The sequence below is a fragment of the Perissodus microlepis genome, chromosome 6 (assembly GCF_051167445.1).
Source record: "Perissodus microlepis isolate ML-2025 ecotype Zambia chromosome 6, ASM5116744v1, whole genome shotgun sequence".
NCBI classification, from domain to species: Eukaryota; Metazoa; Chordata; class Actinopteri; order Cichliformes; family Cichlidae; genus Perissodus; species Perissodus microlepis.
In genome coordinates, this window is record NC_140466.1 from 33,499,494 (window position 1) to 33,570,871 (window position 71,378).

Genomic DNA, 71,378 nt, shown 5'->3' on the forward strand with positions numbered 1-71,378 from the left:
TATATATATATATATATGTGTGTGTGTATATGTATGTATGTATATGTTTTTTCTCCTCAGATGAGGTTTGAAGTGTCTGTGTGGTGCAGCTGGTCTGGTCTGTCTCTGTACAGTCGAGGCTGCACCCACCTATAAAAGGTGGAGGCTCACCAGGACATGCACACCTCACAAGTTCCCGGCTCTCTCGACTCGGTTGAAGACGGGTTTCTTGGAGAAGGGGAGGGCAGTGAGGCACAGTCCCCCGACGCCCCTCGCGATGCCCCTCCTTCTTCGACTAACCCTCTGCATAGGAGCCGTGAGAGCCAGGAACTTGTGAGTTTTGTATGTCCACTCAGGCATCCTTCATACCTGGTCTGTAGGAAGTTCCTGTCAGAAGGAGGGGGCACCGCGAGGGCGTCGAAGGGCGGAAGGCGGTGCCTTAGTGCCTCCCTCCTTCTGACATTGTAAAGGAACCCTAACTTTATTAATTTTTTTAATAGTAAGACATATATATATATATATGTGTGTGTGTGTGTATATGTATGTATGTATATGTTTTTTGTCCTCAGATGAGGTTTGAAGTGTCTGTGTGGTGCAGCTGGTCTGGTCTGTCTCTGTACAGTCGAGGCTGCACCCACCTATAAAAGGTGGAGGCTCACCAGGACATGCACACCTCACAAGTTCCCGGCTCTCTCGACTCGGTTGAAGACGGGTTTCTTGGAGAAGGGGAGGGCAATGAGGCACAGTCCCCCGTCCCCCGACGCCCCTCGCGATGCCCCTCCTTCTTCGACTAACCCTCTGCATAGGAGCCGTGAGAGCCAGGAACTTGTGAGTTTTGTATGTCCACTCAGGCATCCTTCATACCTGGTCTCTAGGAAGTTCCTGTCAGAAGGAGGGGGCACCGCGAGGGCGTCGAGGGGCGGAAGGCGGTGCCTTAGTGCCTCCCTCCTTCTGACATTGTAAAGGAACCCTAACTTTATTATTTTTTTAATAGTAAGACATATATATATATATATATGTTTGTGTGTATATGTTATGTATGTATATGTTTTTTGTCCTCAGATGAGGTTTGAAGTGTCTGTGTGGTGCAGCTGGTCTGGTCTGTCTCTGTACAGTCGAGGCTGCACCCACCTATAAAAGGTGGAGGCTCACCAGGACATGCACACCTCACAAGTTCCCGGCTCTCTCGACTCGGTTGAAGACGGGTTTCTTGGAGAAGGGGAGGGCAGTGAGGCACAGTCCCCCGTCCCCCGACGCCCCTCGCGATGCCCCTCCTTCTTCGACTAACCCTCTGCATAGGAGCCGTGAGAGCCAGGAACTTGTGAGTTTTGTATGTCCACTCAGGCATCCTTCATACCTGGTCTGTAGGAAGTTCCTGTCAGAAGGAGGGGGCACCGCGAGGGCGTCGAAGGGCGGAAGGCGGTGCCTTAGTGCCTCCTTCCTTCTGACATTGTAAAGGAACCCTAACTTTATTAATTTTTTTAATAGTAAGACATATATATATATATATATATATATATATATGTGTGTGTGTGTGTGTATATGTATGTATGTATATGTTTTTTGTCCTCAGATGAGGTTTGAAGTGTCTGTGTGGTGCAGCTGGTCTGGTCTGTCTCTGTACAGTCGAGGCTGCACCCACCTATAAAAGGTGGAGGCTCACCAGGACATGCACACCTCACAAGTTCCCGGCTCTCTCGACTCGGTTGAAGACGGGTTTCTTGGAGAAGGGGAGGGCAATGAGGCACAGTCCCCCGTCCCCCGACGCCCCTCGCGATGCCCCTCCTTCTTCGACTAACCCTCTGCATAGGAGCCGTGAGAGCCAGGAACTTGTGAGTTTTGTATGTCCACTCAGGCATCATTCATACCTGGTCTCTAGGAAGTTCCTGTCAGAAGGAGGGGGCACCGCGAGGGCGTCGAGGGGCGGAAGGCGGTGCCTTAGTGCCTCCCTCCTTCTGACATTGTAAAGGAACCATAACTTTATTATTTTTTTAATAGTAAGACATATATATATATATATATATGTGTGTGTGTATATGTTATGTATGTATATGTTTTTTGTCCTCAGATGAGGTTTGAAGTGTCTGTGTGGTGCAGCTGGTCTGGTCTGTCTCTGTACAGTCGAGGCTGCACCCACCTATAAAAGGTGGAGGCTCACCAGGACATGCACACCTCACAAGTTCCCGGCTCTCTCGACTCGGTTGAAGACGGGTTTCTTGGAGAAGGGGAGGGCAGTGAGGCACAGTCCCCCGTCCCCCGACGCCCCTCGCGATGCCCCTCCTTCTTCGACTAACCCTCTGCATAGGAGCCGTGAGAGCCAGGAACTTGTGAGTTTTGTATGTCCACTCAGGCATCCTTCATACCTGGTCTCTAGGAAGTTCCTGTCAGAAGGAGGGGGCACCGCGAGGGCGTCGAGGGGCGGAAGGCGGTGCCTTAGTGCCTCCCTCCTTCTGACATTGTAAAGGTTCCCTAACTTTATTAATTTTTTTAATAGTAAGACATATATATATATATATATATGTGTGTGTGTGTATATGTATGTATGTATATGTTTTTTGTCCTCAGATGAGGTTTGAAGTGTCTGTGTGGTGCAGCTGGTCTGGTCTGTCTCTGTACAGTCGAGGCTGCACCCACCTATAAAAGGTGGAGGCTCACCAGGACATGCACACCTCACAAGTTCCCGGCTCTCTCGACTCGGTTGAACACGGGTTTCTTGGAGAAGGGGAGGGCAATGAGGCACAGTCCCCCGTCCCCCGACGCCCCTCGCGATGCCCCTCCTTCTTCGACTAACCCTCTGCATAGGAGCCGTGAGAGCCAGGAACTTGTGAGTTTTGTATGTCCACTCAGGCATCTTTCATACCTGGTCTGTAGGAAGTTCCTGTCAGAAGGAGGGGGCACCGCGAGGGCGTCGAGGGGCGGAAGGCGGTGCCTTAGTGCCTCCCTCCTTCTGACATTGTAAAGGAACCATAACTTTATTAATTTTTTTAATAGTAAGGCATATATATATATATATATATGTGTGTGTGTATATGTATGTATGTATATGTTTTTTGTCCTCAGATGAGGTTTGAAGTGTCTGTGTGGTGCAGCTGGTCTGGTCTGTCTCTGTACAGTCGAGGCTGCACCCACCTATAAAAGGTGGAGGCTCACCAGGACATGCACACCTCACAAGTTCCCGGCTCTCTCGACTCGGTTGAAGACGGGTTTCTTGGAGAAGGGGAGGGCAGTGAGGCACAGTCCCCCGTCCCCCGTCCCCCGACGCCCCTCGCGATGCCCCTCCTTCTTCGACTAACCCTCTGCATAGGAGCCGTGAGAGCCAGGAACTTGTGAGTTTTGTATGTCCACTCAGGCATCTTTCATACCTGGTCTGTAGGAAGTTCCTGTCAGAAGGAGGGGGCACCGCGAGGGCGTCGAGGGGCGGAAGGCGGTGCCTTAGTGCCTCCCTCCTTCTGACATTGTAAAGGAACCCTAACTTTATTATTTTTTTTAATAGTAAGACATATATATATATATATATGTGTGTGTGTATATGTATGTATGTATATGTTTTTTCTCCTCAGATGAGGTTTGAAGTGTCTGTGTGGTGCAGCTGGTCTGGTCTGTCTCTGTACAGTCGAGGCTGCACCCACCTATAAAAGGTGGAGGCTCACCAGGACATGCACACCTCACAAGTTCCCGGCTCTCTCGACTCGGTTGAAGACGGGTTTCTTGGAGAAGGGGAGGGCAGTGAGGCACAGTCCCCCGTCCCCCGACGCCCCTCGCGATGCCCCTCCTTCTTCGACTAACCCTCTTCATAGGAGCCGTGAGAGCCAGGAACTTGTGAGTTTTGTATGTCCACTCAGGCATCCTTCATACCTGGTCTGTAGGAAGTTCCTGTCAGAAGGAGGGGGCACCGCGAGGGTGTCGAGGGGCAGAAGGCGGTGCCTTAGTGCCTCCCTCCTTCTGACATTGTAAAGGAACCCTAACTTTATTAATTTTTTTAATAGTAAGACATATATATATATATATATGTGTGTGTGTATATGTATGTATGTATGTATATGTTTTTTGTCCTCAGATGAGGTTTGAAGTGTCTGTGTGGTGCAGCTGGTCTGGTCTGTCTCTGTACAGTCGAGGCTGCACCCACCTATAAAAGGTGGAGGCTCACCAGGACATGCACACCTCACAAGTTCCCGGCTCTCTCGACTCGGTTGAAGACGGGTTTCTTGGAGAAGGGGAGGGCAGTGAGGCACAGTCCCCCGACGCCCCTCGCGATGCCCCTCCTTCTTCGACTAACCCTCTGCATAGGAGCCGTGAGAGCCAGGAACTTGTGAGTTTTGTATGTCCACTCAGGCATCCTTCATACCTGGTCTCTAGGAAGTTCCTGTCAGAAGGAGGGGGCACCGCGAGGGCGTCGAGGGGCGGAAGGCGGTGCCTTAGTGCCTCCCTCCTTCTGACATTGTAAAGGAACCCTAACTTTATTATTTTTTTAATAGTAAGACATATATATATATATATGTGTGTGTGTGTATATGTTATGTATGTATATGTTTTTTGTCCTCAGATGAGGTTTGAAGTGTCTGTGTGGTGCAGCTGGTCTGGTCTGTCTCTGTACAGTCGAGGCTGCACCCACCTATAAAAGGTGGAGGCTCACCAGGACATGCACACCTCACAAGTTCCCGGCTCTCTCGACTCGGTTGAAGACGGGTTTCTTGGAGAAGGGGAGGGCAGTGAGGCACAGTCCCCCGTCCCCCGACGCCCCTCGCGATGCCCCTCCTTCTTCGACTAACCCTCTGCATAGGAGCCGTGAGAGCCAGGAACTTGTGAGTTTTGTATGTCCACTCAGGCATCATTCATACCTGGTCTGTAGGAAGTTCCTGTCAGAAGGAGGGGGCACCGCGAGGGCGTCGAGGGGCGGAAGGCGGTGCCTTAGTGCCTCCCTCCTTCTGACATTGTAAAGGAACCCTAACTTTATTAATTTTTTTAATAGTAAGACATATATATATATATATATATGTGTGTGTGTGTATATGTATGTATGTATATGTTTTTTGTCCTCAGATGAGGTTTGAAGTGTCTGTGTGGTGCAGCTGGTCTGGTCTGTCTCTGTACAGTCGAGGCTGCACCCACCTATAAAAGGTGGAGGCTCACCAGGACATGCACACCTCACAAGTTCCCGGCTCTCTCGACTCGGTTGAAGACGGGTTTCTTGGAGAAGGGGAGGGCAGTGAGGCACAGTCCCCCGTCCCCCGACGCCCCTCGCGATGCCCCTCCTTCTTCGACTAACCCTCTGCATAGGAGCCGTGAGAGCCAGGAACTTGTGAGTTTTGTATGTCCACTCAGGCATCTTTCATACCTGGTCTGTAGGAAGTTCCTGTCAGAAGGAGGGGGCACCGCGAGGGCGTCGAGGGGCGGAAGGCGGTGCCTTAGTGCCTCCCTCCTTCTGACATTGTAAAGGAACCCTAACTTTATTAATTTTTTTAATAGTAAGACATATATATATATATATATGTGTGTGTGTATATGTATGTATGTATATGTTTTTTCTCCTCAGATGAGGTTTGAAGTGTCTGTGTGGTGCAGCTGGTCTGGTCTGTCTCTGTACAGTCGAGGCTGCACCCACCTATAAAAGGTGGAGGCTCACCAGGACATGCACACCTCACAAGTTCCCGGCTCTCTCGACTCGGTTGAAGACGGGTTTCTTGGAGAAGGGGAGGGCAGTGAGGCACAGTCCCCCGTCCCCCGACGCCCCTCGCGATGCCCCTCCTTCTTCGACTAACCCTCTGCATAGGAGCCGTGAGAGCCAGGAACTTGTGAGTTTTGTATGTCCACTCAGGCATCCTTCATACCTGGTCTGTAGGAAGTTCCTGTCAGAAGGAGGGGGCACCGCGAGGGCGTCGAGGGGCAGAAGGCGGTGCCTTAGTGCCTCCCTCCTTCTGACATTGTAAAGGAACCCTAACTTTATTAATTTTTTTAATAGTAAGACATATATATATATATATATGTGTGTGTGTATATGTATGTATGTATATGTTTTTTCTCCTCAGATGAGGTTTGAAGTGTCTGTGTGGTGCAGCTGGTCTGGTCTGTCTCTGTACAGTCGAGGCTGCACCCACCTATAAAAGGTGGAGGCTCACCAGGACATGCACACCTCACAAGTTCCCGGCTCTCTCGACTCGGTTGAAGACGGGTTTCTTGGAGAAGGGGAGGGCAGTGAGGCACAGTCCCCCGTCCCCCGACGCCCCTCGCGATGCCCCTCCTTCTTCGACTAACCCTCTGCATAGGAGCCGTGAGAGCCAGGAACTTGTGAGTTTTGTATGTCCACTCAGGCATCATTCATACCTGGTCTGTAGGAAGTTCCTGTCAGAATGAGGGGGCACCGCGAGGGCGTCGAGGGGCGGAAGGCGGTGCCTTAGTGCCTCCCTCCTTCTGACATTGTAAAGGAACCCTAACTTTATAAATTTTTTTAATAGTAAGACATATATATATATATATATGTGTGTGTGTATATGTATGTATGTATATGTTTTTTGTCCTCAGATGAGGTTTGAAGTGTCTGTGTGGTGCAGCTGGTCTGGTCTGTCTCTGTACAGTCGAGGCTGCACCCACCTATAAAAGGTGGAGGCTCACCAGGACATGCACACCTCACAAGTTCCCGGCTCTCTCGACTCGGTTGAAGACGGGTTTCTTGGAGAAGGGGAGGGCAATGAGGCACAGTCCCCCGTCCCCCGACGCCCCTCGCGATGCCCCTCCTTCTTCGACTAACCCTCTGCATAGGAGCCGTGAGAGCCAGGAACTTGTGAGTTTTGTATGTCCACTCAGGCATCCTTCATACCTGGTCTCTAGGAAGTTCCTGTCAGAAGGAGGGGGCACCGCGAGGGCGTCGAGGGGCGGAAGGCGGTGCCTTAGTGCCTCCCTCCTTCTGACATTGTAAAGGTTCCCTAACTTTATTAATTTTTTTAATAGTAAGACATATATATATATATGTGTGTGTGTGTGTATATGTATGTATGTATATGTTTTTTGTCCTCAGATGAGGTTTGAAGTGTCTGTGTGGTGCAGCTGGTCTGGTCTGTCTCTGTACAGTCGAGGCTGCACCCACCTATAAAAGGTGGAGGCTCACCAGGACATGCACACCTCACAAGTTCCTGGCTCTCTCGACTCGGTTGAACACGGGTTTCTTGGAGAAGGGGAGGGCAATGAGGCACAGTCCCCCGTCCCCCGACGCCCCTCGCGATGCCCCTCCTTCTTCGACTAACCCTCTGCATAGGAGCCGTGAGAGCCAGGAACTTGTGAGTTTTGTATGTCCACTCAGGCATCTTTCATACCTGGTCTGTAGGAAGTTCCTGTCAGAAGGAGGGGGCACCGCGAGGGCGTCGAGGGGCGGAAGGCGGTGCCTTAGTGCCTCCCTCCTTCTGACATTGTAAAGGAACCATAACTTTATTAATTTTTTTAATAGTAAGGCATATATATATATATATATATATGTGTGTGTGTATATGTATGTATGTATATGTTTTTTGTCCTCAGATGAGGTTTGAAGTGTCTGTGTGGTGCAGCTGGTCTGGTCTGTCTCTGTACAGTCGAGGCTGCACCCACCTATAAAAGGTGGAGGCTCACCAGGACATGCACACCTCACAAGTTCCCGGCTCTCTCGACTCGGTTGAAGACGGGTTTCTTGGAGAAGGGGAGGGCAGTGAGGCACAGTCCCCCGTCCCCCGTCCCCCGACGCCCCTCGCGATGCCCCTCCTTCTTCGACTAACCCTCTGCATAGGAGCCGTGAGAGCCAGGAACTTGTGAGTTTTGTATGTCCACTCAGGCATCCTTCATACCTGGTCTGTAGGAAGTTCCTGTCAGAAGGAGGGGGCACCGCGAGGGCGTCGAGGGGCGGAAGGCGGTGCCTTAGTGCCTCCCTCCTTCTGACATTGTAAAGGAACCCTAACTTTATTAATTTTTTTAATAGTAAGACATATATATATATATATATGTGTGTGTGTATATGTATGTATGTATATGTTTTTTCTCCTCAGATGAGGTTTGAAGTGTCTGTGTGGTGCAGCTGGTCTGGTCTGTCTCTGTACAGTCGAGGCTGCACCCACCTATAAAAGGTGGAGGCTCACCAGGACATGCACACCTCACAAGTTCCCGGCTCTCTCGACTCGGTTGAAGACGGGTTTCTTGGAGAAGGGGAGGGCAGTGAGGCACAGTCCCCCGTCCCCCGACGCCCCTCGCGATGCCCCTCCTTCTTCGACTAACCCTCTGCATAGGAGCCGTGAGAGCCAGGAACTTGTGAGTTTTGTATGTCCACTCAGGCATCCTTCATACCTGGTCTGTAGGAAGTTCCTGTCAGAAGGAGGGGGCACCGCGAGGGTGTCGAGGGGCAGAAGGCGGTGCCTTAGTGCCTCCCTCCTTCTGACATTGTAAAGGAACCCTAACTTTATTAATTTTTTTAATAGTAAGACATATATATATATATATATGTGTGTGTGTATATGTATGTATGTATATGTTTTTTGTCCTCAGATGAGGTTTGAAGTGTCTGTGTGGTGCAGCTGGTCTGGTCTGTCTCTGTACAGTCGAGGCTGCACCCACCTATAAAAGGTGGAGGCTCACCAGGACATGCACACCTCACAAGTTCCCGGCTCTCTCGACTCGGTTGACGACGGGTTTCTTGGAGAAGGGGAGGGCAGTGAGGCTCAGTCCCCCGTCCCCCGACGCCCCTCGCGATGCCCCTCCTTCTTCGACTAACCCTCTGCATAGGAGCCGTGAGAGCCAGGAACTTGTGAGTTTTGTATGTCCACTCAGGCATCCTTCATACCTGGTCTGTAGGAAGTTCCTGTCAGAAGGAGGGGGCACCGCGAGGGCGTCGAGGGGCGGAAGGCGGTGCCTTAGTGCCTCCCTCCTTCTGACATTGTAAAGGAACCCTAACTTTATTAATTTTTTTAATAGTAAGACATATATATATATATATATATGTGTGTGTGTATATGTATGTATGTATATGTTTTTTGTCCTCAGATGAGGTTTGAAGTGTCTGTGTGGTGCAGCTGGTCTGGTCTGTCTCTGTACAGTCGAGGCTGCACCCACCTATAAAAGGTGGAGGCTCACCAGGACATGCACACCTCACAAGTTCCCGGCTCTCTCGACTCGGTTGAAGACGGGTTTCTTGGAGAAGGGGAGGGCAGTGAGGCACAGTCCCCCGTCCCCCGACGCCCCTCGCGATGCCCCTCCTTCTTCGACTAACCCTCTGCATAGGAGCCGTGAGAGCCAGGAACTTGTGAGTTTTGTATGTCCACTCAGGCATCCTTCATACCTGGTCTGTAGGAAGTTCCTGTCAGAAGGAGGGGGCACCGCGAGGGCGTCGAGGGGCGGAAGGCGGTGCCTTAGTGCCTCCCTCCTTCTGACATTGTAAAGGAACCATAACTTTATTAATTTTTTTAATAGTAAGGCATATATATATATATATATATGTGTGTGTGTATATGTATGTATGTATATGTTTTTTGTCCTCAGATGAGGTTTGAAGTGTCTGTGTGGTGCAGCTGGTCTGGTCTGTCTCTGTACAGTCGAGGCTGCACCCACCTATAAAAGGTGGAGGCTCACCAGGACATGCACACCTCACAAGTTCCCGGCTCTCTCGACTCGGTTGAAGACGGGTTTCTTGGAGAAGGGGAGGGCAGTGAGGCACAGTCCCCCGTCCCCCGTCCCCCGACGCCCCTCGCGATGCCCCTCCTTCTTCGACTAACCCTCTGCATAGGAGCCGTGAGAGCCAGGAACTTGTGAGTTTTGTATGTCCACTCAGGCATCCTTCATACCTGGTCTGTAGGAAGTTCCTGTCAGAAGGAGGGGGCACCGCGAGGGCGTCGAGGGGCGGAAGGCGGTGCCTTAGTGCCTCCCTCCTTCTGACATTGTAAAGGAACCCTAACTTTATTAATTTTTTTAATAGTAAGACATATATATATATATATATGTGTGTGTGTATATGTATGTATGTATATGTTTTTTCTCCTCAGATGAGGTTTGAAGTGTCTGTGTGGTGCAGCTGGTCTGGTCTGTCTCTGTACAGTCGAGGCTGCACCCACCTATAAAAGGTGGAGGCTCACCAGGACATGCACACCTCACAAGTTCCCGGCTCTCTCGACTCGGTTGAAGACGGGTTTCTTGGAGAAGGGGAGGGCAGTGAGGCACAGTCCCCCGTCCCCCGTCCCCCGACGCCCCTCGCGATGCCCCTCCTTCTTCGACTAACCCTCTGCATAGGAGCCGTGAGAGCCAGGAACTTGTGAGTTTTGTATGTCCACTCAGGCATCCTTCATACCTGGTCTGTAGGAAGTTCCTGTCAGAAGGAGGGGGCACCGCGAGGGCGTCGAGGGGCGGAAGGCGGTGCCTTAGTGCCTCCCTCCTTCTGACATTGTAAAGGAACCCTAACTTTATTAATTTTTTTAATAGTAAGACATATATATATATATATATGTGTGTGTGTATATGTATGTATGTATATGTTTTTTCTCCTCAGATGAGGTTTGAAGTGTCTGTGTGGTGCAGCTGGTCTGGTCTGTCTCTGTACAGTCGAGGCTGCACCCACCTATAAAAGGTGGAGGCTCACCAGGACATGCACACCTCACAAGTTCCCGGCTCTCTCGACTCGGTTGAAGACGGGTTTCTTGGAGAAGGGGAGGGCAGTGAGGCACAGTCCCCCGTCCCCCGACGCCCCTCGCGATGCCCCTCCTTCTTCGACTAACCCTCTGCATAGGAGCCGTGAGAGCCAGGAACTTGTGAGTTTTGTATGTCCACTCAGGCATCCTTCATACCTGGTCTGTAGGAAGTTCCTGTCAGAAGGAGGGGGCACCGCGAGGGTGTCGAGGGGCAGAAGGCGGTGCCTTAGTGCCTCCCTCCTTCTGACATTGTAAAGGAACCCTAACTTTATTAATTTTTTTAATAGTAAGACATATATATATATATATATGTGTGTGTGTATATGTATGTATGTATATGTTTTTTGTCCTCAGATGAGGTTTGAAGTGTCTGTGTGGTGCAGCTGGTCTGGTCTGTCTCTGTACAGTCGAGGCTGCACCCACCTATAAAAGGTGGAGGCTCACCAGGACATGCACACCTCACAAGTTCCCGGCTCTCTCGACTCGGTTGACGACGGGTTTCTTGGAGAAGGGGAGGGCAGTGAGGCTCAGTCCCCCGTCCCCCGACGCCCCTCGCGATGCCCCTCCTTCTTCGACTAACCCTCTGCATAGGAGCCGTGAGAGCCAGGAACTTGTGAGTTTTGTATGTCCACTCAGGCATCCTTCATACCTGGTCTGTAGGAAGTTCCTGTCAGAAGGAGGGGGCACCGCGAGGGCGTCGAGGGGCGGAAGGCGGTGCCTTAGTGCCTCCCTCCTTCTGACATTGTAAAGGAACCCTAACTTTATTAATTTTTTTAATAGTAAGACATATATATATATATATATATGTGTGTGTGTATATGTATGTATGTATATGTTTTTTGTCCTCAGATGAGGTTTGAAGTGTCTGTGTGGTGCAGCTGGTCTGGTCTGTCTCTGTACAGTCGAGGCTGCACCCACCTATAAAAGGTGGAGGCTCACCAGGACATGCACACCTCACAAGTTCCCGGCTCTCTCGACTCGGTTGAAGACGGGTTTCTTGGAGAAGGGGAGGGCAGTGAGGCACAGTCCCCCGTCCCCCGACGCCCCTCGCGATGCCCCTCCTTCTTCGACTAACCCTCTGCATAGGAGCCGTGAGAGCCAGGAACTTGTGAGTTTTGTATGTCCACTCAGGCATCCTTCATACCTGGTCTGTAGGAAGTTCCTGTCAGAAGGAGGGGGCACCGCGAGGGCGTCGAGGGGCGGAAGGCGGTGCCTTAGTGCCTCCCTCCTTCTGACATTGTAAAGGAACCATAACTTTATTAATTTTTTTAATAGTAAGGCATATATATATATATATATATGTGTGTGTGTATATGTATGTATGTATATGTTTTTTGTCCTCAGATGAGGTTTGAAGTGTCTGTGTGGTGCAGCTGGTCTGGTCTGTCTCTGTACAGTCGAGGCTGCACCCACCTATAAAAGGTGGAGGCTCACCAGGACATGCACACCTCACAAGTTCCCGGCTCTCTCGACTCGGTTGAAGACGGGTTTCTTGGAGAAGGGGAGGGCAGTGAGGCACAGTCCCCCGTCCCCCGACGCCCCTCGCGATGCCCCTCCTTCTTCGACTAACCCTCTGCATAGGAGCCGTGAGAGCCAGGAACTTGTGAGTTTTGTATGTCCACTCAGGCATCCTTCATACCTGGTCTGTAGGAAGTTCCTGTCAGAAGGAGGGGGCACCGCGAGGGCGTCGAGGGGCGGAAGGCGGTGCCTTAGTGCCTCCCTCCTTCTGACATTGTAAAGGAACCATAACTTTATTAATTTTTTTAATAGTAAGACATATATATATATATATATATATATATATATATATATATGTATGTATGTATATGTTTTTTGTCCTCAGATGAGGTTTGAAGTGTCTGTGTGGTGCAGCTGGTCTGGTCTGTCTCTGTACAGTCGAGGCTGCACCCACCTATAAAAGGTGGAGGCTCACCAGGACATGCACACCTCACAAGTTCCCGGCTCTCTCGACTCGGTTGAAGACGGGTTTCTTGGAGAAGGGGAGGGCAGTGAGGCACAGTCCCCCGACGCCCCTCGCGATGCCCCTCCTTCTTCGACTAACCCTCTGCATAGGAGCCGTGAGAGCCAGGAACTTGTGAGTTTTGTATGTCCACTCAGGCATCCTTCATACCTGGTCTCTAGGAAGTTCCTGTCAGAAGGAGGGGGCACCGCGAGGGCGTCGAGGGGCGGAAGGCGGTGCCTTAGTGCCTCCCTCCTTCTGACATTGTAAAGGAACCCTAACTTTATTATTTTTTTAATAGTAAGACATATATATATATATATGTGTGTGTGTGTATATGTTATGTATGTATATGTTTTTTGTCCTCAGATGAGGTTTGAAGTGTCTGTGTGGTGCAGCTGGTCTGGTCTGTCTCTGTACAGTCGAGGCTGCACCCACCTATAAAAGGTGGAGGCTCACCAGGACATGCACACCTCACAAGTTCCCGGCTCTCTCGACTCGGTTGAAGACGGGTTTCTTGGAGAAGGGGAGGGCAGTGAGGCACAGTCCCCCGTCCCCCGACGCCCCTCGCGATGCCCCTCCTTCTTCGACTAACCCTCTGCATAGGAGCCGTGAGAGCCAGGAACTTGTGAGTTTTGTATGTCCACTCAGGCATCCTTCATACCTGGTCTGTAGGAAGTTCCTGTCAGAAGGAGGGGGCACCGCGAGGGCGTCGAGGGGCGGAAGGCGGTGCCTTAGTGCCTCCCTCCTTCTGACATTGTAAAGGAACCATAACTTTATTAATTTTTTTAATAGTAAGATATATATATATATATATATATGTGTGTGTGTGTATATGTATGTATGTATATGTTTTTTGTCCTCAGATGAGGTTTGAAGTGTCTGTGTGGTGCAGCTGGTCTGGTCTGTCTCTGTACAGTCGAGGCTGCACCCACCTATAAAAGGTGGAGGCTCACCAGGACATGCACACCTCACAAGTTCCCGGCTCTCTCGACTCGGTTGAAGACGGGTTTCTTGGAGAAGGGGAGGGCAGTGAGGCACAGTCCCCCGTCCCCCGACGCCCCTCGCGATGCCCCTCCTTCTTCGACTAACCCTCTGCATAGGAGCCGTGAGAGCCAGGAACTTGTGAGTTTTGTATGTCCACTCAGGCATCCTTCATACCTGGTCTGTAGGAAGTTCCTGTCAGAAGGAGGGGGCACCGCGAGGGCGTCGAGGGGCGGAAGGCGGTGCCTTAGTGCCTCCCTCCTTCTGACATTGTAAAGGAACCCTAACTTGATTTATTTTTTTAATAGTAAGACATATATATATATATGTGTGTGTGTGTATATGTATGTATGTATATGTTCTTTGTCCTCAGATGAGGTTTGAAGTGTCTGTGTGGTGCAGCTGGTCTGGTCTGTCTATGTACAGTCGAGGCTGCACCCACCTATAAAAGGTGGAGGCTCACCAGGACATGCACACCTCACAAGTTCCCGCCTCTCTCGACTCGGTTGAAGACGGGTTTCTTGGAGAAGGGGAGGGCAATGAGGCACAGTCCCCCGTCCCCCGACGCCCCTCGCGATGCCCCTCCTTCTTCGACTAACCCTCTGCATAGGAGCCGTGAGAGCCAGGAACTTGTGAGTTTTGTATGTCCACTCAGGCATCCTTCATACCTGGTCTGTAGGAAGTTCCTGTCAGAAGGAGGATGGACAGTGAACATTTTAAGCCCACTCGGCAGCGACAGATGGCCACCCCTTCCTGAGCCTGGTTCTGTCGGAGGTTTCTCCCCGTTAAAAGGGAGTTTTTCCTCCCCACCGTCGCCAAGTGCTTGCTCATAGGGGATTTTTTGGGCTTTTTTTTTTTTTTTTTAAACCAACCGCTGATAAGTTCACTGGCATCAAGTTTAGGACTCTGCAAATATTTAAATGGATAATTCGTCATCAAGTGAGGAATGATCCATTTAAATCATATTTGAGAGTCACATATATTTTTATATAAATATGATTTGTTGGACAATAAGGCAAATCACAGACTAATTTGGACAATTGGGAAAAATTAAATAAATAAAAAAAATTGGATAAAATGCATGTGTCATTGTTTCATATTGATTTCAAATAACATACCATTTGATTTCAACATATTTTTGTTACACTTGCAGTGGTGTTATTTTGTTATGATCCTGTTCTTTTTAAATCTAAATATAAATATAAATCATCTAAATAGAAATGGAAAACTAGAAAAATTAAAAATATAGCTTTACTAATCTGAAAGTTATTTGTCATTGGATCCATCATTCCCACAGTGGAAACACATTATTTCATATTATGTTCAATTCAGTAGTTAAAAGTATAAAATTTAATAATGTCTATTTTTAGTTTACTTTGTTAATAAACACATTTTTTAGTATTTTAGAAACACTAACATCATACATATCCAAATATGAAGCAATGTTTTAACTCCCATTTACATACAGACCTGTGGCCAACTTTATAAACCATTTTGAATTTTTTCCAGCTGAGGCGTTCAAAATAGATATACTTTTGATTGTCACAGTGTTATTTGGGCAGCTGCCTGCCTAATATAACATAACATCACCACAATATTTTACATTAAATGAGGAAATGTATCTTTGTTTCCTCAGCTAAGACTGCTTGGCTGCTGTAGCTTGTGTTTATGTTGAGAGTGACATCTGATTTAAAAGCAAGAAGCAAAAGCCACTGAGCACCATCAGTCAGCACAGAGGCAATGCTACAAATTTAAGGAACGAAGGTCAATTCTTTGTGTGTGTACATGCACAGAGCACATGTGCACACGGTTGTGCAGATTAACTCACAGATGTATATGACAACTCACATTTGTGGCATTGACATTGTTTTCCAATCTTAAATGTAATACATACATTTCCGTCATTGGCCATAATTCTTGCAAGGAAGGGACTCAAAGGTCACAAGTTATTAAATAAAATTAATTAAATACACCATTAAAAGAAGTTCACTATTCACTCCTTAACCCTTGTGCGCCCTGGACCAAAAAAAAAAAAAAGAAGGGGGGGGTCACGCAGACCCCGGCAGCGCGGACCCAGGTCTTGTTGCGAAACAGGGCGCCGGTTCGCGGTGGGGGAAGATGGGGGTCAGGCGGACCCCCGGCTATAGCGGGTCTCGTCACAGCGTCGGACAAAGGCACCTAATTGGTTGTAACCCTCCATCGATCGCGCAAGTTATGATGGCAAACCTTGGGGTCTGGAGGGACCCCAAAGCGCCACGGCAACAACTCTCAACTTCACATCATCATCATCATCGTCTCCTTCTCGAGAGTGTTCCCGTACACCGGCCTCAGTGAGGACCTCGGACTCTCCGTTCCTCCTCGACCTCCTTCCTCCTTCTCCCCCGTTCTCCTGCTCCCCGCAGGCGAGCGCTTAGCCGGATGGGCCCCGGGTTACGTGTAAACCGGCCCAAGTGGGGACCGTGGGCGCTCCGTGCTCCGTGGGTACTCTGTGACCCCTTAGTGATCATGATGGGGTATTTCGCCACCCCGCACCACATTCGTAAGTTACGATGGCAAATACTGGGGTCTCGAGGGACCCTGAACCACCGGAGCAAACATCTCTCAACTTCACATAATCATCATCATCATCATCGTCTCCTTCCTCCTTCTCCTTGGTCCTTCTACCCTGCGCTTGCAAACGCTCAGCTTTACAGAGGGTAGTCTTCACGTAAACCGGCCCTCTCCTCAGTTCTCCTGGGCCTCGCTGTTGGACGCTTGGCTTTACAGAGGGCAGAGTTCGCGTAAACCGCCCTCCTTGAGGGCCTCAGACTCTCCCTGCCGCCTTCCTACCTCCTTCTGCTCCATTCTCCTGCTCCTCGCAGGCAAGCGCTTAGCCGGGTGGGCCCCAAGTTACGCGGAAACCGGCCTTCGCGAGGAATGGGGTGCTCTCTACTCCGTGGGTACACTGTGACCCCTTAGTAATGGCGATGGGGTATTTCGCAACCCCAATGCACATTCGTAAGTTACGATGACAAACACTGGGGTCTGGAGGGACCCCGAAACGTCGGAGGAAACAACTCTCAACTTCAGATCATCATCATCATCATCGTCTCCTTCTTGGCAGTGTTCGCGTAAACCGGCCTAAGTGAGGACCTCGGACACTACCTGCCTCCTAGTCCTCCCTCCTTCTCCTCGGTTCTCCTGTGCCTCGCTGTCGGACGCTTAGCTTTGCAGAGAGCAGTGTTCGCGTAAACTGGCCTCTATGAGGACCTCGGATGCCCCCTGCATCCTTGTCCTCCTACCTCCTGCTCCTCGGTTCTCCTGCTCCTCGCAGCGGCGGGCTTAGCCGGACGGGCCCAGGTTACACGTAAACCGGCCTAAGTGAGGACCTCGGACTCTCCCTGCCTCCTAGTCCTCCTTCCTCCTTCTGCTCCGTTCTCCTGCTCCTCGAAGGCGAGCACCTTGCCGGATCAGCCCCGGGTTACGCATAAACCGGCCTAAGCGAGGACCTCGGACTCTCTCTGACTCCCTGTTCTCTTTCCTCCTTCTGCTCCGTTCTCCTGCGCCTTGCAGGTGAGCGCTTTGCCAGATGGGCCCAGAGTTACGCGTAAACAGGCCTAACTCGGGACCTCGGGCGCTCTGTGTTCTGTGGGTACTGTGTGACTCCTTAGGAATCGCGATGGGGTATTTCGCAACCCCAATGCACATTCGTAAGTTACGATGGCAAACACTGGGGTCTGGAGGGACCCCGAAACGTCGGAGGAAACAACTCTCAACTTCACATCATCATCGTCTCCTTTTCGGCAGTGTTCGCGTAAACGGGCTTCTGTGAGGACCTCGGACTCTCCCTGCCTCAGCGTCCTCCTTCTTCGTTCTGCTCCGTTCTCCTGCTCCTCGCAGGCGAGCGCTTAGCCGGATGGGCCCCAGGTTACGCGAAAACAGGCCTTCGCGAGGACCGGGGGTGCTCTCTGCTCCGCGATTACTAAGGGGTCAAAGTGTACCCACGATGGGGTATTTCGCAACCCCAATGCACATTCGTAAGTTACGATGGCAAACACTGGGGTCTGGAGGGACCCCGAACCGCCGGAGCAAACAACTCTCAACTTCACCTCATCATCATCATCGTCGTCTCCTTCTCGGCAGTGTTCGCGTAAACCGGCCTAAGTGAGGACTTCGGACACTTCCTGCCTCCCCGTCCTGCGACCTCCTTCTGCTCCGTTCTCCTGCTCCTCGCAGGTGAGCGCTTTGCCGGATGGGTCTTGGGTTATGCGTAAACCGGCCTAAGTGAGGACCACAGGCTCTCCGTTGCTCCTCCTCTTCCTTGCTCCTTCTCCATCGTTCACCTGCGCCTCGCTAGTGAAAGAGCAGCTGCTTGGCCTGCCTATTACGCGAACACCGCCCTCCAGTTGGACCTCAGGCTCTCCGAGCCTCCTCGTCCTCCTTGCTCCCTCTACATCCTTGTCACGCTCCTCGCTAGAGTACGCTTAGGTTTGCAGAGGGTGGGTTTTGCGAAAACCGCCGTCGGTGAGGACATCGAGCTCTCCGTTGCTCCTCGTCCTCCTTGCTCCTCCATCGTTCTCCCGCGCCTCGCTAGTGAAAGAGCAGCTGCTTGGCCTGCCTATTACGCGAACACCGGCCTCCAGTTGGACCTCAGGCTCTCCGAGCCTCCTCGTCCTCCTTGCTCCCTCTACATCCTTGTCACGCTCCTCGCTAGAGTATGCTTAGGTTTGCAGAGGGTGGGTTTTGCGAAAACCGCCGTCGGTGAGGACATCGAGCTCTCCGTTGCTCCTCGTCCTTGCTCCTTCTCCATCGTTCTCCTGCGCCTCGCTAGTGAAAGTGCAGCTGCTTGGCCTGCCTATTACGCGAACACCACTCTCTGTTTGGACTTCAGACACTCCTTGCCTCCTCCTAATTTATGCTCCCTTTACATCGTTCTCATGCTCCTCGCTAACGTACACGTAGGTCTCCGGAGGGCCGGTTTCGCGAACACCCCCTTCGGTGAGGACCTCGGGCTCTCCATTGCTCCTTATCCTCCTTGCTCCTTCTCTACCGTTGTCATGCGCCACGCTAGTGAAAGAGAAGCTGTTTGGCCCTCCTATTACGCGAACACCGCCCTCCGTTTATGCTCCTCGCTAGTGTATGCTTAGGTGTGTGGAGGGCCGTTTTCGCGAACACCCCCTTCGGTGAGGACCTTGGGCTATCCGTTGCTCCTTGTCCTCCTTGCTCCTTCTCTACCGTTGTCATGCGCCTCGCTAGTGAAAGAGAAGCTGTTTGGCCTTCCTATTATGCGAACATCGCCCTCCAGTTGGACCTCGGGCTCTGCGTTGCTTCTCGTACTCCTTGCTCCCTCTCCATCATTCTCAAGTTCCTCGCTAGTGAAAGAGAAGTTGTTTGGCCTACCTATTACGCAAACACCACCCTCCAGTTGGACCTCGGGCTCTCCGTTGCTCCTCATCCTCTTTGCTCCTTCTCTACCGTTGTCATGCGCCTCGCTAGTGAAAGAGCAGCTGCTTGGCCTGCCTATTATATGAACACCACCCTCCGTTTGGACTTCAGACACTCCTTGCCTCCTCCTCATCCTTGCTCCCTCTACATCGTTCTCAAGAGCCTCGCTAGCGTACGCTTAGGTCTGCGGAGGGCGGGTTACCTGAACACAGCCTTCCGTTTAGACCTCGGACTCTCAGTGTCTCCTCATCCTCCTTTCCCTTTTTTAAAACATTTTCCTCACTCTCACGCGCCTCGCTGGCGAGCCCTTAGCTTTGGGGAGGGTGGGTTTCGCGAACACCACCGTCTGTGAGGAACCCAGTACCTCCTACACACACACACACACACATATACAGGAGGCAGTGAGGAGTAGAAGGAGGTTGTTGCTACGCTTGCGTCGCGAAACCAGGGCTCATTGTGTGTGCGCCCGGAGCAGCTACGGGGGAAACACATGGGACAACCGACCAGTTTGGGGCCATGGTTTATTCAACGTGTATTTTCAGTGTGGTTTAACTTGCTAATCTGATCTGAAATACTTTCCTTGAATGTGCCTTAATTTCACCTCTTTTTCTTTCTTCTTTTCTTAGCTTACTGAAAATGTTGGCGACCAAAAGCCGGATCCAGGGATGTGTGCTGCTTGTGCTACTGGCGTTATGTGGGTAAACTGCTCGCTGTCAACATCGATACAAAGGTAAAGTGCAATCCTAGGGTTGTGTGCTGCTTGTGCTACTCGCTTTATGTGGACAAACTGCTTGCTGTCAACATCAATACAAAGATAACAAAAGAAAAGCCTAGTGTAACGTAGTGTTTTATGTTTTTTTTTTTTTCTAGAATGATTCAAATGTTACTATCATTTCCCCAACCCCGCAGGCTCTGCGACCCGTGAAGAACTGAGACTCCTTCTGGTCGGTAAAACAGGATCGGGAAAGAGTGCATCCGGAAACACCATCCTGGGGGATGCGAACGCTTTCAAAGAAGACGTTTCGCCCGAGTCTGTCACCGACGGCTGTCTGAGAAAAGAGGCAGAGGGCGAAGACGGTAGAAATATCGCTGTGATCGACACTCTGGGGCTGTCTTTTGGATGAAATGGTGGATTTCAATGGAGGAAACCACTACACCAACGAGATGTATAAGGCGGCCCAGAAGACTCTCGAAGGAGAAAGGCTGAAGAGGAGAAAGGAGGAAGAATAAAGAAAAAGGGAAGAAGAGGAGAGGATCGAATTGAAGGAGCGGTGTAAATTCTTCCGCCTCGCTTCCCTGGGATTATTTGGCACAGGAGCGTACTTTACATCTTGTGTTCTCATGGGGCTCGTTGGAGCCCTTGGATATTCTCAGTTAAAGACGCCGAGCTTGACGGTTGGGCGTCTTCTTTACTCGTCGATACCGTGAAAACTGCGTAGGTGTATCACCTACTCGACCTAGTGATCAACGAGTACCGCACCGAAGCATGCAACGGGTGCAAGACCAATCACCCCAGCCAGAGACAACACGAGTGTCTGCGAGTCTTGGTGTCAGGGTCCCTGTGCCTACCCGGTCGGCTCAGTATGGCTACATATGTTTTTCATTTTGTTCCTGCTCTCTCCCTTCCTCTCTTTCCCTCCTCCCTCTGCCAGGGCGGAGCTCACCTGTGGGCTTCTGCCCTTGGTCCACGCACCTGGTCGCCATCACGCACCTGTGGCTCGTTACGAGAGTGTTCCAGCTCCTTTATAAGACGGCAGCTCTGTGTTTCTCGTCGCTGGACCGTTGCCGACCCGCATTCCCTGGACCAACCCCTGTGTTTCCTGAGTGATTGAGTGTGCGAGGAGTGGAGTACGTCATCGTGTTTTCTGTGGAGTGTGGAGAGGAGCGTGAGGAGTGGACGGAGTGCGTGTGGACTTTCAGCGTCTTTTCCCTTTGTGTGTGGACCCCCGGAGCCCGGCTTCCCCCTCACCTCTGTAAATAGATCACCTGGTGTGCTGTAATAAAGATTCTTGTGTTTCCCAACTCAGAGCCTGCGCGTGTGTCCGTTCCATCCCGCTGTGACACTTGGAGGATGACTTTTACGCTGAACATTATTACAGCATCAGGAAAAGACTCCTCACGCCGCGTTTCATTCCTTCCATTCAACGTCTCCTGATCATGTATTCACAGCCACCGAGGGCGCTGTACAGCACCGAGCACCTGAAACACGGACAGTTTGTTGATATTGTAATCAAAAATACAGCCCGGGGGGGGAGGGGGGGGCATTTTAAAAACACACCCTCCCTATTGCGCATACCCTAAATGGTATGGCCTTCCAGATTGCCTCAGTTGTATCGTGAGTGTAATTTCAAATAAAATAAAATAAAACTCAGAAGCGTCTGTGTGTTGTATTCTTCTTTTTCTTTTTCTTCTTCTTCTTCTTCTTCTTCTTATTATTATTATTGTTATTATTATTATTATTATCATTATTATTATCATTATTATCATTATTGTGATTATGCTTCATTTTTGTGTACTGGGGTATCAATGACCCCCACGCTGCCGCAGCAGCTTCTGTGCGTGGCCCCCAAGTGCTACGTTTTCTTTCCCGATCCCCTGACAAACCCATTAGAATCGCTTTGGGGCACTCTTCGACCCCAAATGATCATTCTGTTTTTTTTTCATTTTCATTCACCTGTCTCTACTGAGGGTGGGGTACTTTGGGACCCCCGGGGTCTGGGGCTGCCCTGAAGGGGAGCACAAGGGTTAAACATTGAAAATAGTGACATCAAGGGAAAAACATGCAGTGCAGCACTATCAGATGCCAGTGACGGTTGGGCTCAGGGATGAATCAGGTGAGCTGGATTCATGGCTGAATCAAGACATAGATTACCCTGCTGTGGTCAGTGAGGGAAAAACAGTGGGGAAAAAAAAAACGACGTTTCAAATGTGAAGTTCATATTAATACAGGTTTTGTTTCTAGGCAATTGTGCAGATGCAGGCTCTGGGCGGAGCCAGGAGTTTAACAGATTTAACATAATAACTACACTGATTTCATTTCCTAACACAGGATGACAAGACTGGGGCAACGATACTCGAGAGGAGAATTTCTGATACTTTCTGAGATATGATGTCACTAACCTTTTCTTTTAATTTCTAGCTCCAGGTGAATTGACACATGGGAGTGTGTCAAAAAGGGGGAAGATGAGTTTTAACATCAAACAATGGTTTTATGAATATTCTATGACTTTATTTGTGTGTTTAATAATTTAGGTATGGTAAAACTTAAGCTTGTAATGACCCAAAAGTTCCCAGACCTTTTTAGAGAACCAGTGAGAAGTTTAAAGCATGATTTTCATGTTTAAGCATTAATGATTGAAATAAACTGAATAGCGTTTAGAGGATAAAATGCCTGTGTTCATGAGAAGCTGAGTATCGCACTGGAGAGGAAATCGTAGGACGGAAGGCTGAAAGAAACACATGATTTTTGTAAAAAGGTGGCAAAGGTTAGAAGTAAAAATGGTTAATTTGTTTTTGATTTCTTTTACTAAAATAAGTGGTTATTTTTATTTTCATATACGCATTGCAAATGTGCTCATAATGAGTTGGCACTCAGTCTTTAGAAGGTCATAAGCTTCGTTCGGCATGATGGTCCGGACTGATATATTGCAGGTATTAACTTTGAGTGCAGAGGGCTAAATGCAAACACGCTTACACACACATAGATTATGATTAGAATAAGTCCCTGGGCCAGAGAGTCCTGAACATTCTGAATATTCTAAACCAATTTTGAATGACTAGAGGAACAATGAATAACAACATTAGATTATTAAGGCTAGGCAGAGAGGTGTTTTGGTTTTCTGTCTTACAGAGAAAGGAACAGACACCAGACGAGGTCACGGAGATATGAGGATCCTTCGCAGCAGAGATAGACGTGGAGACTGCCGAGACAGCAACTGGGGCCAAGGGTCATGCAGTTTGGGCTCTAGTTAGTCACCTCAAAAGGATGGATCCCATGAACACAGCAATAACCATGAAGGGGTTGGCAAAAAACCAGGAACACCAGACCAACGAGGTTCGAGAGGCTCTTGGTAAAAAGGGGGACACGGCTGTGACCCCAGAATACACAGATCGTTGTTTGAAAATCGGGGCAGAATAATCCCCTGATCTGTGCAACGACTGAAGGGTGGTCTAACCCCTGAGGTCGAAGAAAGAAGAGCAGAGAATCACCCGACTGGAAGACACTGATAGCTGCAGCAATAAAGTAAAGGTTAAAAGCTCCTTGGACAGAGGTTCTAGTCTGAGTATGTTTGAAAGGTACAAGGTGGCACCAAAATGAGGTTGGGGAAACTGGAGCACCAAGATAAAGCTGTGGGAGAACTGGAGAGCGATGGGAGTGTTATCTGTAACTACTGTTGTTGTAATCATAGTTTTTCTTGCATCTGAACTGCGCAATCACAGAGGTCATCCAATATGGTCCACTCGTTAAACGGGGACACAGGGCCTCAGGACTAAGAAGAAGAAATGGACCTCACAAACCTGGATTCTAGGGTGTAAGTGATCTCTTTTAAAAGAGATCAAAGGGGGACTGTGAGATTATTATATTATCTTATGCCACGTTATGCCCCTGATTAATGATTGTGAAATTATTATGTAGTTTTAGTTTGCATTATTCTCCTGAATTAGAAGAAGGTGATAACTATTACATTTGTTAAACTGATTTGTATTACATTAGGCTGCTGATTTATTGTGAATGAATGATATTGTTTTATGATGCGTTATACTGCTGAGGTGTAAGAAATACTGTTTTCAGAGAGTCAGGACCTTGCTTTTTCTGATAATAGAGGAGACAGAGCACATTCCACGGGAGCTTCACTCCCGCCGTTGTTAAAGGTAGACGAAATAGGGAGCCAAGGCCATAAGTCAGGCTTGCTTTTGATTAGAGAGTCCCAAACATGATAGCTTGAACCAAGTTTGAAGAATTAAGAGACCAATTGAGGAGATAAGTGTGGGAGGCGTAGTAGGGAAAGGTGTTTGTTTTTGTCTGATGTCTCAGAGGGTGTTGTCTCATTCCCTGGGCCAGAGGACGGCTAGAGAGGGAACGGTGACCCGGGCCCATGATGCCATTGATGGACATGGAAGCAGCTGAGTGGGTCGAGGAGTGACACAAGCAACGTATGGTGACCTCTTGTGGTCAAGAGGTCAAAAGCGGGAGTGTGGAGATCAGGGAAATATTTTACTGCTACTATTCATAACCATCATCATTACCATTACATTAATTATCATTTCATCAAAGCATTTATTCAATAGATTACACATGTTCTTAGTTAAGATTATTACACCTATCACAGAGAGCGTCTGTGTGGTAAAAGGTTAGAAGCATCAACGGGCGGGGTGAGGCTGAGTGCGTTGGAGGTCGAGACACACACACACAAACAGTAGTTAGACTCATATTTAGGTAAGAGTTCAAATAATAGTTTGCAAAAGCTTGTGATTGCAAAATTGTGTCTGCCTAAGGGACAGTTTGTTCCAGGAGATAAGCGAGAGTTAGAAGATTAATAGGAAGCACCTGGCCTCGAGACGGAGAAGATGTCCTTTTAAATGTGTCAAAAGTCGTCAACAGAACATTTGTGGTTTTGAAACTTATGCATGTGTTGTATCTGCTTGACGCATGAGGGGGCGTCATAAAAGTAAACCCTGATGGTATAAAACAACTGCTTGTGTATCATTGGGCGGAGATCGATGCTGTCTGTGGGCAGTGTTCATCTCCCCACGCGCGTGTTCATTAAAATCATTGTTTGACCGAAGCTCTTCTGGACCATTATTGTTTTGTGCTCACCCTCAATATTTGAACTCGTAACAAACAGCAATAACGGCAAAACATGTAATGGACGTGCTGGTCCACTAGACAACATCATGTTGATGTAATGCTTTGGGTCTCTTATGCAAAGTAAAGAGACTGAAATAAGGTGTCCATGAGTATCAGTTTTCAACATTCAGTATTAAGAGACAAAGACTGTACGGGTTGGGCCAGTCGTCAAGTCCTGGAGCAAAGTAAGCCTGCAAATCAATAAGATGCAAATCAGTTTATACCTTTCATATAATGTTTGAATTTGTTTATTCTGAGTTTTATTGTTCAGTTAGTTTCCACAGTTCATATATCATGTGTAATTTTTCATTAGTTTCAGTGTTTGTTTGTATTTTATTCTATTCTTGATGGTTGTGTTGACAGATTTGTCCAAATTTAAAGCTATAGATGTGAACTTTTGGTTCCTTTATTATTACCTGTATAATTAGTTTCAGTGTTTGTGAAGTGGAGAAGGAGGACCCAAAAGCAGGACTCGTGCGATGGACAGTGCTCTTTATTTACAGTGGAGTAAATAAGACAACACAATAATCCCTTGAGCTCTCTCGACTCCTGTGTCATGTCTTCACCCAAAACTCCATGCTCTCTGCTCCGTGGCTGCTGTCCACCTGTGCTCCACTCTCCTCCTCCTGGTGAAAAAAAACAACAGAGGCAGCCGTCAGGACACCATGCCGCCTAATCAACAAAAAACAGTCCCAGTCTAAATAATCTAAAAGACCAACCACGGCTCCAGTGATGGCAACACACAGTTCTAGTGACCAACCCAGTGGGCGGCACTCGAGACAAAGCAGTTCAGGTGGCCTGCATACATTTAGTATCAGGCTTTACAAAAAAAAGTATCAACTATGTTAGGATCCATGTTGATCATGTGTGATGTGTGTTTACATTTGAAGGTGTTTGTGGATTTGTCACCTCTCTTCAAGGTGTGGTTTGTGTTTGATGCTGAAAGAGATAAAGACTGCTGATTGGCTGAAGTAGGGTTCAATAAAAATTGTTTGGTTGTTGGTTTGGGCACCGCTCAGGTCCACATTAAATAAACTGCTGCTCATGTGTGTTTGTAGGTTCTCAGTCATCCAGGTCATGGTTGTCTAAGGAGCCTGGAAATAAAGTGACTTTACTTCTTTAAGGTTCTGGATGATGTTTAACTTCTGATCCAAGAAGCTTCTTCAGTTGATGTGCTTCCTTTGCTCATTTTCCACCTCTGCACAGTTTCATTTGATGACAATGCAGTGCAGTTCTCCCAAACATACAACAGAGGGCGCTATGCACATTCACTGAAGTGCAGAAAAATACAAGTGGAGGAGGAAACAAAGAGCAGCATCAAGAGAGAAAACTGAAGTGTTCAAAGCGAGTTACTTTAGTCTCTTATTGTAATATTAATCGACATCTAAACATCACGTTGATGCTTCATGTTTGAGTTCCGTGTCCTTTTACTGCTCAGTTGGAAAATATTGATGCAATTTAAAAGAAGAGGAGAAGAGTAATTTCTCTGTACTACTTCAAAAGTAATTTGAAAGCACTGCCTCATATGGAAAATTAATCATGATGAAATCCTGAAACAAATAGTGTTTGTGAATATGAAGAGTTTAGTTTTCATTTTGGTCTTAGAAGTATAAAAATGCAGGACTGAAGACAAGATGGAAATGATGTGTTATGAGAAATAAAACACATATGTCGCTATGTACTATAATTTTATTTTGTTTATTTTTTGTTCTTGTAGGTTTTTTTGCTTTAGTGTAAATTTTGAAAGCACTGCTTTTAGTTTGAAAATTGGATTCAGTGTTTAGAGTTCGGACAATACAATGGACGGTTTCAAGAAATGTATTTTATCAACAAAACTTATTTTGATGGTTACTGTATTTATTTTAATGCCCTCAGTGCAGTGATTGAAAAAAAGTTCATCTGACACCAATGAGCCAACAGCCTCCATGTAAACATTTCCACCCCCAACAATCAACTCAGATTTATGAAGTTTATCATGTTCAGGCCCTGCAGCTGATTGGTGGCATGTCTGATCAGAAAGCCTTTCTGCATCTTCACAGTGTGAGTCTGAGAGTTTCTGAACAACAGGATGAGCTGCTACACACGTGACACCACATTCAAACACACACAAGCTGCAAATCTGACACAATATTTTAGACCAAAGAAAAAGGTTCACAATTTACAGTTAACATGAAGATATTCTAGAGTAGAAACAACACACAGCACACAAGTTTCATGTAGAGATGATTGTTTATTCTGGATGTTATTTTCATTCAGTTATTTTCCATTATTTTGAGCAATTTTCTGATTTATCCAGTTCATGTCAGAACAAACATTCACAGTAACAGCTGGTCCAGTACAGACACGTTCAAAACCAGAACTGATTACACCATAAATCATGTTGTTGTAAATCACTCCACCACCAGAATCACCCCGAGAGAAGAGAAATGTAGTTTGTGCTCCCCAAAATATCTAAAACATACACAGATGATATACAGTAATATTAGCAGTCAACTAACCCCACGTGCATCTACTTGATGTTCTTCCAGACACAGCCTGTTGTTATATGGCACATATGCAGTACACTGAGAGTATCTGGTAGGCTCACAGTCAGCAACACACATGTCTGCACACTGAAGATTAGGTGGTTCATCAGGGACTAGAGAAAAAGGAAAAGAACAAAAGTTATTCATAATCTTTCAAAAGCTAAAATTTTGAGTAGAATGATGTTTTATCTTTTTTTATGTTTCCAAATGATTTTTAAACAAGGAACTTGGCACACAGTATATCTACTCCAAAATTTACAAAAAGAAAAAAACTTGTTCTTCATACAGTATTAAACAAATACATAAATGTAAGTATAAAACAGTCACAGAAACCGAAATCAGATTCTAGCATTAACTGAAATAATCAAACAAAATATGGTCTTACGTGTGTGGCCGGTGGCATTTTAAAACGATATACCTTGCGAAAGTTGTGAAGTGCTGAGGAAAATACTGTGTGTCTGATGGGGTGTTTTTATATAGGTGGACTTGGTTTCAGTTGACCTCTGACATGGAGAGATGAAAAGAGCAGTTTGTAAAGAAAAAAGGTGAAAAACTATGGAGGTTCAGTTAGTCGCTAGGAGGTGTCATTGTTAGATAAAGGAGCAGTTTGTAAAGAAAAAAGGTGGAAACTATGGAACTACAGTTGGGATGTGTGTGCTGGGATGCTCTTGATAAGTATGCAGCTTTTATTGTTTTATGACTTGTTTTGCTGACTGTTGGGGCCCTACCTGTAACCCCCTCTGTCTAATCATCAAGTCTTACTGTTGCAGTGCGTTTGTGTGGCTACTAGACAATTATAGGTTGCATTAAAGGAACATTGGGGGGTCGATACAGTGCTATTGTGGCTAGTTAAGAATATGTGGTTTTTAGAAGTATCACAAGAAAAGTTTATTTCTAAAAAGATACATGTTGTTTGTGGTACTCTGTTTTAAAAACTACTAGCCTCTGTGTCTTTCAGAGCACAAAAGAAAAGTGAAATGCTCCTAAACTAGTTAAAAAGTGCCTTTATATTACTACTGAGGTTGAGGCAGTAACAAAGTTCTTTAAATCATCAGGCAAGAAAATCCAGAAACCTTGGGTTAGCCGTGGCTATCCGGGTCATCTGAGCCCAAATAGCCTCCTTCTCCTCCTCCTGCTTCCCTGCACAGGAAATAATCCAAAGTCCGTTAAATCCAAAAAAGTCACTGAAATAAATGTCTGCTGGGTAAAACACAGTCAGGTTAAAAGCGAGCCGTTTAATGTGGCTGATAAAAGAGTACAAAAACAAAAGGCAGATGCACACAAGAAAGAACCTAACTAGAACTAAACTGGGAAAACTAAATGCAAAGAACAAAACCTTGAACGTTGCAAAAACATAAACATGGAAAATCCGGGAGACATGGAACAACAGACGACCTGACAAAGAATGAACAGAAACACACAGAATAAATACACACAAGGTTGATTAGGGGGAAGTGGAAACACATGGGGAAACAGCTGACACTACTCTGACATAACGAGACAAAGGAAGCAAAGCTGACTACACTGACATAGGACACAGACCTTCAAAGTAAAACAGGAAACATGAGACGCAGACAAGACAATATAAACTTGATAACATAAGACACGCAGCATGAAACACATAAAGGGCAAAGGGAGACTAAAACACAGGGGTAGAAGACACAAGGGGAATCTAAATAAACAAATGAGCTTAGATAACCTAATGAACTTAAAAATAAACCATAAACATAAAAAATAAACTAAAACTTAAAACGCTGGGTCAAAAGACCCAGGATCGTGACAGTGGGAGGTTGAAGCCTATCCCAGCTGCCACAGGGCAAAAGCAGGACAGGCTGCCAGTTTATCACAGGGCTAACACAATATATGTGATAGAAAATCAACTGAAATGTTTGATATTTATTTATAATAATAAGAGAATAACTACTATTTATAATAATATTATAGTTGTTATTATAAAATGTGCTGTTTCTGAGCACATTTCAGACGCTTTTTGAAATTCTGACTTCTCTGAACTCAGTGTAAGGTGTCTGCTACCTCACTGCGGCTGTACCTGGAAGTACTTCTGCTTCTTGTCTTCCCCTAATGCAGCTTTAAAGTATTAAGTATGAAGCAACAGTGCTTCTCTTTGCGCCTCTGAAATCTGTGTTCTCTCTACTGATAAACAAAAGAAACAATGTAAAATGTATTAATAAATCAGTAACAAAAATATAGCGTAGAAGGTAAGTAGAGATTTTCATACCATCTTCAAGCCTAATGCTTTTAAGTCCCACACTCAATGCAGCCTGACTCAAAACCTGATTATAAATGGTTCAGCACAGACAGAGAGGCACAAATGTTTAGTATTAACCTAAGTTACTGATCATTTACAGTATTACAGAGTCTATCAGTCTTTGCATGATGTAAACATTCCTGTAAGTTTCTAGCTGACTCTCAGGTGTCACAGGTGTGCCAGCAGGAAAGTGGGTCAATAAACCTGCATCCTGAAGTTTGTCATGCAGGATTAAAGGAGCCAGACTTTGTTCACACAGGTATAATTTTATTTTACACTGACTCTGGGTAAGTATGAGTATCATACGGTTTAAATGAAGCGCTAGAACTATTAGAAATTTATTATAGATCCATTGAAGCTAATCGGGATATTTACTGTGAATCTGTGGATGCGATTAACCATGTTACTGGTAACTTCATTAACTAGTAACTTAGCAACTTAGTCATAACAGGAGTTAATATTTCTGTCTAGACACCATTTAAATAGTAACCGCTTTACCACAATATAAGCTAACCCTTACACCGTAACTTTAAGCTAGCACCATAAAGACTGTAAAACACGTAGTAATATCTACAAATGCAGCTCAAAGCTCTTATATCAGCACTCGCAGTATTACTCAACACAACCACATTAACATTATTGAGTGCAGTGTTGGGGAGTAATACATGTACAGGTGTTACGTATGTAAAATACAAAATATGAGTAACCACTTCGTCACAGTTACCGTTTAAATAGGTGATAATTAGGATACAGTTACTGAAATAAATGGATTACACAGCAGTCATTTTCTGTTTCATATGTTAGGATATCCCATCTCTAATTTTGGTAATTAAACGCATTGCCGGAAACCCAAATAAAACACGTAATAAGAGGCTCGAATGTACTGTTGATGTTGATGGCGTCAGTTACACAATGGACCCGGAGCCAGCACAACAGAGCCAGCAGCAGGGCAGGAATGCATTTCTTACTTGGAAATTCCAACACCACTTCACATTTAAAGAAGAAAAGGATGAAATCTGACCCTGCAACGCAAACTCTGTTTCCTAGCAACCAAGCTGCTCTCAGCATCAAAGACTCCACCTCCAACCTAAAGAAACATCTGGAAGTAAGTTTGTTTTTAAAAACTAACGTTAGCCTATTGAAACTACCGTCAGTATCTAGGATGTACTACTGCTGTGTGATATTTTTATTATTACTGAAGGCTACTCACCACCAAGCTAATATCAAATCTTATCTTAACATCTTATGTTAACTTATGTTAACATAAGTCTTTGCTCCTCTACAGTAAATATTCAGGGAGATTTGGGCTTAACAGCCAATTAGTAGAGAAAAACAAACAAGAATTTGCAGGATGTGATCGCTACATTCATGTAGTTGTAAAAAGCATGACAATATATTAAGTCTGTGAAGGTTCTCAGTCATCAGGTCATCGTAGTCTAAAGAGCTCGGAAAGAAAAGCGTCTGGACTTCTTTAAGTTGCTTGAAGATGTTCTCGGATGAGAGGTGAAACGTTTTCAAGCAGCTTAAAGAAGTCCAGACGCTTTTCTTTCCGAGCTCTTTAGACTTTTAATATATTAAGTAATTGAAAGTATTCAGAATACGTTACTCACAATGAGTAACTTAATGGGATACGTTACAAACTACAGTTTGGGGCATGTATTCTGTCATTTGTAGTGGAATACATTTTAAAGGTAACTTTCCCAACACTGACTGAGTGATTACTGACACTCGCTGACTTTTTATAGTCACTCTATAAATGCTGTCCATTTAAATCATCTCACTTGTAAACACTGCCGTATCCACCGGAGATCAGTGAGAATGGATTCTGGAGTCTTCCCATCCTCCTGTTAGTGATCCTCCATCTGAATGGATGATAACAACCTTCTGAACTGACTAGCAGGTGTAGAAGGCCCTACTAGCCCATATCTATGGGACTGATCACTGCTGATAAACCCACTAAATGGATGGATAAGAGCTCTGGTTACATTTGGAGTTGGGCCACAGCTCTGCACAGTGGCTGCCAAATGGTCGTCTTCTATTGTGAAATTCAGCACAGCAGAGAAGAAATAGCACATTATGACACAGTATGATGGAAAGGCAAATAAGAAAAGTGTGTAAATTGATAGATTCAACTCATGTTTTACTTTACATTTGGACAGCATGACTGCTCTTCCCTTCCATCAAGTACATTTTTCCATTTCTAGAATCCCTAGAAGCTAGAAACACAAAACAAGGCTACGTCCACACGTACACGGGTACTTTTGAAAATGGAGATTTTTCGTTTTTTAAAAAAATCCTGTCCACAAAAACGAAGGAAAACGCTGCTAGGAACATGCCAAAGCAGCAGATGGCGCTATATTCCTATCCGTGTAGAAATGTTGGCCAATCAGAAGTCAGCCTGGGTGGGAAAGAGTAAACAAAGATGGCGCATAGAAGCAGAACTGAGTCCTATGTGTGGAGGGACAGTAACTGTGTAAGCATTTAAACACTGCAGAGAGTAAAATTAACAGTAATGGTATTTTGCGTAAGTCCGCCATTCTAGAAATTCATTTCACCGAAACAATAACCTGGCGCACAGTGTGACGTTAAAAAATGCGCACACCTTTGACGCTGCGTTTTCTCCGTTTTTCTCGTCCATACGTAAACGCAAAAACTGAGTTTTCAAAAATATCCACCCTGGCTGGAGTTTTTAAAAATCTCCGTTTTCAGTTACCGAAAACGCCGTTTACGTGTGGACGAAAGGTGCAAACGCATAGAAAAATCTGCGTTTTCAAAAATACCCGGGTACGTGTGGACGTAGCCCAAGATACTACTGTTATTATTAAATAGTTTCAATTTGTTTCTTAGTTTATTTGTGATTTAAATTTTCACCTTTCATCTTTATGCTTAGTTTGTTCTGGTTACTTTGAATTTTGTAGCTTTGAGCTTATTTCTCAGACTATCTCCTTTTGTAATTTGTAATTAAAAATAGTTCAGTGAGTTTATTTTCCTCCATTGTCCTGCGTTCTGTGTCACGTCTGTGTTTCTGTTCTTGCACACCAAGTTACTTATTGTGTTAGTCTGTTGTCTCTTGTGGTTTTTATTTTGTTTTACGTCGCTTGTCTCGTTTTCTTATTTAGGTTCAGCTGTCCTCCCAGGTGTCTCCTGTTTGTCCTGAGCTCCTTGTGTATTTACTCCCTCAGTTTGTCTTAATTGGTTGCTGTGTCCTCCCTCTCTGTATTGTTTCCTTCCTCAATGTTTCCCTGGTTTTGCTAGTATCCAGTTTCCCTCCTGCTGCCCTGCCACTGTGTTTTTGTATTTTTTGCTACTGCATTGAAGCTGATCTTTGAGTTCATCCTTTGTCTCCTGAGTTCTGAATTTGGGTCCATATTTGAAATATATTCGAAAAACTAACTCTGTAGGTGCTCACACGCCACTGCACGCTCATGCATGTGTGGGAAAGAAAGAGAAAGAGAGAAATACTGCTACAAGCTAGTTGTGATAAATGGTAGTTTAAATTGTGTCCAGGTAATGAACCATTAAATCTCCTCTTGCACCATCTGAATCTCTCTGCAATCACATCACATAGTATGCATATTTTAATTTATACAGCCAAATATCACAAATCCGACCTTAAGGTCTTTGCCACCTGGACACATCACCAACCGCTCTGAAGAAGCTTAGAGTGGATTTGGAAATAGACACCTGAGGTGAAAGAATTCAATTGATTAAAGTTGTGCTATTATTAAAAAGGTAACAATATCAAGATATGATCCAGGAGGATGTGAAACAACTTCTTAGGTTATGTACTTATTGATTTTCAGTAATTAACAATGAATATTTTTATTTTACAACCATGCAAACATGACTGATTAACCTGCATGGGGAAAAACTGAATATTGAGTATTAACAACTAAGAGTGCAATAAGTGACCACTAAAAGAGGCCCACACAAAAAGTTTTAAGGCTGTAAGACAGCTGTATGTCACAGAACAATGAACTTCATTTTGAGCTTACTCAGAATCAAATAGCATTTCATATCTTTGTTCACTAAGGCAGGAAAACAGCCTCAAGGTTTTTGTAAATTTTTCAGAATGTCTGAATTTTATTAGTACATTTTTCTAGCCATGTTGCTGGTTACAACCATAATAACTGGCTCCTGGCTGAGACAATATGTTGTTCAGGTGGTAAGCCAACAATCTGTAAGTATATTACTCTTCTCTCAGGTTTCACAGTGTGCACAGAGGTGGATTTGCACAAGAGAATCTTTCACGACCATAGCTGTGAGAAAAATGATCGTCTGTATCACGTAAAAATAACTGCAACTAATGAAACACATGATTCTCTTTGTGGCGGCTCTCTGATCCACAGCGAGTGGGTTCTAACTGCAGCTCACTGCTGGAAAGATCAACCTGGATGGTGAGAAATGACTGTTTCACATATTTTAAAAAAACAGTCCAGAGACAAAAATCATTACTGGTATTTTGTTCTTTTACCATTTCCATTGTTTAGGACTATGTCTGCATATGTAGGAATTCATCCAGGTCCAGGAAGAATGGTGACAATTACTGATCACAAAATCTTTGAGGACCAAACAGGAAAACATGACATCATGCTTCTGAAAATCGACCCACCAGAGAATAAGATTAAGCCTGTTGACTTACCTAAATGTACACGTTGCAAAAAGTGAGTTTTGAGTAACTTTTTAAGTGTAAAGTTTGAATTCTGGAAGTCCTTAATATGTTGACATAATATGTATTTTTCTTGTTTAGTTGGTTGGTTTTTTAAACATCCAGGAAGAGCAAAAAAATGTAGCAACATCTGTAGTCTATGAACAAAATGACATCATGCTTTTGAAGTTACAAACCCCCATTAGTGACTGCAGAGCTTCTTTATTAACAATAATGTAACTAAGACTTGAATATTGAGCAAAGGGTTCTGGTTTTGATTTTAGGTACCTGCTTAGGAGGTACATCCATGATCTATAATAACTGACAATAAAACACGAGCATGAGGAAATGGAAGGAAATGTAATGTTTTAATAAAATGTTTGAATCTGCAAAGTTAGATTAGCTGACTTAGAGTGAACTGGAAATACCCAGCCTGCAGACTCCATTCAGATGATTTATTTTGTGCTCACAAAACATGGATATGTACTATTTTTTTTATTTTATTTGTAGGCTGCGTGTCATTCAGATTGCAGGCTTTGGTGGTTATACAGTCAATGCAACCTACCACAAACGTAAGACCAGTATTGTTTTGATTACTTCACAATTTTCTAGTTTATATAATATTTTAATTTTTCTTGTGTGCCTGTTATAGTTACATTTTCATTTTATTTGAAAACTGTGATGACATAAAGTATTTATTTCTTTTTTTTGTGGATATACTGTCAATTTCCCTCCTTTTTAAATGCTGCTCAGCTTCTTTTAAAGAACACATTTTGTTCCAGAAATGAGGCAAAGCATGTTTCATGTCTGATTTCCTTGCATGAAACACGCAGTAGCTTTTGTTTTTTACATTTTTTTCTCTAGTCCCTGGTACACCGCCTCATCTCCAGTGTGCAAAGATGCATGTTGTTGAGTGTGAGCTTAACCTCCATCCATGTAATTCAGCATTCTTATGGCCAAATGGAAACACGATGTGTTACAAAGAACCTCGAGTGGACACATGTCAGGTGAGTTGCCATGCTGCCAACATTTTATCTGTATCATTATCAGATGTTTTGGAACAAACATAATTTATGTTTTCTCTCTCAGGGTGATTCTGGTGGTGGAGTGATAGCCAAAAACAACAAGATTCATGGTGTGCTTGTTGGTGGTTATGAACGTGCCAGTACCGGACCTGCTACTTCTCTGAAGGTCTGCTCTTACATTGGTTGGATAAATCAAGTCATTACACGGAGTAATGGAAAATAATAAAATTAAAATAACATTCAAAATAAACAGTCCTCAATGCAAGAAGCTGCTTCGGTGTGAATTGTTTCTACATGTGAACTTTCGATTGTTAAAATATAAATATGTCATGTGTGTTTTCAATGTAGTTTCAGGCGTCAAGTAGATCATTCAGTTGTTCAGAAACTGTGATGTTTGCATTGAGGTTGTTGGGTCATTTTTTCCAGATGATATTAAGTACAATTACTACAGTACAGCATTTAAGTACAAATGTGAGGAATTTGTACTTTATTTTATTTCATTTGGTCTTTCCATCACATTTGTGGCTTCTTCTCCACTGCTTCTAAGTGGAAATTGGCACATTTAACTTCACTACAAATATCTGACATCTTTACTTGTTATTTTACAGATGACAACCTCTGAGGCCGTCGCAGAGCAGCTGTATTTGTACTGACATTAGATTACACACAGGTGCACTCTGTTTAGTCATTAGCACTCATCAGGCAATGTCTATGGGCAACTGACTGCACTCAGACCAAAGGGGGCTGAATAATTACCCACACCCCACTTTGCAGTTATTTATTTGTAAAAAATGTTTGGAATCATGTATGATTTTCGTTCCACTTCTCACGTGTGCACCACTTTGTGTTGGTCTTTCACGTGCAATAATAAAATTGATTCATGTTTGTGGCTGTAATGTGACAAAATGTGGGAAAGTTCAAGGGGGCCGAATACTTTTGCAAGCCACTTTATATGTGCTGTGTTCCTCCATCTTTCTCCCTCTCTGTCATCCCCTCTCAGTCTTTGTGCAGTCACCCAAAGGTTAATTATAAAAGTATATCAGAGTTTACAACCGAATAAAAGGCATAAACTGGTCCATATCAGTTTGCTGCTGCTGGTGAGGGCGTTACTTGGATCTTGAAGCATACAGGGCTTACAACAGCCCTGAAATCTTTTGAATTTTCACTCAATAACAGCACCTTTTAAAGTTATTTGTTTTTATTTATTTAAACGTATAGTAAAATTAATATAAAGTGGTAAATGTTATGCACTACCTAAAGTTTGAAGTCACAGAATGATACTACTTAGTGCAGTTTTTAATCATTACCAGTCTTCATCTTAGAGCTTGTGCTCTTATTGTGCCATGATGTCTCCTTTTAAACTGTGTGGATGTTCACCTCTTCTTCATCCTTCCTGTTCCTTTCACCAAACTGCTCACTCTTGTTCTCCTCTGATCTCACTTCCTGTTCTGGTTATAAGAAGAATGCAGTCAGCATGTGTCAAAGACACTATAGCTTTTATCACTCTTGTCCAGCATAATAATTGTCATGTAACTGCAAGAAGACTTAATGAAACTGAAACAATGCACCCTAACACAGGCATTTGAACTGTACACTGATGAGTACATGAAGTGTACCTCTACCTCTACAGCTGAAAAGAGTTTGCCTCTATAATTTCTGGATCTACTGATTTGTTTCTGATGTATCTCTTCTTTTATTTAGCCTGTATTATGTACAGAAAGATGATGAAATCCTCTTTATTTGAGAAAGTGTCCTTAAACTATTTTTCCTGCTTCTTACTGAGTTTCCAAGCTACCTCTTTGTTAAGTGAATAAACTATTTGAACAAGAAAGATATCATGGCATTTATGATGATACTCTGTGTGTGTGTGTGTGTGTGTGTGTGTGTGTGTGTGCTCAGCAGAGGGGAGGTCAAGACAGGAGCTCGCTGAGTTGACCTGGTACATCAAGTTTGGATTTCCCCAGTTGTTGGTAAACATAAAAGATTTGAACTTAAAAGATTTTGAGTTCATGCACACTGGAAAAAAAATTCTCTTCATCACAATCATTTGTTTAAAAATATGGCTATTTTACTGATCTATGGTTATTATTAAAGAGGAAGGAAAGAAGAAGAGGAAGCCTGAGCCCAGGTTCTGTCCATTTTCATAACAAGTGACAGCACAGACATCTGAGCTTTTTCCTCATAAAGATTGTGATGTGAAGCATCAGCAGGTAAAGTGTCGTTAAAGTGTCACTTCAATAATGCTGCTGGGAGAAAGAAGTGTTGACACATACTAGTTTTGAATAAAAGGCTTAAAACACAAACAGTCTAATACTGGGTGTTGCTTTTAAGCTTAAAGAATATAATAAGTTCTAAGACAATTCAGTTTACTTCTTACTGTCCATGTTGTGTTGTGGTATTTACTTTATCATGAATGCACGCTACTTTGTTCTAGCGACTGTAAAAAATAATTTGTATTCATGAAATAAACTAAACTTTCACAGTCTGCATCTTCCACAGTTTTCATGCTTTTGTTCGCTCCAAATTTGACACAAACATCAGACAACCAGAGTTAACTAACTATGTGAAGCAATCACAGACACTGTAATGGCTGATTTTTCTAATAAACACAATCAGGTTAACATCAAGGTTTAACATTGAAGGAGATTTGTTCCATAGTCACAGTTATGCTTGTATTTCCTTTACTTACATCCAACACTACTATGTTCTGTTTCAATCCAGGTGCTGGCAGTTTATCCTTTGTTGTTTGGACAAATAAGCTTAAAGCTAAACCTTCAAGTTTTTGATGGGAAATTTTGTTAAACCATTGCTCAACTTATGTCTGCATGAGAGCAGATAATTATGATGTACTTGTAAAAAGACTTGATAAGCAGGTCACAGCTGAATCAAGGGGTAATAAAAATAAGACCACGCGGTCTCAGCATGACTACACATGCAGTGAGTTATCGCACACATTTGAAAGACTCATTGTGTAACTCAGGATGTGACCCCTTATAAAGGAGACAGAGAAGTTCTGTTGTTCAGTCAAGTAAAACCTGGTGAAAGCGCAATTCTAAGACTCTGGTCGTTGCTTAAGTGTATAGATAAAAAATCTTTTTTTCATACATTCTTTTCTTACTATATTAGTATAATCGCCCTAGTATCGTATAATCCCTAGAAATGTGTTTCCAGAGTCCCACGTTTAGTGACTTCCTGTCCACCATCACATTAGCTGAGTAGTTGTCAAATTTGAGGGGAGCAGAGAAGATCAGACACCAGTCAGCAGGTCAGAGGCCATCTCTCATTTCACAAATCAATCACTTGATTTATAAATGGAACAAACACCCCATCAGACCAGGTAATGACCCATTATGAGACAACAGCCGTCTGAGAGGAGATGTTCTGTATCACAAAACATGGGAAACAAACAAACTCTAGGCATTCTGAAATATATAAAGCTCAACAAAAAAACAAAACCATATCAGATCCTGATGTAATTCATGTTGTTGTCTTTATTAGTCATTTAAAAAGAGGTCCAGAAAAAGTGTCCAGGAAGAGATTCTACTATTTATGCAGCACTGCCCCCGTGTGGCCACAAAGACACACAACAGCTTCATTTCTCAGCCTGTTGCCTTCTTTTTCCTTCATGATGTAAACAGTGAATGAACTGAAAGAAGTCAACCCATAAACTGTTAAACTGACACAACAGTCATGATGATTATGTAGCAAGTTGTAGTTGACTTTCTGGTGGTCGTTTTGGTATACAATTTAAAAGCCATTTTCTTTTATAAATACACCATACACTTTGTTCTCGACCATTTCTTTTCCTCATATCCTTAACGGACAGTGGAGGAACACTACATCTAGCTTCTGTTTAACATTTATCCAGGCGCCCCCACACTGTACCTCTACAGAAACCAAGGGAGAGAGACAGACACACAAAGATTTCCACTTGAATCTTGATCTCAAAATAGAAAAAGTTTTATCACAAAATAATTACAAGAGCACAAATAAAAACTCAAAACCAAAAACAAATGAAATAAAAAGGCAAGGCCCTGCGACTGAACACAGCACATCTTGCACACCTTTAAAATTCACAAATTTCAGTTTTCTTTGTCAGTCTGTGGTATTAAAAAAATCTCAACATGATGACCAATGTTTGACCTTTCACCTCTAGCATAGTTTTCTCTGGATTTTAATCTGGCCACTCCTGAAATGACATTTATCAGTGTATGTACAGCATCCATTTTTGGTTTAGACAGTCTGACACAGACCGTCTCCATGGCAACCTCCAAGACTCTCCTTTTCCTAAAAAAAAAAGTCTCTATATGACCACCAACAAACCTGTTACACCATATTTTTTTCACCAGCTCACCTTTGCTGAAGGTTGTCATACAAATCTAAACATCTTTTGAGAAAGTCCACATCACTCTGACCTGTAATGAAAACAGAAAAACAATGACAACACCAGCAGAGGCCTCCGACATAAACCTGGCAACATAAATCTAGATAACTTTGCTTCTCTTAAAACATTCAACAAAGATTAAATTTCTAACAAATATACCAATATAAATATATATTCCAGGAACAGGACATTCCAGTTAGATCCTCTCCAAACTTATACTGGGCAGCTCAGCCCATCATCCACTTTTACAAAACAGAAAGCCGCCTGATACAACAGCCCCAAAAGTGACAAAAATCCACCTCCAAAAAGCAAAACTTCTCATAATGGAAAAACAAAAAAGATTGTCAATCCTATCAAACACTTTCTCTTAATCTAAAGAAATTATTCCAACATCAAACTGTACAATTTACAAATAACTACCAAGTCTCTCATGAGAAAACTCTTGTTCACATTAGAGCTGTGTGGTACACAGTACGACTGATCTCTGTGAGTGATTCATTTCACAAAGTGTTTCAGCCTGGTGGCCAGTACTTTTGAAGGAAGTTAGTAATCTGTGCATAACAGAGCCACGTCTCCATTTCTAAGCAGAGACAAATCTCTGTTTTTTAGGGAGAAGAGAGAGCCCCACGTGATGACTCGATGCCAGTAACAGTCTTTTACAGAAGTCTGCAGGCAGCCCACCCTGTGCAGGAGCCAGCTGACCAGCAGCAGCACTAATCTCCTCCAAAGAAAAGTTAGCATCCAGGACAGCTCTGTCCTCAGAGCTCAGCTGAGGAAGCCCCTGCAGCAGCTTCTCCACTCAAGCTTTATTACTTTCCTCCATCCCTAACATGGTGGTGTAAAAGTCCACGGCATACTGACCTGCTCTTGAAGCTTTCACCAGTGGCTTCATGGTGGTACAGTACTCCCTAAGGAATGCAACTTCTGCAGGACTCAACCTGTAAGACACAACAACAAAACCCACCATGACTATAATAGGGATCTTCTGATTTAATATTAAGAGTCTGCTCACGTTTTTAACCATCCATTAAGGAAAATTCACAAAATTTGCAACCATATTGGTAGGTGTCCAATTTTACTCACATTTTCACCTTGAACTCCTCACAAATGCTCCTGATGGCATTTTCCCCCTTCTCATCAATGATGCGTATTATCCTTTCAGTGGCAAGGTAGGTTGAATTCCATTGTGTTGCATTGGGACGAATGATCTGTAGTTCACACTTGTCCTCTACCACTTCATTAGCCAAATGAGACCGGCCAGTTTTGTTCCAAATGGCCTGGCATTTTGCAAAGGTTGCACGGGAGAGCCTCTTGTAGGTTTCATTCATGCTCTCTGCTAGGGCAGCATCAGATGTTGCCACAAGGTTTAGCAGGTGACATGCACATCGCTGATGAGGCGGGAGTTGATACTCCAAACCAGAGTCTTCATCAAGAATTGCACTTGCCTCATGGTAGTCAATATGGTCAGTCAGGTCAATAGTTTCTGGGTCTGCTTCATCTTCAGCTTCATCTGCATCATTTTGTGCCCCAAACATGTGGAAGGCCTTGACAAAGTTGGATCCACTATCAGTTGTGGTTCTTACAACTTTGCCTCTAATCTTGTATTGGCAATGGATATCATCAAGCGCACCAGCAAGCATGTCAAATGTGTGAGACCCTCTCAATCTTTTGCATGCTGGTGCTGCAGATCTTCTTTCCAGGGACTCTTCCTCTATCCAATGGCATGTGACTCCAAGGTAACTTTTCTGATGAGCTGACCAACAATCAGTAGTGGTAGCAACAAATTTGACTTTATCCAATGCTGCAACCAAAGTCATCTTCATGTGATCAGCAGCTTCACAGATTCTGGCACGGACAGTGGGTCTGGAGATGACTTTGGCTTGAGGTTGTAATGTGGTAACCAATTCTTTGAAAGATGGCTGTTCTACCACTGCAAATGGCTGTAGACCCTCACATATGAAATTGATGACAAGCTTGTCAACAGTTGCTTGTGGAACATGTTTGTTTGCAGCTCTCAACATCAGGTCTGGTAACTTGGCTTGTGTATTTGCTGAGAGCTTGTTTGGTGTGGCTGTGGTCTTTCGCTGACGAGATGTTGATGCCACAGTGATATTGTACTGCTCAATCTTCGATGGATGTTTCCTCTGTAGAGATAAATATTATCATACGTCAGGTTCATACATTACTTCATAACATCACTGTGATTAACACTAAAGGAAAACACATTTTTAAAACATCATTCAACTAGACATGAGCTAATCTTTGATTGTTTAGCATAGTATAAAAGAGTGGTGAATTTGATCAAATCTTGCAGATATATTGCTGTATTTATTTACAAATGTAAACCAATTTTGAACGATCATTGCAAAAAACATGAATTTCTGTATACATTCTAAGTTCTGTAATCTGTATACTATCTGTAAAAAGAGTATCGACCAATGTATCAGTATCTAAATTTTTAACTCCTTTTTATCAGTATCACCCTAAAGTTTTCAGTATTAGTCAGGTCCTAAAAATACTAAGAGAGCAAAATATGTGTATATAGCAAATCTAATTTAAGAAAAGGGATCACATACACAAAAATGCTGCCCATACAGCTAACAAATAAAAACAATCCACATTATGTTCTTTAAAAAAATATATCATATTGGGAAACATATAACTCTACTGATTAAGAGCCATGTCACTATGATAGACCTATATCAGGCCAATGATACTGATCAACTGATCCATCAATCGGGCTCTGGTACATGTCAGCTGAGAGCTGGAAGATTAATTTGAGATGCAGCTCAGCACTGTGTTCAAGTTTTTTTTGTTTTTTTTTATAGGCCAGCTGATTGTAGGCCTGTGAGTTTTAAATGACTACAAATTTAATTTATTGTAATGATGGTGGTTATCCAAATAATAAGCTAAAACATTCCTATGAATTGTAGCTCAATTATGCATGCACACACGCACATTAGCTAGCTCCGTCTTATTTTACTATCAGGCTAACCAATGGCGGTGACAATATCTTAGCCAAACTAATAACCTTAACACACATGAAAAATAAGAAGGCAATATTGTACACGTATAGTTGTAAAACCTCTTACCTCAATGTGTTTTTTTAAGTTTAGACGCTGAAGTCTTGTAAGCTGAAATGACTGTAGAGGTCAAACAAAGTTTGCACTGCATCTGGACGCTGTCTCCTTTTCTCCCTCTGTACATGAAAAATTCCTCCAGGTATGGCCACGGGCACGCGTCCTCCGTCTTTTCTACATCGTTTTCATGGTTGACAGTGTTGTCCTCTGTCTCCATTTTGGCTTCTTTGTCTCGAAATCTTCCGTCTATAAAGTAGTTTGTACTCCACCATTTAGCACCTCTAGACACCTGTGCCTGCTGCTGCAGCGCAGTTTATTCTTTTCTTACGTCTTAAATTGGCACGTGTTAAGATATTCATTGTGTGTACTCATGTTGTACAGTGTTTAACTGGATTATGGTTACTGTGGTTTAACAGAGACAGTATTTTAGTTGTCACCACAAGGAGGCACTGTTTCATTGTAAGATCACGGATGCTGCGTCATCACGCCCCTAAGAAGAAAAAAGTACACCACAACGAAAATGGCACCCATGAGGAAAGTTTTGCCGCGTGTTGATGTGGAATAAAGTTCCCAAAATATTAAGGACATTTTTGACTCCGTTGTCATTTTCCTTCAGTTGATCGCTGTCGATGCTGCAATACTCAACAGCGCGGTTGCGATTGCACGGCCTTATTGGCTGCAAAAATGCAGAGAAAGGTTTGAATATTAATTCAAATTGTGGGCGTACTCAGTAGCGACTTTTGATTTTATAAGTAGCGAAGTAGATTACATGGTGTAAGTTGTACTCAAGTATGAGTAAAATTACACACTTGAAGAATTACTCATAAAAGTACAAGTACCCAAAAAATCTACTTAATTACAGTAACGTGAGTATTTGTAATTCATTACTTCCACCCCTGACTGTAAATGACCATAAATTAACTGTAAATTACACTGCTGTGAGCTCCATTCATATGTGCACATGTGTTGACAACCGTAACCATGGCCGCTGAGGGTATATAAATGCTGCACAAGGTTCCAAACGTCTGTTTACACTTGCTCGTGGACTTGTTTCGACCTGCTCCAACCTCAGCCTGTGGAAAGCTAAGTTTTGGAAAACACTTTACTGAAAGCGGATTTAACTTGAAAGCACAACAAGTACTTCATCTGTGGATTGTTTGTACTTGTTTTTGTTTTTCAAGTTTGAAGATGGCTCGCCGTGGACCCGGACTCCCCGACTGTCACCTGGACTTCGCTGCAGGTACGTTTGAAAATTTCTTTAAATGTAAATTACTGTAATAATTTAACAAGTTCCAGTGTGAATATCAAGTTTTAACGTGATCAAATATGTGTATTCCAAGATTGTTTCCCGTAAATTGTTTGTATGCTTTAAATTTTCCGGGAGAGGTGTAGAAATTATTAACGACTGGTGTATGAATATGAAAAAAAGGTGTTACTTTGATTTGAAGGCTTCAAATTTGACACTTTTCTTTAAAATGAAATGGTTAAAAATAGCTTAATGGACTAAAATTTGTAAAATAACCAAAAATCAGTTTCCGTGGTAACGGCATCTTCAAGATGTCATGGCGTCAGAACACGCAGGTGTAAACAGATCCAGGTCCCCTCCTAACATCCTTTTCTTCTCCGGATCAAAGGCTTTATTGACATAAACTATATTTTTTCTCTGCTGCAAAACACAAAGATAAAAAAAATACAAATAAAATAATATCAAAAGAATATGAAAACAGTAGTGATAATGGCATTAAGACCTATCTTCTGTTACGGTAATGCTTTTAACCTTATTGGATAGCAGAGAGAGATATTGTACACAGGGATATTTACACAGGGATAGCATGTTTACCACAGATTAGATGTATCTGTCCTTATGGCAGATACAGTCCTTGTGCACATTTCTAAAAATGTGGATTCTGAGTTAAGAGTTTCTGTTTGTTTGTTTGTTTGTTTTTCACTTGACCATCATTTTCAGACATACCTGCAGAGCTTTGTGTGTGCAATTTTTACTCTTGCCAAGGAGGTTGTGTTTTTATTTTAAAAAAAAAATTTATATTTAGGACATGCGATTGGTACATGTGGTCTAAATGTTACATTATGGTTTGCATCCACATATTTAACTTATGAGCTTTTTTCAAAATGTGTGACATCGTGAATTGTAAATAAAACAGGAGAATGAGCTGCATGGTTAGTTATAAATTTACTGTAGTATATTTATATAATAAGTTACTCATGTCCGGCTATTTACAAATCAATACCTATTATCCATTACCTATTCCAACATAGTGTTTGCATAAAGGCTTACAAAGAACAAATAAAACAAATTGAATGTACACAAAATACAGTGTCATATATAGTGTCAATATAGTGTCACCTTAAAAGTACACAGAGTGAGCTGCCTTGGTGGAGGTTTGGTGGTCTTCTATTAAAAAACTTCCCTTAAAGATTGAACAAGTAGAAGTGTCATTCAGTCTGACATAAAATGCTTTTCTCTCATCCTCTGCTCAAACTAACAGATGTAGGTCTGTTGCTTTAACACTGGGTGTCTATTACATTCCTAATGTTATTTTAAAAACTGTTTCCTCACAGGGCGTCTTGACTATGTGGTTGAACGCCCTGCAGAAGAAGGCCTTCCTGAAGTCATCAGGATCCTGGATGACAGTCTCCAGAGCACCACCTCTTCTGGTGAAGCTCAGGACACTGATACCCAGCGTATCAGCGAAGGTGAGTATGGTGAGTATATTCTTATCTCATCCTCCCCCTCTTCTGATGAAGAACAGGACACTGATACCCAGCGTATCAGCGAAGGTGAGTATGGTGAGTATTTTTTCCCTCTCTCACCCTCACCTTCTTCTCATGAAGCACCAGATGCTGATGACGGTGAACAGCAAGGTGAGTACCCCCCCTACCTACCTGTAGACGATGACGAGGTGAGTGAACAGACTGACAATTCATCTGACTGGAACGACTCAGAAGAGTGGGGGGATTGGCTTAGCGATGACTCGGGGTATGACACCATGGATGAGAGAGATGATTCCCCTCTCATCCGGGAGCACCCTCCAGAGCCGTTTTGGCACGATTGGCAACATCCTATTGCTCCAGGTGCTGCCCCCATCGCCATGCCGCCTTTCGGCCAGGCCAACGCCCCACTCTTCCCTCGAGTTGTTGCCCCAGTTGGTGATCCGCCAGCTGCTCCTCCCTCAGCTGCTCCCTCTGCTGCTCCTTCCTCAGCTGCTCCCTCTGCTGCTCCTTCCTCAGCTGGTCCCTCTGCTGCTCCCTCTCCTGCTCCTTTCTCTGCTGCTCTCTCTGCTGCTCCCTCTGCTGCTCCTTCCTCTGCTGCTCTCTCTGCTGCTCCTTCCTCTGCTACTCCCTCTGCTGCTCCTTGCTCAGCTGCTCTCTCTGCTGCTCCTTCCTCAGCTGCTCCCTCTGCTGCTCCTTCCTCAGCTGCTCTGTCATCTGCTTCCTCAGCTGATCTCTCTGCTGCTCCTTCCTCAGAAAAGAGAAGCAGAGAAGACATCTGCACCGAAGAGGTAAGTGCAAAGAGGTGCAAGGTAAGTGACCAGTTTGATGCCCCTTCAACATCCTCAGGTAGTTTTGGAGTCAGACGTTTCTGGGAGAGGCCTTTTACCCTTTCCCTTGATGACAGTGACTCTGATTAGTTTATGTTAGAACGTGTTTTTAAACTTTGCCTTTGTGTTTTTGTTTTTACAGATATAAGAACATCTGACTCGGACATGTGAAACGTATTGTTTTTTTCTTGATATGTGACATTAATATTACATTGTGACTGAAAGGTAGTTTTTTAGTTGTTATTACTTCCAGTTACGTCCAAGATGGAGCTAACACCCCACCCAGAAGACAGCCTTACCCCGACCAACCCGATGAGAAGGATGGATGACCAAGTGAAAAACGGGAGAGTGGTGCTGTGTTCCAACTATGTAAGTTATCACCTCACATTGACAACAAACTGTATTGAAGGCGAAATTCTTCCAATAGTTGGTATAAATCATCATCCTATGTCAGCAGCATTGTAGGTTTAGGTTTATTTATATTTTTCATGTGTATACGTTGGGTTTAAAATTGCTTTTTAACAACATACTGCAGCTACCAACAATGAAAATGCTGTTTTGTGTTAAAATGACGTCTTTCTTGTGTTATTGCTTTGCAGGGAAGCTGAGAGTGGACAGAGCTGCACAGAGGACCAAAGATCCACTCTCAGCACTTCATACCTGACTGGCCACAGCACCACCCCTCCTCACCCAGGGTGAGGAGGGTCCTGACCCCGCCTGCACAGAGGGAGTTGTGAACATGCACTTCTGTGTCGGTGGGTTTAGGATCCTCCTCACACACACACGGATGAAGACTGTCACTGGAAGATGTCTCCATTGCATCAGCAGGACGTAAGCGTTTGTAAAATATTACAGTTTGTGATGTTTTATACATATTTTTATTGCATCATTTAAAACTATGAGATATAAAATAAACCAATTTTCATAACATTTTCTGTGTATTTAGTTGTTTTCTTAATAAGTTATTTGGAACATCAATGCAACCTGTCAGCTTTTTATTGAGGATTTAGAAAGTTGCTGGTGGCCCGAGTGTGTACAGTGGGGTGTTGTTTTTGTCACATGGTGAAAGTGACCTCATGGGGAGCAAAAAGAACAACTGAACAATTTGGGGATTCACAGACTTTCGTAATCGCTAAAAACAATTAATAAAAATTGTTCTGTGTGAACTAAAAGCTCAAATATAAACCATCCTGACACACTGACACAAATGATCTGCTGTTTATAAGCAGGACAGTGTTTTCATGAGCCTGGGTGAAGCTAATTTGCAAGAGTTTAACCTCCTGGTCAAAAACTTGCATGACTCTGTTATCACTCTAACTTTCTTCTGTTTATTTATTCATTTTTGCTAATTGTAGTAGATTAATATGTTCACCAACTGATTCTTGGCCTGAATGTTTGAATGTTTGCAGTTTCAGGTCCTACTGATCAGTTTTAAGTATTGTAGAAAGTGAGCAGCAATTAGATCGAGTTCTGGGATGAAATGGGACAAAAGGGTAATGTGACAGCCACATTAGTTCCCTTCCCTCGTTTAACAACGTGTAAGCAAACTGCTTTAACCTGCAATTTACTGCATGTTGTTAGGCTGCATGGTCCAACCACAGTCTGCTAACCACCCGTGGTGATCGAAGGTTTTGAGGTCTTGCTTGAGCTACTGATGAAGTTTTATCAAAGCTTGTTAAGTTTCCCAACCACATTTTATCCTGATGGTCCAAGGCTTACATCTTTATGCTCACAAACATACTTCTGTAATTAATCAGTGACCGATTTATTACTTTAAGTTACAGTGTGAGGGGCATTAATGAACATAAATCAGATTTAACTGGATTATGTGTTTAGGTCAAGAGACACAGACCTTCATCTTTAAGAGGCTCTTCTTGAATGTCTAATCACGATGTTTGCCATGCAAGTACACTGGGCGGTTGTTTTTAACAGAATCATTTAATGATTCTGATGAAATGAAGTATTGTTTCAATGAGCTGTGGCACCATTCTTGCTTTAGCAGTGAAAGGAGTCAGGTAGGGCTCCATCAGGAAGAGGGCCCCAGAGGTCCTATGCCCCCGCCCACTTCCCTGGGGCTTGAACATCAGTGGATTTCCACTTAAGCAAAGCCTCATCAAGTTCCTGCAAACAGCTCTACACACACACTATCATGTACAGAGTGTGGATGCTGTGTCTAAGACCACGATCATTGTGTTTCTACCATCTGGTGCAAGCTTCATCTGTCTCACTGTGTTCTCCTAAAGGCCAAGACAGCAGGACAGTGAAATCAATCTCACTTATAGGTGCCAGAAATTAGTGGATATGAGATTAATGGTGGTAATCAGGTTATGCATTTGTTGTCTTCTCAGCAGGTGGGAAACATCTCTCTTTATTTGTTTATGTACATGTGTATCAGAAATCTATTTTCCTGTACAGCTCAGGTTTAAGGCACAATGTTGATCTAATCTAATGAAGGTCAGTGCCTTTTTAGAGTCAGTGAAAATACTGACATTAGTGATGTTAACCCTTGACTAAGAGTTTCTTAGTCAAATGTTAATGGGAAACACATTTCCACACCACCATCTTCTAAGCTGTGATGCTACATGTGCAGCAGCAAACGTCCAATTAGTACCGATCAGAAGGTTGGAGGTTCGATCGCTGCCTGATCTGGTCTGTATCTCAAAGTATCCTTGGACACGATACTGAACCCCAAACTGCTCTTTCATGAGTCCATCAGAGTATGAATGTTAGATAGAAAGAACTTAGGTACAGAAAAGTGCTTGTGTGAATGAGGTGTATAAAGTACTTTGAGTGCTTGAGTAGAAAAGTGCTATTTAAGAACAAGGATGTGCAAGAATTTGCTAGACACGCTCTTCTTTTTCCAAAACTAAAAATGTTATTTCAAATTTGGCAGCCTGTGTGTCAAAGAGACTGAAGAGTAACTAAAGGGCAAAGTCCAGGAATACAGCCAAACTCAGGAGATCAGTTAGGAGCACAACTGAGCAAAGGTGATTCAAAAAAATGGAGAGAATCTCTGCCATGCAGTGCCATGCTGAGCAGACTGGTTTACAGCCACAAGAGAGACTCAGCGTTCACAGATCATAAAATCTTCAGGGAGCAAAGCTCTCAGAGAAACTATAATGCAATCCACAGATAGAATACAGTCAATAAACTCCAAGTGAAATGTTAAACAGTGCATGGATAGCTTTTTGTTCAGCTTTTTCTTCGTATCCTTTTTCCCCCTTTCTAAAGTCTCTTCAGAGGCTTTGCAATTTGTCAAACAGCAGCTGGTAAAAAGGCTTTTGCAGTGAGGCAGGGAGCCTGTTCAAACCAGATTATGCTTGATTTGATGACTGCAGAGAACTTGGGGCTGACAGCTCAGATTAGGATCGGTTCTCCCTTGAAAAGGCATTAGTGTGTTCTGTCATGGCAGGATTTCTGTTCAATGTGCAGTTAGATTGAAATCAAAGGGCACCAAAGACACCCAAACCTGAGGGATCATTACGTGACACCCAAAGCATCTGAGCAGTCTTATTCCTTCATCTGTACCAAATTACTCAGATTCACAGACGTCGTGCACAGCAGACCTGCAATACAACAATGAATAACAGGAGTTACGCCTGCGTTTGACAGGTCAAAATGTCACAGGGAGCAGTTCAGTTAAGTTTCATTCCCCTCCAGAAATCACTTCATGCATGATTATCAGGAACCTTTGAGTAATGACAGCACTTAAATGAGTGTTTCCTTACCATAATCCACTTTGTCACCAAGTTTTAGGATGAGAACGGTTTTTTTCTACTTCTATTATTTTTTTTATATCGTTGTTATTATTTCTGTTGTAATTTGTGTTTGTTTTTTGTTTGTTCAGTTTTTCAGCCTTGTTGCATTTTTTTCTATTTCCGTTGTGTTTTATTCAACTTCTGTTACATTTTGCAGGATTTTGCAGCTTTTTCTATTGATGGGTGTTTTCTTCAGGGACACCATATTATCATTATCTTTAAAACTGCATTTGAAACTTAATGCTGAGTTTTTACTTTCTGCAGTTGAAGTTATCTAAAGAAACTGTGTGTGGGTGCAGCTGAAAAAACGTCTTTTGGTAAATAACACAGAAATTCTGAAATCCTCTACTGCTTATATCAAACAGAATAAAAGAAACCAAAGCTAAACTCTAAAAGATTATTTATTTCAGCTTGTTTACAGTTATCCACACCTCACAGCTTTTTATGGGTTGATAGTTTTCCTGATCCAATCTGCATACTCAGGATCACAGAGGTCCATGAAGGCAGCCGGTGCTCTGCATACAAAGTCCGGATCTCCCACAAAAGAAGAGATCAAATGTAATATTAGTGCATTCCATAGATTATCAGCCAACAGCCTTGAAGACACACTTAGCCTCTTTTAGTTTTCAGCCTAGAACGAGGACCCACCAGCAGGTTTCTGTCAGAAGACCTCAGTGACCTGCACCTTATAGATGGAAGCAAATGAAGTTTGATCTCAGCTTCATGCTCTTGTTCTGCTCGTGCTCTGATTTGAATTACATGTTCTACACACTTCACTGTATCTCACTGTCAGTTTGTCAATTTGTGACATTAATTCAGAGGAATATGGTGTAAACCAATGATTTATAAACCTAAAACAGCTCATGATCACTAACCAATGCTAACTTTGAGAAGCAATGCAGAACATATTGTGCCCTCTGTGTGGCTAATGGCGCTCTTAAGAGTTGAAGAGCAAAACAAAAGAAAAAAAAACCTCACTCACGAGTCTGCGACTGCGTGCTGACAGAGAGCGAGTGGGTTACCTCTGTGTGACTTCAAGCTGCAGAGGGTAAGGCTCTGACTGTGGTCTGCATATATGTGCCGAGCAGCAATTCAGAATACCCACCGTGCACAGTTTCTGTGAGGTTTGGCATAACTCGATGCATTGAATCATTTTCATATTATACAGACAGAATTATGCAGTAAGAACCAGCAGTTAAATATAGAAACTGTTGTTGAATACTCACTGATACACAGAGGCAAGAGAAGAGGCAGCAGACACAGTGTTCCTGCCATTCACCCTCTAACAACTGCCTTTCTGTCTGAATGGTGACCATTGTATAGTCACCAGTGTCATTATGAAGCCTTATCATGCTGCATGAAAAGCTGCAATACTCCACATATTTATGCAAAGTTACTCATCAGCAGTTTTTGCTTTTGCCTTTCATAAAGTGCTGGGAGGGAAATGAAGCTGAGAAATGAAACTTTGAGTATTGTGTAAACCGTCGATTTATTATAGAAGATCTACAGTATGAACTGACCATAAATGTACTCTGGTCAAGACCTGAATCAAGTTTCATCCAAAGGCTTGTGGCTCAAATTTGAGCAGGGCCTGACAGCTTCAGTAGAAAGACGCTGAGGGTCCTGTCACTGTTGTTGATGTCTCTGTCCTGAAAGATCACAGACTGCCCTGTGATTTGTGGTGTTTCTTGTGGACTCGTAAAAGGATTTATTTATATGATATAGTCTTCACTGATGTCAGGTCTCAGGCCAGCTTGAAAGAATTGTGTTTCATCATATAATTACAGTTCCTGATAGTTGGACCAATCACAGCCAAATGAACTGAAGGTGTTCTGGTGATGGCCCAACACCATCATCTGTACTTCAGCAAACTGTCTCTGTTCTCTGCACATAAACTAAAAATATGACTATATTATCATGAAAACGTACTAAAGGAATTAATAGTGCCCTTTGTCTCCATGTGACTATAATCTTATTAAACTATATTATTATATTATTTCAATTTCATTTTTATTTATACAGAAAACAAATCACAACAACAGTCGTCTCAAGGCGCTTTGTATTGTAAGGTAGACCATGCAAAATACATACAGAGAAAAACCCAATAACCACATGACTCTTTGTGAGCAAACACTTTGGCGACAGTGGGAAGGAAAAACTCCTTTTTAACGGAAAGAAACCTCCAGCAGAACCAGGCTCAGGGACACTATCTCTACGTAAAAGTAGGGATAGTGTCTGTCTCCTGAATCCAAACAGGAAGCTGGTTCACTAGAACAGGGCCCTGAAAACCGACGACTCGCCCTCCCATTCTACTTTTAAATTCTCTTTTAATACAACAAGTAAGCCTGCAGTGTGAGAGTGAAGTGCTCTAATAGGGTGATATGGTACTACAAGGTCTTTAAGATCAGATGGGGCCTGATTATTTAAGACCTTGTATGTGAGGAGCAGGATTTTGAATTTGATTCTAAGCCAATGAAGAGAAGTCAATATAGGAGAAATATGCTCTCTCTTTCTACTCCCTGTCAGTACTCTTGCTGCAGCATTTTGCATGAACTGAAGGCTTTTCAGGGAGTTTTTAGGACATCCTGATAATAATGAATTACAGTAGTGCAGCCTAGAAGTAATAGATATTAGAGATACTGCACAAATGGAAGAAAGCAGTCTTACATATTTGTTTAATATGTGAATTGAAGGACATATCCTGGTCTAAAATGACTCCAAGGTGTTACTGGAGGCCAAGGTAATGCCATCCAGAGTAAGAATCTGGTTAGATGCCATATTTCTAAGATTTTCAGGGCCGATTACAATTGCCTCAGTTTTAAAAGCAGGAATTAGAGGTCATCCGGGTCTTTATGGCTTTAAGACATTCATGTAGCTTAACTCATTGGTGTGTGTTATCTGGCTTAGCTAGGCTAAGCTAGAAAATTCCTAAAAATACAGTAAGTGAATACAAGAGAGTGTGCTTCGGATGAAGCAAGTGAAGATTAAACTATGAAATAAGAAGTTATCTATAAGTTTTTAATTATTTTGGCTCTCCAGATAAGCTACACAAAAACACAACCATGTGTTGGAACAGGAAGTGATAGGAAGTGAGAAAAAAGACCTTAGGACAGGTGAGATTGGTCAATGGTAGATGTTATGTATGAACCAAAATATATGGTGTGCTATACAAGCTATCGCCAATAGCGGGCACTATGCCCAGTTATGTGTGTGTGTAACTTCTGTGTTATGTTAATAAAGAGAATAAGTGGAAATGTAAACAAGCTACCGTGTGTATCAGTCTGACTCTGTATAAGCCCTAATCAGTGTACTGACACTACAGGAGGAAATATAAGGCGAGGAATTACAAGCCTTATCCTGACGCGAGAGCATCCTGACGCGAAACATCTGCGCCTGGTTTGGGAACAGCATCAAGCAGGACAGACGAGATCTGCAAAGAGTGGTGCGCTCGGCCGAACGCATCATTCAATCAGAGCTCCCTGACCTGCTGTCCATCTACACCAAGCGGTGCAAGACCAAAGCTATGAAGATTATGATGGACCTCTCCCATCCCAACAATGGACTCTTCTCACTGTTGAGGTCTGGGAAGCGCTTCCGCTCCGTTAAGGCCAAAACAGAGAGAATGAGGAGGAGCTTCTTCCCCCAGGCCATTCGGGCCCTGAACCAGGTGTAGGACTGGACTCTCCCACACATCACATCACTATAAGACTGGACTCTCACACACATCACATCACCACATGTACTCTGGTTTTTCTTCATGCACACTTCCTATAATTTATAATCTCTTTCTGCTATTTGCACATTTTTACTGTAAATTTCTAAGTTAAATCTGTAAATTTTGTAATAACCTGTAAATTGTAAATACTGTAAAACCACTGTCATTTAATGGTCGGGCATTGCATTGCACAGCTACAAGCATTTCACCTCATGTCATACTGTGTATGGTTGTGTGTGTGACAAATAAAATTTGAATTTGATAACAATAGAGCTCTTTTTCTGAAATCATAAAAGGTAGTAAAAGTCAGCAAAACAGCAATTGTTGAAGCTGCTTCCTGTTTGAGGGAACTGGCCATTTAACCACTTTGACTGAGTGTGCTTTTAAATGACCTTTTTCAACAATAAAGCCCAGGAATGACACTGAATCAACATGAAATTCACATTTCTCACCTTTTAAATTGAGATGTTTTTTTCTAGGAGACATTTGAGAAGGACTTGACAGGTATAAAACAACTGGGAGAAGTTAAGAATATTGTTGAAATAAAGAAAATGTGGATGATGAAGTCACAAAGGATGTCATTGACTAGGGCCTGAAAGACTCCTGGTGCGTTTGCTGAAAATGCTATTTTCAAATAACCGAAACGACCCATTTGGGTTTAAAAATTATACTGATTACTGGAAGGTGAAGGAGGACCAGTAAGCGAGTCAATGAAGCAGTCATAAGGACGATGAGGTGTGAGATAAAGAGCTAAACCTCCTCTCACTTTGGTTAAGGGTAAACAGCCTATTGCCCGCAGCATCAGCTAAATTCTTTGTCATAAACACTTTGCAATGAAATTTGGGTTTGGTTTCAGCATGGCTTCGGCCCATCTCAGAGCTCACCCTCACAGCAGGATAACCATGAAAGCAAATTTTGCACAGTCTGAAGAATAAGTTCTACTTTGTTGATGAAACACTAGGAAACACTGTTTGAGGAACCCTCTGTTCTTTTCTAACTCGCTGGTGAAAACTTCAGGTGGCCTTTCTAGAGGTACAAGCTCTCTGAGCTGTGCTGCTGCCTGCTGACCATGTCCATCGTTTTATGACCACAGTATCTTATAACGGATGTCAATCCAGCAGATTATCTTTGGCATGTGGTGGATCAGGAGATTTGCAACATGGATGCACAGCCGACAAACCTGAAGCAACTGTGTGATGCTATCATATCAATATGAAACTGTGAGGAATGTTTCCAGGTCTTTGTTGAATCTGTGCCACAAAGAATTAAGGCAGTTCTGAAGGTGAAAGAAGGTCCAAAACAGTACTGGCAAGGTGTAACTAATGAAGTGGACAGTGACTGTATTTAGTGTCTAGATGTTTTTTTCAGTATTTTATTCACTTAATAGCAGGACAGAACACCACATGACTGTGGCCTTGTGTTATACCCTCTCTGCTGCAATGATGCTGCAGACAAACACAAACATCGTGATTAGACATTTAAGAAGAGCCTCTTAAAGATGAAGGTCTGTGTCTCTTGACCTAAACACGTAATCCTGTTAAATCTGATTTATGTTCATTAATGCTCCTCACACTGTAACTTAAAATTTGTCACTGATTAATTACAGAAGTACGTTTGTGAGCATAAAGCTGTAAGCCTTGGACCATCGGGATGAAATGTGGTTGGGAAACTTAACAAGCTTTGAAAAAACTTCATCAGTAGTTCGAACAAGACCTCAAAACCTTCGATCACCACGGGTGGTTAGCAGACTGTGGTTGTACCATGCAGCCTAACAACATGCAGTAAATTGCAGGTTAAAGTAGTCTGCTTACACATTGTTAAACGTGTACTGTACTTAAAACTGATCAGTGGGACCTGAAACTGCAAACATTCAGGCGAAAGTTACAGTGATAACAGAGTCATGCCAGTTTTTGACCAGGTGGTTAAACTCATGCAAATTAGCTTCACCCAGGCTCATGAAAAAATTGTCCTGCTTATAGACAGCAGATCATTTGTGTCAGTGTGTCAGGATGGTTCATATTTGTTGACACAGAACAATTTTTCTTCATTTTTTAAGGATTATAAAAGTCTGTGAATCCCCAAATTGTTCAGTTTGTCTTTTTGCTCCCTATGAGGATGAGGTCACTTTCACCATGTGAAAGGCCTAGTGGTATGGCCTGTCTACCCTTATTTGGATTACCGTAATGACGACAATATCAACGGCGCGCACAGCGTCGCTGCTTTCAGGAGCCATTGGAAGTTTTAAGGTTGCTCAAAAGGGCGTATGCTCCGTGGAAAACTCCATATCCCACAATTCATAGCACACCTCTATCGAGTGTAACAATGGCGGCTGCCACCTTGTTTTTATATTCCTCTTATTCGTGTTTCTAGGTCACAAAATAAACTTTTAAGATATTTTCAGGCGAGAATGTAGATGTGTAAACTTCAAATATCTGCTCATTTTATCAAGACATCCCATATTAGCAACAGTTCTCTTACATGTTGCTGCTAGCTGGCTACCTAGCTAGCTAGCGTGGCTAGCGCCGCTTTGCTCAAAAGCACCCGGGCTTGGCTTACAGTGAGGCGGCTCACACTCGTTTCAGCCCCCGATCGCTCACAAAGAGTCTGTGTCTCAGCTGAACTTGTTTTTCGTTTATATGGGCCGATGATTCAATTATTAATTTTAGTAATGGTATAAACAGTGAAAGGTGGTTGTCCAGATGCTGGTCGATGTGGAAAAATAACTGAGTTGTTTGGTGGTGGCGGCTAACGCGGAGCTCCAACAAAGGGTAGCTAGCCACCGGTGTATGACAGAAAGGACATGCGGGAAAAAGACACATACGAGGCGGCGAGGCAGCCGCTGATCGACTGGTGGTGGCTAACGCGGAGCTCAAACAGATGGCAGCCATGGATCAGGGAAATTGAATTGCGGGAGAAGCAGACCCAAGGCGGCTGCCGGTCAGAGCCTCAGGTTAACTGAATTTCAGGTAAGAAGTTATGAACTGCGCTCTATTTGGGTCAGATATAAACCCAGTTTAGGTGTAGTTTATTTTCGTTGTGCTGACTTTTTACAATCAGTTACAATAACTTACAATAACTGTGTGCGTGCTGAGTTACTGATGTTGAACTTTATTTTATTCATAAGGGTTAGTTGTAGAGTTGCCAACTGTTCTGTACAAACGGAATTGTCCGGCATTCAGAGAAAATATTACCTATTGAGCTGAAAAGGAACACAGTTTGTCCCCTACTTCAGGTAGAACGAAGAAGACACAAACAGCTGGTAACTGTGCAGGGGTGGATCTAGCAAAGCTTTTGCCAGGGGCCAGGTAGGGCATTAACAGGGAAAGGGGGGCACAAAGATATACTTTTCTTTCTTACTCTCATAAAATATTTAGCTTTTATTAAATAGTTATCTGAATCTTACAACCAAAGTTTGTATAATAAAACACAAGATTGGCTGTAGACCATTGTTAATCATTCAGAACACTGTGTAAAAAAAAAAAAAAAAAAAAAGTGAATGCAAAAGTGCATAAATGTTTATTTTACGTGTTTGATGTGTGTGGCGGGGCGTGGAGTGCAGTGCCGCTGCAGGGGAAGTGGACCCACCTGAGCGGCATCTGCAATCACGCCTCTCAGGCGTAAAGTCTGTGCTCTCTCGGCTGTTTTTTTTTGGTGTGTGTCAGGCTGTGAGTTGAAAAGCTACAGCCGGCTGTGTGGGTACACCAACCATGTGTGAAAAGTGGTCCATAACGTAATGCTTCAAAGCGTGTTCATGCAAACATTGTCGGGTCTGCCGTGGTACAATGGGACTTCTGCTCATGAACCTCTGTGCACAGCGTCTGCAAATCGGGGCTGTACGAAGTCACCTCATCTTTACACAAAACTGTAAGCTGTCATCTGTGAGGCGTGAGCGGTGTTTGGTTTTACCATAGTTCATGGTGGAGAATGGCTGCTCTGCTGAGTTTTGCTCTCTGTAGCCGTTTGAATGGCAAACTACACTGATTAGCAGCATAGGCACACTTAAAATTTCTTCTGAAATTTTCGCTTTCTAGTTCAAATTACACTTTCAGCAGCAACTAGTGAGGTAAAGCAAATGAGAAGCTGTTGTGTTTCAGTGTGACCAGTGCTGCATAAATGTTGTGTTATCTTACCAGGCATGGTCTCTTTATAAATGCCCAACAGAGCCAACAAAAGGACTTTAATTATATGCTCTGTGTTGTTTGTTAAGCTTTTTGTATGTCAGTATGTCCAGATAAACTTTGTTTCTCATGGTTTACTTCATACAAACCGTCTCCTCTCAGATCTCAGAGGACTGATGTCTCACTATGGGTCCCTGCATTAGTGTGATGGAGTGTCTGTGGCATGTTGAAATCAACTGATTGATTTTCGTTAAAAAGAAAAACTTCTGACTGACTGGTGGCTGACCTTCTCTGTTCCTCACAGAATTGCCATTTGTGGATGTGGTCCACTGATCCACATCCAGTCACACATACAGAAGAGGGGGACATTCAATTAAAAACATTAAATACAGATCAAAAGCATAAATGTACTTTACATGAAACAAATTCTGGGTGAGCAGAAGTGGAATTTGCTGTAAGCTGAAGTCAGCGAGCAGCAACATCCTGAGAAAATCATGACTTAGCACTAATGTCCTTAGCTATAGTCAACACAGTCACACACTATGAGGCAGTCCTGTTTGAAATTTCCACCAAATCTACTTTTGTGTTTGTAGTGCTGTGTTTCCTCAGTGGATGCAGATGGTCAAAGTCTGTGTTTTCAAATATGTAGAGTGTCATTTCTCTACATAACACAGAAATAAGAATTTACAAATGAAACAATTATTCAGAAACAAAATGTGCAAAACCCCAAAATAAACGAATCTTCAGTTTAGAGCAAAGGAATCATCTATTAATGTTGTGGAGTTGTTAAACACACACAAACTGCTCCAAGATGAATAACTCGGTGTGGAGATCAGCGAAATATTTTACTGCTACTATTCATAACCATCATCATTACCATTACATTAATTATCATTTCATCAAAGCATTTATTCAATAGATTACACATGTTCTTAGTTAAGATTATTACACCTATCACAGAGAGCTTCTGTCTGGTAAAAGGTTAGAAGCATCAACGGGCGGGGTGAGGCTGAGTGCGTTGGAGGTCGAGACACACACACACAAACAGTAGTTAGACTCATATTTAGGTAAGAGTTCAAATAATAGTTTGCAAAAGCTTGTGATTGCAAAATTGTGTCTGCCTAAGGGATAGTTTGTTCCAGGAGATAAGCGAGAGTTAGAAGATTAATAGGAAGCACCTGGCCTCGAGACGGAGAAGATGTCCTTTTAAATGTGTCAAAAGTCGTCAACAGAACATTTGTGGTTTTGAAACTTATGCATGTGTTGTATCTGCTTGACGCATGAGGGGGCGTCATAAAAGTAAACCCTGATGGTATAAAACAACTGCTTGTGTATCGTTGGGCGGAGATCGATGCTGTCTGTGGGCAGTGTTCATCTCCCCACGCGCGTGTTCATTAAAATCACTGTTTGACCGAAGCTCTTCTGGACCATTATTGTTTTGTGCTCACCCTCAATATTTGAACTCGTAACATTTTGGGGGCTTGTCCTGTGACTTGAGGAGGGAGTGAGTTCGGAGGTTTGGACAGAGAAATCCGGGGTCCAGAGGGCGGTCAGATGCGCAGACACGATCCGGTGATCGAACTGAGTGGACAAAGGCCGGCCTATTTAAAAGGTGAGGCACATACCTGTTGAATTATTTCCAAAGTGTGCCAAATTGGACATTGAAAATTAAAGTCTACTCACTAAATCACTGGTGAAAGTCTGTTTTGATTTTGGTGAAATTTTCATGAGGTTTGAAAGTTGAAATAATGATAATGGGAGTTTGTAAGTGACAGTGCTGAGTAAAGAGAAAGCAGTTGGACTGCTAAGAGAGTTTAAAGCAGTTGGACTGCTAAGTGAATTCAGTATAATAGGTAATTGGTTATTTTGTGGGTTAAAGTCCCCATTGGTCATAAGGTTGGACCTGCGTCAGTCATACATTTTTTTCTGAGGTGTTGATTGTTGTTTCAAAGTATTATAAATTTTTCTATAACGGCAGCGGGGTTACTAAGAAGCACATAGCCCGGAGTTTACGCTCCCTCCTTGTCGTGGACGCGCGACATTGACCTCTCGGTGAAGAGGGTTCAGTGTGGCTTAACTGTGGGGTACAGGGCATCCTGGAATAAGCTAGGAGTTAGTCTCCTCACCGTTTGGAACGGTGGTCTGCGCTTTTTTGGCCAGCAGAAGTCGGACTTCGGGCGTGAAACCTTAACTTAAAACTTCGGGGAAAGCCTTGGCTGTGAAATGCCAAAAATAGAGCTTGAGGCAAAGTTTGGGTTGGTTGACACTTTTAAATTCAGTTAGGGCACTAGAAATCGGGCCACCGTCCGGGACGGATACTGGTTAAATTGATCGCAAAAACACTCAGGAAGTTTATCGGTTGGACCGTTACTTTAAATTTGTCGAAATTGTATAGGTGTTAAAAGGCCTGACCATCTCTGCAGTTGTAATTATAAGACGTCTTTGTAATATAAAATAAGAGATCTGTGTGTGAAAGGTGTCTGTGATCCAGCGCTGAGGCTATTTTTAGACTGCGTGTGTGCGTGAAAATGTAAATGAGGAAGCAGTGAAAGGCTGAGAGCATTATCGGTTGTGTAAATGCTGTCGTAAATATTGCTACATGCCTGTAATTAAGACGCTGATTTTGCTGATTAAAATATTACAAATAAAGTTTTGATTGATTACGGTGAATGTTTGATGTTTGGCTGGGTTTTGATATAGAAGAGACAAATTGTGCATGATTTAGACCGGCATTTCAGTCGGCAGGGTGAGATTGAGTGGAGGAGTTGAGTGATGAATACGGGGCTGAATTATTTCATTTTTGTGGTGTGAAGCAGCATTTTGTAAGATTTTAAGTGGTTTTTGTTTCAGTTTCATCACATATAAGCAGTTGTGTTTGACGAACTTATTTACTATTTGATTTTATCATTATATAGGGTGTGATCAAGTATGAATTTCAGCACTGGATGTGGTGTAGGAATTTCATTTTTATTTAGATAAAAGGCATGCTTATTTCGGGGTCTTGCCGAATTGAAATTTCACCTATAGGGGATGTTCTTTATATGAATTGCATTTGTCACGGTGATTATAAATGAATGATTAGATACAGTGAAATTTCTTAAGGGTGTTTGTGTGTGTTTCTATGGATAATTGCTACTGGTTTTATTCATATTGAGGAGCGGATGATTGCGACTGAGTGTGTGCATAGATAACGTGAAGACGGCTTTGCAGCTGCTGGGTGTGAGTAGCTGTGTGTGTGATAGGAAGCAGTGTGGGTGACAGGAAATCTGCATGCCCATAAAAGGCAACTGCCTGACTGTGTGAAGTGTGCACCCAGAGAGAGAGAGAGAGAGTAAAATCTAGGCAGATGAATCCAATGGATGTTTTAAGAAAAGAAATACTAATTGAATGTTTTAGTGTGTTAATACAGGTGGATTTCTCTCAACCTGGAAACTCGAGTACAGCGGCAAAAGGATAGATTAACAGAATTGGCACGACAAACAGGCCAGGCTTTGGCTTAAAATTTTACAGCTTGACCTCTCACTTTGTCCCCACCCTGAGAAGAAGCTTAAAGGACAATTAATCTCCTGATGAAGACCGACAGAACATCGTGGACTTGAAGAGTTAACCGCAGGCAAAAGACAGTGCAACTGACCAATAACACTGAAGGGTCAAGCAGCAGCATGTATGAACACCACTGATGGAACTTTGAATCACAAGCTGGAAACCAGCCATGCTGGGAGTTGACCTACAAGAAAAGACCGAAAAGATCAACGGAGAAGAAACAGAGACAGCTGAGTTTGGACTGTATTTGCTGGAGATTTCAAGGCCACACAGGACACTGTGAGAAGAGAGGGACAGGGACCAGTCAGAGGTCAAGCCCGGACGAGTTCGAGTGCAAACGTACAGGATATAATTGGATTGAAATTGAAGGCTGAACTTATGATGGTTTATAGATGTCCACCACGTCACAACAAAGAGGTAAAATAAAGAGAGCAACTAACTAACAATTACATTAATGAATAGAAAAACACATATACAAGTTGTTACATGTGAAACTATTTTTGGAAAGAATCAGAAGTGAGACAGCTTGAATCCACAGCTCAGTGCAAAGATGCATGAATTAAACCTGATTATAAAAATACATATGCAATGAAGACACGCTTACACTTACATACATGACATATATTGGGATTTCTGACCGGAGAGAGAGAGAGAGAAACTGGACGGTTAGGCACTGATGATAGTAATGAAAATGTCTGTAACAAAAAAAAGGGGGAGAGAAGGCTGACACAGGGCCTGGCCCGGTGTTTCTCCCCTCTTTGAATAACACAGCCAACACAACATCATTTTCCTGTTCGCCTGTTGTTGTTTTGTTTTTGTTTTTTCTCTTTATGCTTGATTACAGGCTGCTTTGCCGGCCCTGGAAGCTGAGGCTGACCTGGACTCCTGCTCTCCCCTCTACCATCTTCGATGTGACCCTGACCAAACGCTGTAGCAGCTGGACCCACTACAACAGCCTGAGAATGTCAACAGTGCTGCAGGAAAGCGATCTCAGGCAGCAGAGACGGAGAGCGCTAAACCTAAGGCCCGTTTCACTACACGGAGGAAAATTCTCAGACAGCTTCAGCTGACAGAGCTGTGACGAGACGCCCATTAAGCCCGAATGAAAAGTGAGGCCGAGCAAAAGAAGGCTGACCTTAATAACTCTGCATTAACACTGTGCAGGACAGTGATGGACCAACACGGATGATCGGGCAGTAAAAGGGCGTGCCAGAGACAGGAGGAGCAACTGAGGTCAGGAGGCACCTCAGAACGGACAAAACACGGAAGAAGATGCAGGTTTCACCTGCAGTGAGCATGGACACTGGAGAAAAGGACTGCCCCAACTGGGGCCAGAACCAGGACGGACTGAACTTTGAACAGCAACAATGGTCACAAACAGACTGAAAAGGAGGAGGGCAGGACCCCAGGGCACGCTTCAGGCCGTGGTTTACCCAAGACACCAGAACAGGAAAGTGATGAACACACACACACACACACACACACACACCTAAATACACTGACCCAGAATGAAGAGAAACACACACACATGTGCACTCGTTGATTGAGTGAGAAATCACACACAAACCCAAACCGAAACGCTGATTCACTGAGAATTGATACAAATACAAATACACATGCACATGCTCGTGCAATGAAGAGTGATGCACATGCTCGTGCAATGAAGAGTGATGCACATGCTCGTGCAATGAAGAGTGATGCACACGCACACACATGCTGATGCAATGAAGAATGCTTTGCTAACAAATGCTTATGCTGATATGCAAAATGCTGCACACAAACATCCAAGTAGATAATTTTTATAAAAAGCTATTGATTACTTAGAATGTGTTTTATGTCACCCAGAGGGCATTTATGTAGATTTAAGGGACAAGATCTAAAACAGTTTGGTTATGAAAACAATGTCTGCGCGTGATGTCTGTGTACGGCTGCTCAAGGCCTTGACTGAATTGTTTACTGTGCTTCACACAGCCTGATAAGGAGCAGTGGTACAGAGTGAAAATGAGGAATTAATAGTCAAAGTTTTATTTCGGAGCACCGCATTTTCTGTGATTGAGATTTAATTCAAGGAGGAACAAAAGTTGCTATAGCACCTGAGGTTCTTATTCCCACACAATATTGTCCCGGGAGGAAGCAAAACTTTCCTGTGAATATCTGGTTGATTTTTGGGTTTTGCTTAGCACTAGGTTGATTTTATCAGTGAGGTTTGGATTGTTTTCTTTCTCTAAGAGAGAGAAAGATGGTTTTATGTTTGGATATGTCTGCAATGGGCCCTAGTAGGTGTTATGTTATTAGTATTTTATTGGGTACGTTTGTTTTTGCTTTTGTTACAGTGCACGGAAATAAGAAAGTCTGAGTGGTGTGATTCACCGGTGGTCATATTTTGTGAGTTTATGATTTAACAGTCAGCTCTTTAAACCAGGCCTGGAAGATTGAAATTTAAAGTGCTATGAAATATTCTTACTGAAAACAGTTGCAAAGTGTGCTTCTCCATGATTATAATGGGCCCTGGAGAAATTCACTTATATGGGACATTGATCACATGAGATGGTCCTGAGTCTAAAAGGATTGCAGCGAGTCAATCCAGTCCAAAAAACAAGGAATTGTTTTCCTTTAAAATGATGACATCATCTTGCTGGTGATGGATGCTTGAATAGGTCGCGCGTGAGACTCCATTATCAGCAATATCTGGTATGAATGTGTGTGGATGTATGCATGTAACTGGGCTGTGATGGACTGACGACTAAAAGTTTTAACTGACTTGATACGGAGACAAAAACGGTACCGACTTTAGGATTAGTAAATGTCCACAAACAATTCACCCAGCCTGTAAAAGAAGGGTGGATGTTTTGTCTTGCTTTGTTTTGTTTTTGCAGGAGCAGAAGGATGACAGAGACTAAAGGGGGAGAATGTAGCTTCACATGAGAGTGTGAACTGCAGACTGAACCCTTTGGTTGCTAATTTTGAGTTACTAATGTTTGCATTAAGAAAATTGTGTTTTATTAGCTGTGTTTTAATTAAGGTATCACATTATATTGTGGGGAAGTGTCAAATGTTACAGTGGAGAAAATATGTTACTATTAACCATATCAGGCCACTGTAAAAAGTCAATTAAATTTTATAGAGGAAAAAGCCAAAACTTTAACAATATCTATGAATAATAGGGAAATGGTAGGCTTGTCACATTCAAAATAGAGATATGTAAAAACAAATACTGGTCCATGTGATTTAGGTTCTCCATTGAAATAGTCAATAATTTAGAAAAGTAGAATAGAACCGACGGGGACATGTGATAGGATGTGGTACTGCAAGAGAACAAGAGCAAAGTAAAGAAAGGAAAACCTATTGTGTTTAGTTTTGATAAATTCAAATTAAAATGTACCATTATACTCAGAGGATCAATATGAAATCAAATATATGCAAATGAAACACATGACTGATAACTGTTCTGTCCTGAGCTTTTTTCCTATAGCACCCACTTGACCACACCAACAGTTTTTCGATACCAAAGGAAGGTAATTGCGAATAATCGAGGGAGGAATATCATCAAAAGTGGGAAAGGTAAGCCCCGATGGGGGTGATAACACCATTAATTTTACTTATGGTCAAATTCTTAAAATTGGACACCGAACATAAAAATTAAATCCGATATTTAGAGACAGAGTGGAGCTCTAGATAAACATACTGCTTATCTAGATCGGAGAGTTTGAATCTATAATACTGTGAGATAACATGCAGTAGAATGTTGACCATGTTGAGTATGTTTATTGTAATGTGCAGAGATTGGCTAATCTGACCAGGAAATGCAATGAGCAGGAATGTCAGAACAGGTAGCGTTAAAGTCACCTTTGACAGTCCAGACTGGGATGGCGTTGGACATCCTCAGGGTGGAAAAGGGTTGGTGTGACCAAGGTGTGGTTTGGCTTGTTGTATGTATATTTCAAAATGATACAGCTCTGGAGGGACCAGTTACTTCACATAATCATCATCATCGTCTCCTTCCTCCTTCTCCTTGGTCCTTCTACCCTGCGCTTGCAAACGCTCAGCTTTACAGAGGGTAGTCTTCACGTAAACCGGCCCTCTCCTCAGTTCTCCTGGGCCTCGCTGTTGGACGCTTGGCTTTACAGAGGGCAGAGTTCGTGTAAACCGCCCTCCTTGAGGGCCTCAGACTCTCCCTGCCGCCTTCCTACCTCCTTCTGCTCCATTCTCCTGCTCCTCGCAGGCAAGCGCTTAGCCGGGTGGGCCCCAAGTTACGCGTAAACCGGCCTTCGCGAGGAATGGGGGTGCTCTCTACTCCGTGGGTACACTGTGACCCCTTAGTAATGGCGATGGGGTATTTCGCAACCCCGATGCACATTCGTAAGTTACGATGACAAACACTGGGGTCTGGAGGGACCCCGAAACGTCGGAGGAAACAACTCTCAACTTCACATCATCATCATCGACGATCTGACTGGATGGCTGTTCGACACAGAAACGTCCTGAAAGTCCATCTGTTACAATCCGGTCAGTGCCAGCGTAGCACCATCTGCTGTTTCGCAACAGAAACAACTTTTCTGTGTTTTGTTAGATTCATAAAGCTAAGCAAAAAAATTGGCAAATTCCGGTTTTAAACATAAAGCACCTTAAAAAAAGTCCCACAAAGTTGATGTTTAAATTCTCTCTTAGGGTGTAAAAATCTGCTAGTTTTAGAGCTACAGATTACTTGTTGAGCCCTCTATTGTTAAAAATAGATCCTGTAGCTTTTTTGGAGAATCTGTGGATTTAAAAATATGTTAAAATTAGTCCATGTTTTCATATTGAGAAAAAATGTAATGCTAGACCTGCCCCCATCCTGCAACAGCAGCAGTTGAGGCAATATATTTACCCATCAGTCATGTCTAGGTAGCTCTGGCTCACGTTACTGCAGCCTTCTAATCAAAATGCATTTGCAATCTCTATTTTAAATTTTATTTTCTTGTTCTCACTGCCTTGAGCCTCTTCTGTTTAAGCACATTTTGCATGTAATGAAATGTGCTCTATAAATAAAATTGGCATTGACATAAATTTCGATGCCTATCAAAATGATATCCTCAGCAGTTAAAGGTATGAGTGGTGGTAATTTTTGTTGCTTTTGCTTTCACTATATAATGAATAAACCCATATAAGGAAAAGTCATGAAATATGATGATCATGGGATTTTAATTTAACAGTTTTTACAATTCCAGAGGAGTCAAAATGACCCTTTGGACATGATGAGTGTGACATTCTGCAAAGAGAAGGAAATCCTCTGGGAAGTTTAAGTCTCTGAATCTAAACGTGCGTGTTATGTCTGTGTTTGGGTTTGGAGTTATTCTGATGTGGTTTGTCTTACTCACACAATCCCTGGAAAATCTTTGCAGGAAGTGTACAAAATGCACTGATGTGTCACTTTTTTCCATTAAACTGGAATTTGGCCTTTAATGCAGCGAAGCCGGTCAGCTGGATGATAATAATAAACCTCGGCATCATAAACTTCTCCATATTTTACTGTGGCATGAAAGGATAAAATTGATAAGAGCTCCGTCTCACTGGTTTATTGCGAAAGCTGGTTTAAGATAAGTGAGCACAGCTCGTGCAGCGACCTGTTTCCAGATGTCCCTGGTTATGTTGATCGCTTTATTGTTGGACCGTTTCCATCTATTCCATGTGTTCCTTTGTATACGTCACCACAATAGTTGTAATTGTTTTGTTTTCAGGCCCTGGAGGATACGGGACCCAGGAAGCTTCGGAGCCAAACAACAGCGAGCTGGAGATCAAGATGGAGGTGGCCAGGCAGAGTCTCCGGAGGGCAGAGGTAACCTTTGAACTTCTAGATCAGCGATTTCTCCATCTTCTGAATCAGTTTCTCCTTATTTAAAGTTGCCCCAGTGCGCCACCTGCTGGTTTGAAAGGTGAAGTGACAGATTTAAAGGATTAATGTTCTGTTAGAAGAGAGCAGAGGTGTTTAAAACACATTAAGTATTTATTTTATTTTCATACTAATCTCATTGTGTTTTCTTTATTCTTTGGGGGGTGGGGGGCTTGTCAGTGGGTTGTGAAAGTCTGGTGGTCTTTAACTCACCTTTATTTTTTTATTTTTTTTGCTGCTAGACGGTGAAAGCGAAAGCCGAGGCCCGGCTGGACCTGCTAAGGGAGGCTGGAGTCCCGGTTGAAACGTGGCTGAAGAGTGCGATGAACCAGGTGATGGAGGAGCTGGAGAACGAGCGCTGGAACAACCTCAGTACCCACGATCCTTCACTCTCCGTAAGACGAAAACTCCAATTCCACAGTGCTGTAGTTTTGAAGTATATGCGCTGTAGATTTGTGCCCTAAACGCAGATGTCGGTCTAACATCCGTAGGTAACAGCAGATTTGGAGCGAGAGGATGAAGAGGAGATGGAGGACAGCGGTGAAGTGTTGGATGACAGCAGCTCCAGCCCCTCCAGCACCTTGAAAAACTATCCACTCACCTGCAAAGTGCTCTACTCCTACAAGGTAACGACACACGCTTAAGCAGGGTCGTAGCCGATGAGTCGGTCAGTGCCCAGAGAAATGGTGACATCTACAAAGCCTCATGTGTTTGCAGCGAGTCGAGTCTGAGTTTAGTCTCCTAAACAATCGGTGTCGCTGCTCTGGAAAAAAACACTGTTTGATTGCTGTTGCAGCATCTCTGCGCTTTCTGTATTCACAACTCTTTAAAATACGTGCAGAGGCCGGCCTTGCCTCGAGCTCGAGGCACGGGGAGTGCGTGTTGGGAGTTACAGAAGCAGTCATTATTAGAAAATGCAGGAAGCTGGTGGAGCTGGATATTGATGGATGAAGATTCAGGAGCCACAAAAAATGTGTTTTTAGAAGAACAGTGACTTGCAGAGTTACACTTTCTGTCCTCCGTAAACCTCATTTTCATGCAGAATACATAAAACAGCTGGAAGTGAAAGGAAAAGTATTTTTAAGATTCTGTAGGTTTAACCATATTTTCTGGTAATTATATGATTAATATTTAAATCTTTTTAAGTGTCTTGTCATGTTCTCCTGTGCCTCTGTGGTTCTCTCCAGGTTCCTCCTTCATTAAAAGACAAACTTGTTAGATTAAAGCTTCTGTTACTGACGCAGACAGCTGGAGACTCATTCCTGTTATATTTTCTGAAAGTGTGGTTGAAGTCTGCCGTCTGTGTGGTGCATTATAATGTGGATGCTCTCTGTGTTAGCCTACAAAGCTGGCTGGGATTTCCTCCATCCCTGCTGGATGGATGTCGTCATAAAATCTATTAAGATGTAAATACGGTTAACCTCTCCACACATGATTTAAATATTTGGATTGGACGTGGATCTTTAACATGTCACCAATTATAATTCTGACTTTGAAGTAAAGCCACTTTTTGTTTTGGCTGTTTTTAATCAGTTCCAGTCGTGTTTAACCCCCATTTACATTTACTTTCCCAAACTTTGTGGCACTAATGATTCTGTGTCCAGGTTTAAAACACCTGCTCTCTGAATTTGTACAGAAATTCTAGTGTAAGTCTGAGTTTTGTGCTGCTTTGGAGTATTAGTTGTTTTATATTACCTGAGTCCTGAGTAAAGTGTGGTATAAATGCAGGCATGGTCTCAGTGTTTTCTTCAGTGTTCTGGCTGATGTTATTGAAGCCACAGTGAGCATTTTTGTCCGTTCACCAGTGTGGCGGTATTTGAAAAATATACATCACGGGTGAAATGAAGATGGTTAAACTGTTACATCGCAGCTTTAATTTGAATTAACGTGTTTGTCTGTCTGCAGGCTTCTCAGCCAGACGAGCTGACCATCGAGGAGCAGGAAATCTTGGAGGTCATCGATGATGGCGACATGGAGGACTGGGTCAAGGTACAAAAATAACACAAACACAGTTATGTAGCAGAAGCACTCTCATGTTTGAGGGTTGGTTGTTTTGTGTATTAGTTCACTCTCTGGCTCTTAGACTGTTTGACAAACATTTAGTTTCAGTTTTTATAAGACCTCGCACCGGTACAGACTATCTACTGGACGTTTTAGTGTTTCTCTGGGATCAGTTGGACTGATGTGGCTTCAGGAATTAGAATAATTCAACTAAAATGCGTGCGGTGCATTGAGGCAGGTCAGGTTGGCCTGGGTGGTAGAAGCTCTGCTGAACATAAAGACAAATCAAAAAATGTACAAATACACAGTTCTCTGCTTCTTTTTTTGGCCCCGCAGCCGTAAAGGGCTGATGGGAGATTCTCGTCACCCAGCCGGGCAGGCAGGTGGGCGGGCATGGCACCCAAGTTTGTGAATGCAATAATTCATGAATGAGGCAGTTTTTAAATTCATACCTTAAGTGCAGCTACTGAAAATCTGGGCCAAATCCTGATTGATGGTGATCCAATCCTGCCTCAGCAGCGCTCCGGTGTGATCACAGTTTGTCAGCTTCTGCTTTTTAACAGCGGTTCGTGGACTCTTGATCAGTTTTAGATCTGCGGAGTGACCTGGTCATGGATATAAAATGTTAATTTGATGATCTCCCAGCTACTTAGTTATCATTTTCACTTTGTTTGTCACAGACTGTTACAAAGTTGCTCCTGGACCTTTGGGAGAAAATTTGAGAAGTCTTTGAGGACATTTTTCGGGTGGTCAGTGGTTTATACTTAAATGTAGAAATGTCAGCTGTGGATGCTCCCATCATTGTGTGAAGTCATTCTTTTATAAACGCCTCTGCAGAGCTGCTGGTGTGTAGTCATTGTGTACTTTGTGTGTGGTTGTTTTCCGATCATTTCCCTGAAGGAACATTGTGCATTGTTGCTGTTTTACTTTTGTTTATTGTGTAAGTCTGGCTTTCCTGTGAGCCATTGTGCAAATGTTCCACGTGTTGAGCCAATATTTTATGTATATTTACTTAGGTGATTATCTTCTCATATACAGATATAGTGTTTTAATGGGGTATTTATTTTAATGAATATAATCATACATAAAAATGTGAGCAATATCATTTATATAGATCTGTTTTAGTGCTGTGATTCCCCACAGCATGCCCCAACAGAGATCCCAATACCTCTGAGTGTTTTCAATCTGAATGAAAATAAGTAAGCAGCGGAAGGGGAGGCCACCGGTGTTCATGAAATCAAGCTTCATGAATTCAGCAGAGGCTTGTTTAGGATTTTAGATTTCTCGTTAATTCAGGAAGAGAGAACAAAAGCTCTCCTATTATTCTCTTTGTGGCTGTTATTAAATTCTGGCGACGATGCAGTGATATTGTTACAGCCCTACTCTTTACATCTGACTTTATTTTTTCTCATTAGGAGTTTTCCTGTTGAAACATTTTTGGCTGTTGTCATCGTCTGTGTGCATTGTCTGTGTTTCCAGGCCAGAAACCGTAGCGGACAGGTGGGCTACGTCCCGGAGAAATACCTGCAGCTGCCCTCCTCCAACAGCCTGCTGAGCATGCTGCAGTCGCTGGCCGCGCTGGACGCCCGATCCCATTCCTCCAGCAACTCCACCGAACCTGAAACCGAACTCCCAACCGGCTCCGTCAACGGAGACTCCAGTGGTGAGATCCGCCTCCACCAGATAATATCGGAGTTTTGATTTCCTGCTTTGTTTAATACCCTCGTTGCCACTGTCTGTGTTGCAGTTTCATTCGCAAAGGCTTCGTACGACTACGCGGGACAAACGGAAGATGAGCTGTCGTTCCCAGAAGGCGCCATCATCCGCATCCTGAGCAGAGAGACCCACGAGGACGATGGCTTCTGGGAGGGCGAGTTTAACGGCGTTGTTGGTGTGTTCCCCGCAGTTCTTGTGGAGGATCTCACCGTGACCAGCGAGAATGGAGATGGGCAAAGAGACGGCAGCGCACAGGTAGGCTCACGCTGACTTAGCCGCTAAATTTCATGTTCTATACAATTAAAGTTCTTCTGGTTGAACGCACACACACTGTGTCCCCC

At 43.4% G+C, this 71,378-nt stretch overlaps 3 protein-coding genes across 4 annotated transcripts in view; all 3 read left to right on the forward strand.

Annotated features, from left to right (window-relative positions):
* The first annotated feature begins 33,720 nt into the window (after positions 1-33,720).
* On the forward strand, positions 33,721-35,756 carry LOC146386064 (trypsin-like). Of its 2 annotated transcripts, XM_084930055.1 has the most exons (5): positions 33,721-34,017; positions 34,111-34,284; positions 34,779-34,840; positions 35,133-35,275; positions 35,358-35,756. In XM_084930055.1, exons 2-5 carry the CDS (start codon positions 34,115-34,117, stop codon positions 35,514-35,516), a joined length of 534 nt encoding a protein of 177 aa, XP_084786181.1. In that variant the 5' UTR covers positions 33,721-34,017; positions 34,111-34,114; the 3' UTR covers positions 35,517-35,756. The 2 variants fall into 2 exon arrangements, with proteins under 2 accessions (XP_084786181.1, XP_084786180.1); XM_084930054.1 differs by having other exon boundaries at positions 33,721-34,284.
* Positions 35,757-43,556: 7,800 nt separating this feature from the next.
* Positions 43,557-47,562, forward strand: LOC146386065 (uncharacterized). Its single transcript, XM_084932094.1, has 3 exons — positions 43,557-43,997; positions 45,338-46,686; positions 46,917-47,562. Exons 1-2 carry the CDS (start codon positions 43,760-43,762, stop codon positions 46,405-46,407), a joined length of 1,308 nt encoding a protein of 435 aa, XP_084788220.1. The 5' UTR covers positions 43,557-43,759; the 3' UTR covers positions 46,408-46,686; positions 46,917-47,562.
* Positions 47,563-61,241: 13,679 nt separating this feature from the next.
* The window catches only part of LOC146386066 (F-BAR and double SH3 domains protein 2-like), a 10,786-nt gene continuing 649 nt past the window's right edge, over positions 61,242-71,378 (forward strand). Inside the window, exons 1-7 of the mRNA XM_084930092.1 lie at positions 61,242-61,868; positions 67,169-67,266; positions 67,563-67,715; positions 67,812-67,946; positions 69,226-69,309; positions 70,801-70,984; positions 71,069-71,292. Of these exons, the coding sequence (XP_084786218.1) occupies positions 61,844-61,868; positions 67,169-67,266; positions 67,563-67,715; positions 67,812-67,946; positions 69,226-69,309; positions 70,801-70,984; positions 71,069-71,292 (903 nt within the window). The 5' untranslated portion in view covers positions 61,242-61,843. The remainder of the gene's footprint in view (positions 61,869-67,168; positions 67,267-67,562; positions 67,716-67,811; positions 67,947-69,225; positions 69,310-70,800; positions 70,985-71,068; positions 71,293-71,378) is intronic.

What these genes read in the sequence shown, in the direction of transcription:
- LOC146386064 (XM_084930054.1), top strand. Translation starts at nt 34,025, where the DNA reads ATGACTGTTTCACATATTTTAAAAAAACAGTCCAGAGACAAAAATCAT. An exon ending in CAATGCAACCTACCACAAAC is followed by an intron (nt 34,841 to 35,132) that starts GTAAGACCAGTA and finishes TTTTTTCTCTAG; the next exon opens with TCCCTGGTACACCGCCTCAT. An exon ending in CTCGAGTGGACACATGTCAG is followed by an intron (nt 35,276 to 35,357) that starts GTGAGTTGCCAT and finishes TTTCTCTCTCAG; the next exon opens with GGTGATTCTGGTGGTGGAGT.
- LOC146386065 (XM_084932094.1), top strand. Translation starts at nt 43,760, where the DNA reads ATGCTGCACAAGGTTCCAAACGTCTGTTTACACTTGCTCGTGGACTTG. An exon ending in TCACCTGGACTTCGCTGCAG is followed by an intron (nt 43,998 to 45,337) that starts GTACGTTTGAAA and finishes GTTTCCTCACAG; the next exon opens with GGCGTCTTGACTATGTGGTT.